Raw genomic sequence first — 72,089 nt, 5'->3', positions numbered from 1 at the left:
TACCGTAAGGAGATTTTAAAGTGCATAGAACTGTAATTTATTTGCATTCAGGCCTCTTGGACACTGCTAAGAGTAGTGTAAAATAGCATCAGTGTAAATGAGAACCAGGCCCCAAGTCCCTCTGTGGGGAAAGTGAGCTGGTGCCCAGATCTTCTATTTGTTAGATATTAGAAATGGACGGTATATGGTTGTGGTTTCAATTGGTTTCATGCTATGCATGTTTCTAAAAACAAAATCCAACACCCTATCAGATCTAGTGTTCATGGATGTCTTGCTAGTAAAACAGTTAATCCAATTCCTTTAATGACATATTTTGCTTATCTGCTGTTTTTTCTATTTTGGGCACAAAAGCACATTCAATCTAATGTTCAGTGATTTGGAGCTTGCAATTTGTTCACCTCTGTTAGACTTCTGGTTCACATAATGTTTTATAAATTGAATACTCATTGTACAGCTGCTTCTGTAACTTGTTGTCTAGTTTCAATACCACTTTTTTTTCCTAACACCACCACTAGTTTTAAAATAAGAAAGTACTTTTTCTCCTGTCCATCGACTCACTTGAATCATTACTTGTAGAGTAATTACAATTCTAAATCTTCTATCCTTTAATTAGTTTTCATGACTCTTCATTCTCTAAATGGTTTTAGGGGGGAAAAAATCATCTCTTTTTTCCCTCAGACTCCTCTCCTTTGCGTTCTTATTCAATGCCAAACCAAAAATATTAAAGAACCCTGTCTGAAGCAGAGCTGGTGAAAATTGCAGAATGTTTTCTGTGAGCATTCTTTTGAATTTTTAAATTAATTCACTTTAACTGTTCAGACCTTTTTCTTTTTCCATAAATTTTCTAGCAAATTGCTATCACTGGTGGAGGTGTCAAAAAAAAAAAAATCAAGTTGTTAACAAATACTGCAGAATCAGAAAACAAAATTTCAAATCTGTAATTTTGAGTATTTCCATCAGAAACCAGACTCAAAGTACATGCATGGAGTTAGGGAACAGAAAAATACCAAGTGTCCAATCAAAATGGTTCTAATTTCAAATTCTGAATACATGGAATGAACTTGGGAACAAACTACAGATCAGGAATTAAACACAAGAATTATTTGCTGAATAATTTTGAATAAGAAGGAGAAATCCATTGAATAAATTATCTATTGTGAACTATTCATCCAGCACTAATTTAGACTAACATCGTAGCAACCTGGAGTATGGAAGATCTTCCTGTCCCACCTCCCAGAACTCTTCTAACAAATCTGCAGCAGAAGGTCATGTATGGGGTCCAAAGGTCATTCAGGGCAGGGTTAGGCAGATGGCCCAGGATGAGATGGTATCAAGCATCAGAGACTGGCTCACACTTTGCCCTTTTAAGGTCATCTATATAGGAAGACATACATTATCAGCAAATTTCCCCAAGTGGGGAAATGATGGAAAAGCTCTGATAGGTAGAGTGCAGGCAGACAACACGTGGGGTACAAGGCTACACAGGAACAAAATAATTTTTATCACTTTTCAGTAAAAATGACCAATTCAAAACTGCAAGACTATTACAAATTCCACAATCAAAAAACCATGCATAACTATACATTGAGCCCTGAGCGTATAGCAATAGAATGTAAACAAAATTATAAATCAGTACCTGACTCCCAAATTCTCCAGCATTCCGAGGCACTCATACTTAGTTAAGTGTCAGCATGTTGGAATCCTACTGGATCAGAGTGAGGTTAAGTTTTGTTTCCTAAAAGAAATATATGTAGAATTTAGTAAAACTCTCCAAAATATGTTTATTGATTTAGAGTAAATGCTGTTTGAGGGCCAGTAGGTGCCTTTCATGGTATAAATCTCCTCACTTGTGATATGAGTTACTGGTCTCCTGCAGCTACCACCTCTAGGAAAGTTTGTATTCTATTCATGCTACTCTTAAAGTAGCATCGCAAATTCAATTTTTGACAAGTGAGTGAAAGACAATTGACAAGTGAGTTTTATCATCATCGTCAGGGTGAGAAAACAGATATTGTGCCTCATCTGTTAAATATTCTAGATGATTTTGAAAAGCTTCCCTAAAGATACAGCTCTGTATAATATTAATTAATATAATAAATTTGTCTAGCGAGGTTTTTATCATGGCAGCCATAGCTAGAGTATCTGAGCACCTCGCAAGGAGTTAAAAACCCAATTCACAAATGGCCTGTGACTTAAGTTTCCTCCCTACTTATCCCATAATACACTGGTTGAAGGGGAAAGTCTGGCTGAAAACTAACAACTTTAAAGCTCTGAAATCTAGTATTTAAAACATTTTATTTTAAGTGTGGATGGTTTGGTATGTCACCTAATTTCCTGATTGTGAAACAGTCAAGCCAAAATTCAGAGCTCAACTTGTAAGTGATTAAAACAAATTAAAAAAAAAAACCCAAACAAAAATCTTTTGCATTACACCAGTAATGAATTAACTTAACTTTTTTTTTTTTTTTTACTTCTACTATGATTGTGTCTAATGAATATACCCTTTAACCATCTGCCTCCTGGAGCATTAAATGCAGAGGGCAACTCTGGAAAGACAACTCAAGTAAAATATAAACCCAAATGACATGGGCTGAAGCACTTGTTTGTTTAAAAACAATTTTTTTCAAGTAAAGTTCATTCTGGTTTGATGCCAACGCATAGGGAATTACAATATAAAGAACTAATAAATCATAATATCCACAGACTCTGCACATTTCTATTGTGTTTTTCTTCTAGTAGTATTTATGCACTAGAGGAATTAATTACAAGTATATTCTCAATTATTATTTATATAGAGCCATAAGTGTACATAGCGCTTTACAAAAACAAGTAAAGACAGCATCTCTGTTTAGGAAAGTTAATCTAAATCACGACAAGGACAACAGGAGTGTCAAACAGGGGGTGGTAGGAAATTACAATAATCTTGCAGGTGCTTCATGGTAAGTGAGTGAGACATCAGAGGCTATTGTAAAAAGTATGGTTCATAATCCTCCTTGAAGAAGTGTATCTTGAGAAGTGGTGCAGGCATCGCATGCAGGGTGCGAGATTGCCCCTGTAAGGATGTCTCACCAAGAGTCTCACTCTGAAACCTGTCACCAAGAGTTGTCACCAAGGAACGAACCTGGGACATTTGGGGCTAAAAGCATAACCCCCATCACTTAAGCCAAAAGAGTAGTTCCATTAGCTGGCAGCATTAGTAAACTCTTATCCTTTTCTGTTTACCAGTCTCCAGTGGAGGAGGAGGAACAGCTTCTGAACCATGTGAAAATGTCGCATGTTTTAACCACAAGATAGTCAAGACACTCAAGACATGTTTCAGAGGAACAGCCGTGTTAGTCTGTATTCGCAAAAAGAAAAGGAGTACTTGTGGCACCTTAGAGACTAACCAATTTATTTGAGCATGAGCTTTCGTGAGCTACAGCTCACTTCATCGGATGTATACCGTGGAAACTGCAGCAGACTTTATATATACACAGAGAATATGAAACAATACCTCCTCCCACCCCACTGTCCTGCTGGTAATAGCTTATCTAAAGTGATCAACAGGTGGGCCATTTCCAGCACAAATCCAGGTTTTCTCACCCTCCACCCCCCCACACAAATTCACTCTCCTGCTGGTGCTAGCCCATCCAAAGTGACAACTCTTTACATAATCAAGTCGGGCTATTTCCTGCATAGATCCAGGTTTTCTCACATCCCCCCCCACCCCCATACACACACAAACTCACTCTCCTGCTGGTAATAGCTGGAGAGTGAATTTGGGTGGGGGGGTGGAGGGTGAGAAAACCTGGATTTGTGCTGGAAATGGCCCACCTGTTGATCACTTTAGATAAGCTATTACCAGCAGGACAGTGGGGTGGGAGGAGGTATTGTTTCATATTCTCTGTGTGTATATAAAGTCTGCTGCAGTTTCCACGGTATACATCTGATGAAGTGAGCTGTAGCTCACGAAAGCTCATGCTCAAATAAATTGGTTAGTCTCTAAGGTGCCACAAGTACTCCTTTTCAAGACATGTAGTAAAGAGCCATTAAATACATTGCTAGTAAGTCCCCTTGCTTTTTAAAGCAATGAGCATTTCTCAGCCAGTTATAAGTGTACAGAAGCTATTAATGCATTTTGCCATTCAATATCAACCACATTGGGACAAAAAAAATCCATCATATGCAAATAGATATGATTTGTTTGTTTTTTTAATTTTCTTCACCATTATTCTATTTTAGCTTTATTTCTCCTAATTTAAAGTTGCTCTGCCTTCAGTGCATGCTATTTCCTTCTCTGTAAAATGCCATTTAGATGCACTAATTGTGAATGTCATTCTGTTTCCAGAGAATGATAAATACATTGTTGCTAGGAAACTGTTTCCCAAAGACAATATTTTCAAAGGACAGGACAGATTATATATATATATATATATATATATATATATATATATACACAATACAGAGGTGTCACAAGGCATCTCTGTCACTCAGAATACTCCACTGCATGGACAATTCATGTGGTTTCACACTCACAAATACCAGGGTGCTAGCCTTTCAAGAAGCTGCGTATGTCTTCTTTTCTTACAAAGTAACAATAATACAGCCTTACAGCAAAGGGAGGCTTCCATACCACCATCACTCCTCAGCTCAGGCTTACACTCTGAGCTTCCCTTCCAAATTACCTCTTGCTTCCTGTTCCTCCCAATTACTTCATAAGCCCAGTGATTTCCACTCAGGTGCTCACAGAATTTGTATAATTCCCTCCAGCTGGGCCTGCAGTCTTCTTCAGGCTGCAGCAATGGCAGTCATCAGGATGCGGCTGATAGTGCCCTGTCACAAGAGGCTGAGACAAAACTCCCTTTCAGGAGGGTTGTAGTAACAGCTAGTTAGTAGCTGTCTTTAGCAGATGGAAAACAATTTATATGCAGTTTTCAGAGTACCAGCCGCGTGAGTCTGTATTCGCAAAAAGAAAAGGAGTACTTGGGGCACCTTAGAGACGAACAAATGTATTAGTCTCTAAGGTGCCCCAAGTACTCCTTGTCCTTTTGTGAATTTATATGCACCTTTCCTATTAACTGTCTTCTCATTGTGCACAGCAATTTCCCCTGAGGGGTTAGAACTTTTGGAAGCAATACTTGCACATATAACGTTTTGGTGCTTCTGGATCGTTGTTTTCGGTGCTAGGGCCTGATCTCTGCCCTAGCACTGAAGTAGTATTGGTTGTGTGCTTAGTTAAGCAGAGGACATTGTGTTGCCGTGGTGATATGTCAGTAGCATTGAGCATACTCAGTTATGTGAGAACTTGTTCAAGGATTTAAAGGCCTGCTCTAAACCTCAGCCTAGTTTTTGGAAAACAAACCAACCAACCAAACACCTTTTTAAAGATTTGTATAATTTAAGTGCCCTTTTTTGGCTATCATAATGAACCCACAGTTTTTGGAAGGGAGATTTCTCAGCTGCTAGGACTATGCCACGGGCACCACTGCTTATAAACTTCTCATATCCTGACGTGCAGTATGTTTTTGGGTGACCTTGACCAGGAAAAGTCCAGAGCAAACACACATGAATACAGAGACCCAGCAGAGAGTCTGCTAGGGAAGTGCGGTAAGATTAAAAGAGCTAGCCATGCATAGTTTGGCAGAACAGCTCAGACAAGTATGCTTACTGTGTACATGCATTGGAACAGTCAGAAGAGTAAGAAAGGACAAGAATTACTTTGGGTGACATGCACATGGGTATGACCTGAAGTGATGGGATGAAACTAAACAAAGGAAAACATAGCATGAATGTAAGGGCTAATTTCCTATTGTTGAAGTACATTCCTTTATGTAACAGTTTATAAAAAGAGTCCCAATCCCTTGGGCAATTTGAAGTCAAATGAGATGAAGCTAGGCATCATTAGCAATGCTCCTTTGCTAAGGAATGTCATTGGGACTGCATGAGGTGTAAATTGGGAAAATTTTCCTAGAAATATATTACCAGGAGTTGCAGGGGAGGTTCACAAAGTTTGATGCTAATCTATAAAGGAAACAATAAAGGAAAAGTTAGTGAAATATCTTCAAAATATCAAGTGACAGACCAGATTTTATTGCAAATGCCTTATTATGTCTGAGGGTGAAATGACACAATTTTAGGGACAGTAAGTTTAGGGTATGCTTTTGCAACTGTTTCATAGGCAAAGTTAGACTTAACTTGGTAGGAAGTGGCACTAATTCTGTAGATTCAAGCAACAGGTACATTGAGGAATTTTAAGCTGTAACCATATTGAAAAGAAGGGAATTCCAAGCCTCAACCATAGAAAGAAGCCCACAAGAACAAGGCCACAGACCTCATTGTAACATTCCAGGACTGCTAGTCTCAGGCCTGCTGTGAGTTTGGCATCTCTGCATTCATGTTCCCATAAAAAATCCTAATAGACGTTTTCTTTACATTTAAAATTTCTTGTTAGTATTTGGATTATGAGCATACTGAAACATAATTTACCTGGGGCTACTAACCTTCCAATTATTGAGAGATCAAACCCATATTGAAAACAGGAGTCTTTACCAATACACATGCTTAAGGATCAGTATTAACAGATCTTTAACCAGTTTGTCTAAACTCCAATTGACAAGCACACTGAGATATTTCATTTGTTTTGCTACCCATTTGCAGTAGGGCAACAGCAAGATGATGGCCACATTTGTGGACCCTTATTCACGTTGATGAGCACTTACTCTGTTGATTAGTCCTGGTAAATCAAAGTGTCTGATTAGGATCAATAGGATGCCTTACAGGAGAAGTAAATGCTCACCAACTTGAGTGTGGATTTCACAATGGAGACTCATTGTTCTCCTGGCAATCTTGAGAAAGCATAGATCACTCCATTGAATGGTCTGAAGTTCTGAGATCAGCATTATGAAAAGCTCTGTATTCCACTCGCTCTACTCCCTTAATTTCCTAGTGTTTCTTGATCACACATGCTAATGGTGTCAGTCAAAATGAATAAGCATGGTGACAAAGAACAATTTGTTTAGTTCCCCCCTTGCTAACCTAAATGACCAAAAGTGATTTTGCTGCATAGAATTAGCCTGCCTCTGAATGTCACATGCATATGCAGCACAAGCATAATGGTTCCTGATCCCTGATCAGGGCCCAGTGCTTGGCCAAAATTATAAATATCCAGTATTACAAAAAACTATCCCATTCTATCCTGCCAAATACCATCTCTGTGGTTTTTAATTTTCACAAATGACAATTTAGCCATCACAGAAGTGCTAACATTCCATTTTGAAGAAATGGAATGGCTTGATGGTTATGATACATTAGGCAAGGATTCAAAAATTGCTGATGGAACAAGAAAAGGACTGTTGAGGGCTTCCAGCAATTCAGATCATGAGATAGTGTCATAGAAATCCTATCAGCTCTTCTTATCCACCAAAGACTACCTCATACAGACCTTCATTTCTCCAGTGAAACTAGAATTTTATTTTGTAAAATAGCAGAATCAGGATGTTTTCTTGACATAAGACATATTTCCCAACCCTCTTCTGAAGGGTTAATGTTTAGCTATTCCACCTGGAAGCAGGCGGGGCACACCCTGACTGTTTCGTAGAAGCAATGCACACATTGCTCTATCCAAGGACAAGGGCTAGACATGAACCATGAGAACTTGATTGTTTGGACAGCAATTGTGGGAGGCTTTCTTAGCCTGGGCTCAAGGCCTGAGAACCAGGATTGTAATAGATAGGGGATGGTAACTAAGTATATGAATTAACGTCATACATTCCTTTGTGTAGCAGTGTGTAATGCTTAGGGGGAGAAATATAATAAAAGGAGAAGGTGGAAGGCGGAGGGGCAGAGAACGGCCCATCTCAGCTGACCAGCCTGCTTGCTTGCAAAAAGCTGTGTTCTGTCTCATCACTGAACCGCCACAACTGGCGCCCAAACGTGGGGCCCTCAGCACTCACCTCGCCCGGCAAGGGTTTCAGACGCGTCACTCATCCGCTTCGCGGATCCCGGTGAGTATTTTTCATTGTGGTAAGTATGGGAAGCTCCCTCTCTGCTTTGCAAGTGCAACACCGCAATGAGCTGCAGTATTTGCTGCGTAAGGCTCAGCATGACTGCCCGGCTCGAGCACTTACTCTCCTGCTACAGGAGGTGTGTGCCAAGTGCCCGTGGTATCCTGAAGCCGGAAGCCTTAAGCTAGCAGACTGGGAGCGATTGGGCCAGACATTGCACAAAGAGCCTCGGGCGCCCGTGCAGGCTTTACATGCCTGGCACCTCTGCCGCGATGTGGCACAGCGTGTCGCCTCCGACAGGCCCTCCCTCGCGAGGCTGGTGATCTCACCACGCCCGTCTGCTCCTGCAGCCATCCCCCCTCCTGGCGATGCAACACAGAGTGTCGCCTCGGAAAGGCCCTCTCCAGCACCAACAGAGGGGCTGCCGATCCCGCCGCCCCCGTCTGCTCCTGCAGCCATCCCCCCTCCTGGCGATGCGACACAGCGTGTCGCCTCGGAAAGGCCCTCTCCAGCACCAACAGAGGGGCTGCCGATCCCGCCGCCCCCGTTCGCTCCTGCAGCCATCCCTCCCCCTGCTTCGCCCCCAGTGCCTCTATTACCACCGCCTCCCTGGCCTTCCCCACCGGAGCCGGTGTGTGATCACCCTCCCCCCGTGGGGCCCCCCGGAGGGTCATCCGCATCTGCTCAGAAGCTTTCGCTGGTGCAACAAATGGTTCACGCAGCGAAAGCTCGATCAGATCTTACAGCGGAGGAGCTGGCTGATCTGGTCTCAGTTTGCCCGGTGACCTGGCAGAATGATGACCAGGGCAACCCCGTGGGCACCTGGACCACTTTGTCATACTCGGTGGTTAGAGAGGTGAGGAAAGCAATTCGTGAGTTTGGCCTGACTAGCACCTTTGTGCGTGGTCTCGTTGAAGGGATAGGTACTGGGTACTCCCTAATCCCTGAGGATTGGAAAACGCTGCTGCGCATGATGTTATCACCTAGTCAGTATGTTATTTGGCTTAGTGAGTATCGGCAGATGGCAGAACGCCAAGCTCAGGTACATGCAGCGCACGGTATCATTTATGAGCAATTGGCAGGGGAGGGCCCGTTTGCTACTATTGAGATGCAGTCTCAACTCCCTCAGGCTGTCTTCCCCATTATTTCCACCTGTGCCCAGCATGCTTTCAAGAAGGTCCCGGATTCAGGCAAGCCTACCAAAAGCTTTGTCAGTATCCGTCAGGGTGCCTCAGAGTCCTTTTTGGATTTTACCAACAGATTGCAGGAGGCTATCCTCCGACAGGTGGATAACACTGAGGCAGCTCACGAGCTCCTGTTAAAATTGGCAGTTGAAAATGCAAACGAGGATTGCCGCCGTGCTCTCCAGGCAGCACAAGCCTCTGGTATTTTAGAGCTCTCAGACATGCTGCAGGCGTGCCAGAACATTGGCACACAAGCCCACAAGGCTGGAGTTCTGGCTGCCGCCCTCAGAAAAACTGGGAAGGAGGGGAAGCGTTGTTACCGCTGTGGTAAGGAGGGTCATTTTCAGCGGGAGTGCCGCTCATCTAAGGCACCAGCCCGACCCTCAAAGAAGTGCCCCAAGTGTGGGAAAGGTTATCACTGGGCTAATCAGTGTCATAGCGGGTCGGGAAACCGCGCGACGGGTCCCCCCTGAACCCAGGGCCAAACGGGGGTGTTTCCTACTCAGGCAATCACTCCTCTGCCTTGGAATCCGTAGACTCTATGAGGGCGGCGACTGCTGGAAGTGCAGGGCTTGATTTGATCATGCAGGAGGACACTGACTTTCGGCTGCCAGGGGAGGTCTGTGCCATACCTACACAGGTGACGGGACCTCTCCCTGCCGGCTTTGTAGGTCTTGTTCTCCCTCGCTCACATGCTGGGAAACAGGGCTTTTTTGTCATTCCAGGGGTCATTGATGCTGATTACACTGGCATTATTAAGGTTCAGGTGTGGACTCATCTTCCACAGTCGCTCCCGCGTGGACGGTCAATTGCACAATTGATTTTAGTCCCCTATCAGGTGCCAGCTGCCGAGGATCGAACTCGGGGCGGAGGCGGCTTTGGATCGACGTTGTCTCACTCGCCGTCTCACAGCGCGTCTTCTCCACTTGTTGCTCTGACAATGTCAGTCCGCCCCTCGAAGCCTCAGTTAACACTTCTCTTAGATGATGTTCCTTTTACAGGGCTGGTGGACACTGGAGCTGACGTTACGGTGATTCGTGATCTGGAGTGGCCGGTTGGTTGGCCTACGGTTCCTTCTAAAGAATTGTGGGGGATCGGGGGTAGCAAACCCGGGCGCCAAAGTTTGTCTTGGGTCACGGTCTCTAAACCGGGAGGCCGTACCCTTGCTACTATCCGCCCTTTTGTGCTCCCTGTCCACCTCAATATTTGGGGCCGTGATTTACTTACAAAGTTAGACACCACCCTCGATATTAACATCTGATGGCCCAAAACCTTCCCTCACCCACCGTGCCCTCCGCCTTACCCTTGGTATGGCAATCCTTAGAGCCCGTATGGATTGATCAGTGGCCCCTCCCTCTAAAAAAGCTAAAAGCACTTCATTCGCTTGTGCAGCAGCATTTGCAAGCACAGCGACTGGAGAGCTCCACTAGTCCCTGGAACACCCCGGTGTTTGTTATTAAGAAAAAATCGGGTGCTTGGCGACTGTTACATGATTTAAGGGAAATAAATAAACGCATCCAACCTATGGGCCCCTTGCAATTTGGCTTGCCAAATCCAAATTTAATTCCTCAAGCCGATCAACTTTGTGTGTTAGATTTAAAAGATTGTTTTTTTTACCATCCCCCTTTGCCCTCAGAATTAGCTGCTGTTATTTTGGCCTTTCAACCTTTTGCTGATTGTCCCTTTAATTTAATTGTGGATACCTATTATGTTTATTAGGTAATTAATCATTTACCCCTTGCCCTCATTACCCCTCAGGTTGATGCAAACCTCCTTCGCCTGTTTTTGTTTTTGCAGCACCTTTTTGCCACTTGTCATTTCCCTTATTTTGTTGCTCATATTTGCAGTCATACCCCTCTGCCTGGGCCACTCACTGAGGGCAATGCACGCGCCGGTCGCGCGTTGCGTGGTCAGGTAAATTCCCTTTTTTCTGACCCCATTGAAAGCCATGCCTTTTTTCATCAGTCTGCCTCTGTTTTGGCCCGGCAGTTTCACATTCCTGCTGATCATGCACGTTCCATTGTTCGTTCCTGCCCCCACTGTGCTGCTGCTGCTCCTACTTTTTCTTATGCCGTTAACCCCCGAGGTACCGCAGCAAATCAGCTGTGGCAGATGGATGTTACTCATGTGCCACAATTCCGCCCCTATTTGTTTTTACATGTTTCCGTTGATATTTATTTAAGTTTTTTTTTGGGGAAGCCACTAACAAAGTTATTCACCATTTGCTGGCCTGCCTTTTTGTTATGGGTCGCCCCTGCCAAATTAAAACAGATATGCCCCAGCCTACTGCTCTGCAGCCCTCTCCACCTTTTGTGCCCGCTGGGACGTCCGTCTTACACACGGAATCCCTTATAATTTCATGGGCCAAGCCATTGTTGAACGTGCCAATCGCACACTCAAAACCTTGCTAGATAAACAATTAAAACAAGGGGAGCTGTGTCTCCGAACCTTAGGAGACATTTAACAACAAATGCATATCCTCTTGTTTACTTTAAATAATTTAACACTGAATGCAGATCAGCAGACCCCTGCGGATCGGCATTTTCACAAATCTGAGGTACTGGAAAGACCACGTGTCTATTACTGTCAGCTGCCCGATCCACAGTGGCTGGGCCCAGTACCTCTAATCACTTGGGGTCGGGGATATGCTGCTGTGTCTCTCCCTGCAGGACCGTTGTGGGTTCCAGCTCGGTGTGTGCGACCGGCACTTAAACAACATGGCATGGCACCAGGGACTGTTGAATCCCATACCGGAGTTTCAGCTGACCTTGGAGGAGACCGCGTTGCCCCCCGAGTCGACAACGACGGGACGGAAACGGAGGAGGCGTAGCGTCCCAAGCCAGCCCGTGACATGGGGAGCAGTAAAAGCATTGGTCGCCGCGGCTCAACGAAGACTGGCCGCAGATCAACAGCCAGAGACTCCTGAGACTTTGTGGCGATTCTCGCCCAAATCACTGCTAATTCTGTGATGATTGTGTGCCTTTTGTGCCTGCTATTTCCTGTAGGGGTTGGCTCGGAAGCGCCTCCCCCGTTATAAGCCCGAATGACATATAACATATGGGAAAGATTGGCTTCAATAGCAAATGTTACCTGTGCGCGTGTAGTTAATTGTACTAGTATAAAGGTGCCCTTACGCTTTCGAAAAATTTCTCAACCCCTTTTAAATTGTTCCCATGCTGTTAATGTTTTATATAATCATGGCCATATCATCCTACCATCAGGATGGGTTTTTACTTGCGGTTCACGCACCTTTAATTATATTCCTGCAAATGTAAGTGATGGCACCCTTTGCTGTTTTAGTAGAATGATATTTATATTGCCTTTTGCTGGTGACAATTGTAGTAAAAGAAGTGTACCCCTTTTAGATGATTATATTGCAGATGTTGAGCTTTTGGTTATTTTGTGTTTGTAATCATTGGGCTTATTTTTTGCTGCTGCTGTGTACAATGTATTCTTTCCTTGTTAAGATTTTGTAAAATTTTGCCCTGGAAAGCTCCCCAGGTTATGTCCTTGTCTGTCTGGGAGTTAAATAGCATGACAAAACAAATTGACGGCTACCATGAGATGGCCAAATATCAATAAATAAAAAACGGGGAGATGAAGGGTTAATGTTTAGCTATTCCACCTGGAAGCAGGCGGGGCACACCCTGACTGTTTCGTAGAAGCAATGCACACATTGCTCTATCCAAGGACAAGGGCTAGACATGAACCATGAGAACTTGATTGTTTGGACAGCAATTGTGGGAGGCTTTCTTAGCCTGGGCTCAAGGCCTGAGAACCAGGATTGTAGTAGATAGGGGATGGTAACTAAGTATATGAATTAACGTCATACATTCCTTTGTGTAGCAGTGTGTAATGCTTAGGGGGAGAAATATAATAAAAGGAGAAGGTGGAAGGCGGGGGGGCAGAGAACGGCCCATCTCAGCTGACCAGCCTGCTTGCTTGCAAAAAGCTGTGTTCTGTCTCATCACTGAACCGCCACACTCTTCGGTTATGATTGGTGGGAATACAACATTTCTACTGAACACAGTAAAATATAGATAGCTAAAAAAAACTATATTGAGAGGAAGCATATATTATAGCACCTAAGAAATAAGAACTGTATGGAAGTTTAATGAAAATTCAGTTTCTTTTTCCTTACCTCTCTCACATGCTTCTGACATTATGAGTTAAGAGAACCTGAGGTTTAGCAGTATAGTAAATGAAAGAACATTCCAAGTTGCTTGCAAGTTTCTTATCAGCCATGAATGTGAGCCTGTGCTAAGCAACATATTCTGGCTACAGAGAGATGTGATATAAAAGCTTAGCAACAAATTTTGCGGATTTTAAAATCTTGTTGAGATCTTGCAATGTAGAATAGACAACAATCACTGTCACTTTTCTTTCCTCCGAAAGCTGGATTTTTGTCTTCAGTATAGTGGACTCCCTCTAAAACAGGCATGGTTGATCAACCACAATGCTATTAAGGTTCACACCCATACTTTATATAAACAGGCTCCAAATCTCCCCTTTGAGACTTATCCTTAAGACAAAATTCTTATTTCCTGCATACTCATTTGGTTCTCTAATTCTTCCACACCTGGGTTTACCCTTTGAACTTCTTCAATATTCATTCAGCAGCAGCTTTTCACAGAGGCTTCCATGTGGACAGGAACACAAACTAAGCAACAGTTTCAGGAGAAGGAGATAGGTATCAGAGAATTCTTCCTTTTTCAGGCTTTCTTTCCCAGGCATACAGAGTTTAAAGGTAGGGTGAGGGGAGGAGGAACATTTACACTGCCAGTCATCCAAGCTGGTGGTAGATCCTGAATGGGGGATTCCTTGTCTTTTCACAGGTTTGCAGATTGCAGACAATAGTCTTAAAGGCTCATGTGCTGAGCTAGTTTTTATTAAGAGGGAAAAAATGAAAGGTAATCCTGTTGAGGGAAACTGTTTTTATATGCTTGAAAATTATGTGTTATATTTAGGACAGGAGGATATACAGAGACTGGTGATTCCGGACATGTGTAGACTCTTAATACCAAGATTATCTATTTCTTAGGCTGACCCTCTCCAAAGTGAGAAGAAGTTGTTTTACTGGCCTGAATTGTTTAAAGACATAGGGCTCTGGCAATATTTGACTGAGAACTAGTTGACATCCAGGGATTTAGGGTTTGTATGTTTTTTCCAGTCGTTTCCTATTATTGATAAACCTTTCTCAGGGATTGTCTTGGTTGAGGTAGATTCCTTGGTTCCTTGTAAATCAGGCTGCCCATATATAATTGCAGTTTGTGAATATGTAACTAGATACCCTGAAGCTTTTGCCATAAAAGATATATCAGCTAACACCACGTCACGTGTCCTAGTTGCATTATTTTTTAGAGTAGATATTCCCAGAAAGATACTTACAGACTATCGTCCTAATTTTATGACAGGGTTTATGAAACAATTTTGCCATATGTTGCAAATAAAATGAATTAAGTCCTTTCTAGATTACCCCAAGCAGACTGGCTTGCTGAGCAGTTTAACCAGATCCTTAAGTGCATCAGGGAAGGATTATGACAGGTGAACTTGTAGAATGAGACTGCTGGCTATTTTTCATTTGCTTAAAGGGAAGTATCTTTGGTCTCTTCTGTTGGATTACTCTGTGTCAGGCATGTTATAGTCTGTGTCTAAATTCTTTTGTAGAAAAAAAAATCACTTTTTTATGAGTTAGAAGTTACTTAGAGTAAATGCACTAATTAGTATCTTCAAGAGACAAAAAATAAACTGAATGTCTCATGTGCTTTGTAAGATCCTTGACCACTTTTTTGGGATATTAATGTTCTCTTTAAATTTTAAGTTTTGTTTTGAGCAAGTGTTATTAAGGGAAATCGCACTGAGAAGCTTCAGACACCTCCACCATCATAGAGTGCAACACACATGATAATGGGCATATTAGGTACAATGATTATTAAAAATAAAACTATATTTCCTCTTTCCAATGAGCTTGTACATCTCTCACCTGCTTTCACATGTTCATGTGCAGCAAAATAATATACAAGAAGTTGGTGTCCTCACAATAACTTTCTATTTTAAAATTAACAGACTAGTCTTCTTTTTAATTATGTAATGTCCCCACACCATCATTGACTTTGATGGAACAGGATCAAGCCCTTACTGTGCTAAAAACATTTGGTAAGAACAAAATTATTTAGATTAGACAAGACTAGGGTGGACAGGGAAGGAAATTAGGAATTTGTTACATAATTAAATAATGTGAGGGCAGATGAAATTCAACAGAGAGAAGTGCAAAGTAATGCATATTAGAGGGAGCAATTAAAACTTTTCATACATAAAAAGGGATAAAGAAAATGGTTAAAGACATGGAGATGAGTAGCTTCTTTACAAGGAGAGATTAAAAAGTGCGGGACTAATTAATCTGAAAAAAGTGAATAAAAGGAGCTATGATAAAGATCTATTAAATAAAAAGTTCTATAGAGAATACCCATCCCACAATCTCAGCACTGGAAAGCATTCATAGAAAATGAGGCCAATACTTTTTAAATAATTCAGGGAATACTTTTTAGGCAACATAATTAACCTGAAAAACTCATTGCAGTAAGATATCATTCTCTCTCATTGTTTAGGATATTAGTTGATCACTAGCTTTGGTTAAAAAAGAGCATTTGGTGTATTTTGTGGATTATGCTTTTTTCTGACATACGGGGCATTTAATACTCTGACAGATAGGATATGGAAATATGTTTACTATTGGTCTGTTCCAGTTGGGAATTCCAATATGTGCACAATATTTATTCCAATATATTTGCTGACGTTAGAACTCTCTTCAAAACAGAGTCTGAGGACAAGGCCAGAATGAGTTAACAAGTCTGGCCCATAGTGCAGTGCGAGAAATGAGAACGTTCTACAGTACTTGCTACTGTCCAAGCTAGATCAAACCCTAAAAGAACCTGCAAAGTGCTGAGTTCTCTGTTCCCCATCCAGTAAAGTGCTTGGACTTGTGCTTAATTTTGCACATGTGAGTAGTTTTACTGGCTATATGAGTGTGGCAGAGGCTGTAGCTACAGAAAAAAAGAGGGGAAAATAAGAAAAGAAATAGAAAGAAGTGTATATCCTACCACTTTAAGGCACATAAGTCAACATTTCTCTACTTGCCAGACACAGAAGTCGTCTTTTTAGGGCCCTTTTCAACCTGCTCCACAAAACAAATTCAGAAATAAAAAACACAATGATAGCAGCAGAGAAAGCAGTCCTTAACATACAAAGTACCATTTAAACAGTGGAACTGGATCGTCAGTTTCCCGGTTGCTCCATGCTTCCTGACAAGGAAGAGACAAATTCCTATTCTACCCAGGGACTCTCCCACTAGCCTTTATGTTCCTGCTGTTTATGTCCCTACTCTAATGACCCTACATTAGTCCCTTATCTCTCTAAACTGGTGTGGGATTTATACAATAATGCGTACCTCTTGAATAGCATTTTTTAATCCATGGGTTTCAAGCTGCTTTTACAAAAGTTACAAGGCTGATTACGTATATTTCAAATTCCCCCTCTGCTCCTAAACAAATCACTACAAGTTGTTTCTTCTCATCAAGGCTAACAAAACAAAAGCAATTATCAGCCTATGGGCCCAGCCATTTTTGAGAGATGATGATCCCTCACACCCAAAAAGAATTTAGGAAATGATAAGAAAGTCAATAACAAGGAATTTTAAACAAGATAAGTTTCAAGCCCCTTTTCTGATTGTTTCTGAACTTCCCAGAGAAATTCTTCCATGAGATACTAAATGGTATGTACAATTTCAGGGTATTCTTTCTTGAAAGCAGAGGATGACAGTTGAGGTTGCAATGGAAGGATAGTTTCAACCTTAGACATGGAGTGGCAAATAACTCACTTTCATGAGTATTAAAATCACTCACAAAATAACCTTTCTCTTTATGTAAATTTTAAAAAAACCCAGCAGGAATCTTGGTTAAGCCATGATTTTAGAAATCCAGTTAAGCACGGTAGGGCTGCTGTAGGCTGTTATGTAACCTTGTCAAGTGTGACTGATTGATTTCATCTGCAAATTGTTATTGACTGTAAATGTTGGCTGAGGGTTGTTGCCAGAACTGAGAGTGCTGGTCATTCTTTTGAGTGAACAGAGGATGCATAATAAGTCCATTTTGTGCTGAAGAGTATGCAACTAGAATGTATTTAAATGATTTTAGGCGTGTGTGTCTGTGTTTGTGTGTACCACATCTGGGCAAAACTGCTAAACATTTCCCAAATATATTTGTCTGAATAATTAAAGGAATTTGCTTCTACTGTGTTTACACTTCCTTATGATTTGCTTTTTCTGAACGTTGTAGGAGAAGCATTTACACACAGGAACCCTTGTGGAAAAGTCCTGTAGAATGTAATAGAGAAGGATAACTCTTCTCTAAAATTTTTGAACCAACGTAGAGAATTTGATCGAATTCTCTATGGTGAGTAGAAGTCTCCCTCGTATTCTGTAGGCCAGATCATCCACTCGAACATGACTGTGAATGGTGATATTTCTTTGAGACAATGGTGGCAATTTTGGCATTTGAGTAAGATGCTTCTTGCCTAGGTTACCAATACTCTGATTGTTGTGCTGCTAAAACTGGCCCATGTCTTCATTTCCTGCCAAGTATAATATAGAATGTATTGAAATTATTCTTGTTGTACTATTCATTAAGCATTTGCAGGCAGAATAGTGCAAATACGCTGTTGCTGTTTTGCTGTTGCCAGCTGCACTGGCATGGCATAAACGTGATGGGAAAATCAGAGAGGAAAGCCTAGAGAGGAGAGTGAAAGCAATGTCTTTTGATGGAAAGGAGAATTCCCTAAAGTGAACTTCACCTATAATGCAACTGAGAGAAGTTCTCCAACACAGAAAATTACCCCCTTCAAAATCCATCAGGTAAACACATTCAAACTTCATCTGCAATGATGAGATTTGCTTTTAGAACTAATGAAAATGGGAGTGACTGGCTTTTTATAAGAAGTTCTTCCTACATTTTGTAAATTTTTGACCAGGTATTGCTTAAAAATAATTTATTTCAATGTAGTTGTGAAAGTTTACACCATCTTAGGATCTGCCTCCAAGTCTCTGGGCCAAATTTAGTCAGTCAATCCTTTCTCTCTTCCCTGCCCTCTTGCCAAGCATAGCTCTCTGTTTGGTCAGTAATGCATCCTAGTCTCCATCCCATCTTTCTCTCGCTAGCCACATAATGTTATTCTTTTTAAATCTAAATCACACCACTCTCCTTTTACTGATTGGTTTTCAAGTCCTGACTCAAATGAACCTTTGGGCATTGCAGTTCTCCATCTCCTAACAGTTTTCTACGAGCACTAAGCTACAGTATGGACCATGAGGTATTGTTCCTTTGTATATCCCTTTTTTGAAAAGGACTCGTTGGTCATAAGTTGGATGAACTTCAGTCAATGAGTAGCACTTTCCAGCTAGTCTTTTGTTCAACTTTACTAACATGATACACATCGGGTATTACTCTTGTCTTGGCAGACCCTATACTATATATTTTCCCAAAGCTTCCCTAAGTACAAGTTATTTATACTGTGGCAGGGCCCACTCACTCCTGACTCTGAGAAAGTCCACAAACAGCTCAGAGACCTTTATGCTGGTGAAACATCCAGTGCAGTTTATTTACAATGTCGGTTCCCATCACTCTTTTAAGCTATACAGCCTTACCGAGTTCTTGATGAGCTGCCAAAATCTCAAGAACTGGTTCCTTCAGTCGCTCCGGGTCTTCGGCGGCACTTTGGTGGCACGTCCTTCACTCACTCCGGGTCTTCAGCGGCACTGAGGGACCCGCCACTGAAGTAAGACCAGAGTGCCACCGGGTGAGTAAAAAGGGATTCTCAAGGGGACCCTCCCCAGCAGGGAGCTCAGGCAGGCTGGACAGGGCGGTCCTGCTGGCCAGATGTGGCCCACGGGCTGGAGTTAGCCCAACCCTTTAACAACCGGTTCTAAACCGGCTTCTAAATTTAACAACCAATTCGCGCGAACCGGTGCAAACCGCCTCCAGCTCACCACTTGCCTTACTCCTATAACCTGGGGGAACCTCAGCTCCTGAGGAAAACAGAGAAGAGCAATCTCTCTGCCCCTATCTGCTTCCTCCCACATTTCCTTCTTCTTCCTTTCTGTGTCCTCTGCCTAATGGCTTAATTAGCCTTCCACCTCTCCTCCACGCACCAGTTAGGCTCAGCTCTTCTTAACAAGGTCTGTTCTGCACTGTTTAATTGGAGTTGTTGTGACCAGAGTGCTGGCTCAGGTGTTGTTGCCCAGAACTCTGTCACATATACACACAGCCAACAGAGATTTATATGTATCACACCCATCAAACTTGCTTATTATCTCTCTCTTCCAATATAATTCTTGGCAGATGGCGTGCCAGAAGTATGTAGGATTTGAGGAGGTTCAGGGAAATTCAGTGTCATGGAGAAGATTAGCTAGGGACAGGTAGGACTACAAGATTTCCAAATCACATAAATGCCAAAAAAAGCCTTTTAAAATGCAAGTTTTTTTAAAACAAAAATCTGTAAAATAGAACTAATGAAAAATATTAATTCTGCTGGGTTATGTAAGTGGAAAGGCCATAATGTATAGCTGTCTGTCAGCAATAATATTCATATGATCAAAATATTTAATATTGTAGCTAGTGAAATATAACTAGATCATTCTGCTGTATTAATAGTTCTTTTCAGTGGACTGTGGTTCTTTACTTGTGTTATAGATGTCTCATGCAAACAAAGGTGATGCTGAATTGGGAGTGTATATTGGATTTCAGGTTAATAGTAAGGCATGTTATTTTAGCAGCTGTTCATGTTTGGGAATCCTTCTACAACAGCAAAAGAGAAATGTAAATGATTTAAGTACATACAGACTAACCAGTCCTGAACCATGAGGGTATTTTGTAGTTCAACACTGCCTGCAGGCTGACAAGTTTTTGTTCAAATTCAATATTTGCACATCCACTGATGTTATGGATGCAGATATCTTGAATGAGGTACTAGCATCAACTGCTAAATTTATGAATGAAATCGTTGCACCATCTCAATTTTTAAAAAATAAATCAGAAAACCTGGTATTGTAGAACAGGGGGAACAGCAGGGGATGCAGTTACATTTTTTTTAAAAATTAATTTAAATATTTATGAGGAGATGACAGAAGGGAGAATTCTCCTTGATGATTGATATTAAAGCCCAGCAGGTTAGTCAGTGCCACCAATCTGGAGATGGCACCTCTGAGAGTAATGTAAAACAGGACGATCCTAATAGGTAGATGTTGGGCACTGTTAATAGCATTTGGGCTACTCAATCACGTATGGGATTTTGGTACCAGTGAATCTCTATTAAAATATATAATTTTAACAATTTCCCATTGCATTCAGAAGAAATGCATTTTTGGAGTACATGTCTAATCTATTAAAAACAGAGTCTGAATTATCAACAGATGGTTTAGATGCATGTGTGTTTATTACTTGCAAATCTCTACCATAGGATGGATAAATAACATCAACCTCTCATCATCCATCTTTTATCTTTATTCTTTAGGCTTTCTAAGTGCTATATTGTTTTCATTAGATCGGATATGGAAACTAACACAAAGGTACAAAAATACTAAATGGATTTCTGGATTGATGCTCATTAAAATAATATTTTGCAACTGGAGTTATTTTTGCATTAACTTCACGGTTGCACTGACAGCCCACTTTCAGCTGTCCAACAGGTTAGGTTCTGAGTAAACATACCTAGTAACTAAAGGTGACATAATTCCTCTTTGTGAGATATATGCTTTAAATATGTATGTTTGCCTCTTTAATATATTTTTAAAACGAGAAGTGAATTGTCATGTAAATATTCATTAATGCATATTTTATGTGCACTCCTTTTGCAATTGTTTGGGATTTGAGAGTCTCAATTGAGAACTGAACTCATTAATGTCATTAAAGCTTTTGTCTTCTCATAATTCTTTGAAGTCTGACAACAATATCAATCTCATCTGACTTCTATTCTTTATTATATTTTTTTCTAATAACCCCAACTTCCCTTTCTCTGCAACACTGACAGTTTGTTTCATAAACGTACACAGAAGACTGCAGGTTTCAGAGTAGCAGCCGTGTTAGTCTGTATCCACAAAAAGAAAAGGAGTACTTGTGGCACCTTAGAGACTAACAAATTTATTTAAGCATAAGCTTTCGTGAGCTACAGCTCATTTCATCCACTGCATGCATCCGATGAAGTGAGCTGTAGCTCACCAAAGCTTATGCTCAAATAAATTTGTTAGTCTCTAAGGTGCCACAAGTACTCCTTTTCTTTTTATAGAAGACTGCAGATACCCAAATTCATTTTGCTCAGATGATGTGCCCAAGAATAGGAAATTATTTAAAGTAAAAGATAGGGATTCACTTTTTTTACTTAACATTCTAAAGCATGTTATATTATTTAATTACGCATCCTTAAAATATATTATGCAATATTTGTCTATATTTGTTAATTTCAACTTCAGCTCCTCTTTCATAATTATTTTTCACTCTCTGCTTTATCATTTTGATGGACACTTTGGCAATTTTTGGGAGGGGGGGAACTGATGAAGATTCTGCTCCAACTTTTTAAAAAAATGAAAAACGGGTCACCTTCAAATGCCAATGGGATGATAATGCTCCCACAAGTTGTAAAATGTATGCCTTTTGTGAATTTGTGTGCATGCATGCTTGTTTTTCAACCAGCTCTAGAGATAGTCAGTGGCACAAAGCCAGAACTTCCCCAAAGCACTGACATACAGCAACCTCATCACACACATTTCCTTCTTAAAACACATGCTCCATTTCCACTGTAACTCTACACACTGATTTGATTGTGAAATGTTGTTCTGGGTTAAATTACTGGTGATGTTCACTGCTGCTATCTTCAGAAGCAAAGACCACCTAGGGCCATTTAGAGCCAATTAGTGCTTGTTATGGATGGCAGCATTCAAGCATCACACAACCAACTCCCCTGGAGTCCTAGTGAATGTCCTGTTGCATTTGCAAAGCACATCTGCGCCTTGACACGAATACACCATGTCAAGTTCCCATCCATTGCTAACATCACACACCATGCTACTTCCCAATTTTACTATCTTGCTTCTCCCTATGCACCTGTGTAGTAAAAAGCAGAACTTTAAGACAAACATGACAATATTTAATAGCTTATCCCTTGCGTAGTTTATTTCCCTAAAACCTTACAGGTACATGCTAAAATTATGCAATTATTTCATTTTTCTGCTAAGTGATTAAACAAGAACATAAGAATGGCCCAACTGGGTCAGACCAAAGGTCCATCTAGCCCAGTATCCTGTCCTCCAACAGTGGCCAGTACCAGGTGCCCCAAAGGGAATGAACAGAACAGGTAATCATCAAGTGATCCATCCCATGTCACTCATTCCCAGATTCTGGCAAACAGAGCCTAGGGACACCATCCCGGCCCATCCTGGCTAATAGCCATTGATGGATCTGTCCTCCATTAACTTATCTAGTTCTTTTTTGAACCCTGTTATGATCTTAGCCTTCACAACATCCTCTGGCAAGGAGTTGCACAGGTTGACTGTGTGTTGTGTGAAGAAATACTTCCTTTTGTTTGTTTTAAACCTGCTGCCTATTAATTTCATTTGGTGACCCCTAGTTCTTGTGTTACGAGGAGGAGTAAACAACACTTCCTTACCTATTTTCTCTACACCAGTCATGATTTCATTGACCTCAATCATATCTCCTCTTCGCTGTCTCTTTTCTAAGATGAAAAGTTCCAGTCTTATCAATCTCTCCTCATATGGAAGCCGTTCTATACCCCTAATCATTTTTGTTGCCCTTTTCTGAACCTTTCCCAATTCCAATAGATCTTTATTGAAATATGGCGACCATATCTGCACACAGGATTCAAGATGTGGGCATGACATGGATTTATATAGAGGCAACATGATATTTTCTGTCCTATTATTTATCCCTTTCTTTATTATACCCAGCATTCTGTTCACTTCTTTGACTGCTGCTTGAGTGGATATTTTCAGAGAACTATCTATGGCTCCAAGATCTCTTTCTTGAGTGGTAACAGCTAATTTAGACCCAATCATTTTATATGTATAATTGGGATTATGCTTTCTAATGTACATTATGACAGATTTTTGTTACCAATTTGCCTGGGGCATCAGCTGATTACGCTGATGCCACAGGATCATTTGGGGAGGCGGTACGGAACATAGTAAGCGTCTATGTTCATAGAATCATAGAATATAAGGGTTGGAAGGGACCCCAGAAGGTCATCTAGTCCAACCCCCTGCTCAAAGCAGGACCAATTCCCAGTTAAATCATCCCAGCCAGGGCTTTGTCAAGCCTGACCTTAAAAACCTCTAAGGAAGGAGATTCTACCACCTCCCTAGGTAACGCATTCCAGTGTTTCACCACCCTCTTAGTGAAAAAGTTTTTCCTAATATCCAATCTAAACCTCCCCCACTGCAGCTTGAGACCATTACTCCTCGTTCTGTCATCTGATACCATTGAGAACAGTCTAGAGCCATCCTCTTTGGAACCCCCTTTCAGGTAGTTGAAAGCAGCTATCAAATCCCCCCTCATTCTTCTCTTCTGCAGGCTAAACAATCCCAGCTCCCTCAGCCTCTCCTCATAAGTCATGTGTTCCAGACCCCTAATCATTTTTGTTGCCCTTCGCTGGACTCTCTCCAATTTATCCACATCCTTCTTGTAGTGTGGGGCCCAAAACTGGACACAGTACTCCAGATGAGGCCTCACCAATGTCGAATAGAGGGGAACGATCACGTCCCTCGATCTGCTCGCTATGCCCCTACTTATACATCCCAAAATGCCATTGGCCTTCTTGGCAACAAGGGCACACTGCTGACTCATATCCAGCTTCTCGTCCACTGTCACCCCTAGGTCCTTTTCTGCAGAACTGCTGCCTAGCCATTCGGTCCCTAGTCTGTAGCTGTGCATTGGGTTCTTCTGTCCTAAGTGCAGGACCCTGCACTTATCCTTATTGAACCTCATCAGATTTCTTTTGGCCCAATCCTCCAATTTGTCTAGGTCCTTCTGTATCCTATCCCTCCCCTCCAGCATATCTACCACTCCTCCCAGTTTAGTATCATCCACAAATTTGCTGAGAGTGCAATCCACACCATCCTCCAGATCATTTATGAAGATATTGAACAAAACCGGCCCCAGGACCGACCCTTGGGGCACTCCACTTGACACCGGCTGCCAACTAGACATGGAGCCATTGATAACTACCCGTTGAGCCCGACAATCTAGCCAACTTTCTACCCACCTTATAGTGCATTCATCCAGCCCATACTTCCTTAACTTGCTGACAAGAATACTGTGGGAGACCGTGTCAAAAGCTTTGCTAAAGCTTTTGTTTTTAAAGCTTTATTGATAAAATAATAAAACAACAGCAGAGAGTGCTGGGAACACTCCCACATCACTTAGGGGGGGAAAAGCGTTAGTGCCCCAAGCCCTTACCCACTTTCATACTCACACACGCACTACCCAAGATTGGCCAGGCCTAGGTGTAATGTCAGAAGAAGCGGGCAGGGGGGAGGGAAAGGGTGGAGGGGAGTGGTGTTCTAGGCCCAGGTCGTCTGAAGAGTTGCTGTTGATCTATGAGTTGCTCCAGCTCTCAGGAGGGTTTTAAGTCCTGGGCTCCTTGTGGGGGGTATTCCACTCAGGGATTTCTGCTTCTAGTGTCTTTTGTGCCAGTCCAAACTGGCTTGCTGTGGCCTCCTCGGTTTCTCAAAACATCCTGGCTCCGGAGCCCCTTTTTTTCCCCCTTCTATTGGCCTTCACTGTCTCCATCTCATTTGCTCTCACTGTTCTCACTGCTATTTTTGCAGCTCTGCTCAACTTAGTTCTCCTCTTCTCACGGCTGGGCAGCTGCTAATTTCTCATCAAGCCCATGACCTTGGGCTGGGGCCAGAGTCTTATCTTCACATGGAGCTAGCTGAAGTGTTAAGTTAACCTGTTCTTCTTTCTCCCCCTCAGACTCACGTATTCTGAAAAAAAAAAGAAAAAACACAACACACACACACTTCCACTCTCCACTCACACACCTTTGACCCTCCCCAAAATGCTTTGCAATGCTTGCAACAGTGTTAGCCACATACAATGTTAATCTGCCTTCCCTGAAAACTCAAGGATGATAGGGGGCCATTGGGGTGCAACCACATTACTTTGCATTCATCAACTTTGAATTTCATCTGCCATTTTGTTGCCCAGTTTTGAGATCATTTTGTAGCTCTTCACAGTCTGCCTGGATTTTAACTATCTTTAGTAATTTTGTATCATCTGCACATTTTGCCACCTCACTGTTTACCCCTTTTTCCAGATCATTTATGAATATGTTGAATAGGACTGGTCCCAGAACAGACCTCTGGGGGACACCGCTATTTACCTCTCTCCATTCTGAAAACCGACCATTTATACCTATACTTTGTTTCCTATATTTTAACCAATTACCAATCCATGAGAGCACCTTCCCTCTTACCCCGTGGCAGCTTACTTTAGGGAACAGCCTTTGGTGAGGGACCTTGTCAAAGGCTTTCTGAAAATTTAAGCACACTATATCTACTGGATCCCCTTGGTCCACATGCTTGTTGACCCCCTCAAAGAATCGTAGTAGATTGGTGAGGCATGATTTCCCTTTAGTAAAACCATGTTGACTCTTCCTCAACAGATTATGTTCATCTAGATGTCTGATAATATTGTTCTTTATTATAGTTTCAACCAGTTTGCCAGTTACCGAAGTCAGGCTTACACACCTGTAATTGCCAGGATCACTTCTGGAGCCCTTTTTAAAAATTGGCATCACATTAGCTATCCTCCATTCATCTGGTACAGAAGCGGATTTAAATGATATGTGAAATTGCAGAACTACTAACTGTAGTCTAACCTAAGAGTTCCTTCAGAACTCGTGTGAATATCATCTGGTCCTGGTGACTTATTGCTGTTTAATTTACCAATTTGTTCCAAAACCTCCTCTAATGATTCCTCAATCTGGGACAGCTCTTCAGATCCATCACCTAAGAAGACTGGCTGAGGTTTGGGAATCTCCCTCACATCCTCAGCCATGAAGACTGATACAAAGAATTCATTTAGTTTCTCCTCAATGGCCTTATCATCCTTGAGTGCTCCTTTAGCACCTTGATGGTCCAGTGGCCCCACTGGTTGTTTAGCAGGCTTCCTGCTTCTTATGTACTTTAAAAAAATTGCTATTACTTTTTGAGTCTTTGGCTAACTGTTCCTCAAATTCTTTTTTGGCCTTCCTAATTGTATTTTTACACTTTATTTGCCAGGGTTTATGCTCCTTTCTATTTTCCTCACTAGGATTTAACTTCCACTTTTTAAACGATGCCTTTTTGCCTCTCATTGCTTCTTTTACTTTGTTGTCTAGCCACAGTGGCTCTTTTTTGGTTCCCTATGTTTTTTAATTTGGGATATACATTTAAGTTAAGCCTTGATTATGGTGTCTTTAAAAAGTTTCCACTCAGGTTGCAGAGATTTCACTTTTGGCACCATACCCTTTAATTTCTGTTTAACTAACCTCCTCATTTTTACCTTTTTGAAATTAAATCCTACAGTGTTGGGCCACTGTGGTGTTTTTCTGCCACCGAGATATTACATTATATTTGGACTGCTTGGTAATCGTGACCATGCTATTTTCACCTCTTGGACCAGATTCTGTGCTCCACTTAGGACTAAATCATGTATTGCCTCTCCTCTTGAGGGTTCCAGGACCAGCTGCTCCAAGAAGCAGTCATTTAAGGTGTCAAGAAACTTTCTCTGCATCCAATCCTGAGGTGATATGTACCCAGTCAATATGGGGATAACTGAACTCCCCCCCCCCCCATTATTTTTTTTTTAATTTTAATAGCCTCTCTAATCTCCTTGAGTATTTCACAGACACTATCACCATCCTGGTCAGGTGGTCAGTAACATATCCCTACTGCTATATTCTTATTAGAGCATGGAATTTCTATCCATAGAGATTCTCTGGTACAGTTTAATTTACAATTTTTACTTCATTTGATTCTACACTTTTTCACATATAAAGCCACTCCCCCACCAGCACGACCTGTTCTGTCCTTCCGATATATTTTGTACCCTGGTATTATTGTATTCCATTGATTATCCTCATTCCACCAAGTTTCTGTGATGCCTGTTATATCAATATCCTCATTTAATACAAGGCACTCTAGTTCACCCATTTTATTATTTAGACTTCTAGCATTGGTATATAAGCACTTTGAACAGGAAGGTTCTTATTTAAAAATAAAGTTAACAGATTTTAATCAACTCTCAAACAGTATGATTGTTTAAATGCATTGTTATAAAAAGGCAAAACAATCAGAGTTCTTTGAAGGATTCAGTACAAATGAATCTCTTGCAGGCATTGTATTTTGTTCAAGACTTTATTAAAACTGTTTAGTTACAGATAACCAAAACCTGACCATTGTTTACCATATAAAACTCATGGCTCTACAATTATTTTTAACTATCCCCTCAGAATGGGGAGCTATTCATTCAAGATTGAAAGTTACTGACATTTTATTTATCATCCTGTCCACTTCTACTGCATAGTTATGAATATTTCTCAAGTTAAATTCAGATATGATCTAAATGAAAAATGTCCATCTAAATATTTATCTTGAATTAAGAACACTTTGACCAATGAATACTAACATTTCCCATCATACCTCCTTAAAGTGTAGATTATTAATAATAAATAATTAAATGTATATTTTCCACCAATAGGTGGCACTAGAAATTTTGCATTTGGTCTAATAAAACTAACACACCGGTTGTTATTATTTGGATAAATATATATAACCAACAAATTGGAAAGACTGAGCCAAACTCTGCCATCAGATATTCCAGCTTTAAACTGGGGGTAACTCCACTGACTCCTGTGAGAGAAGAATTTGTAGTCATGCATTTCCTGCCACTTCCATAAAAAATGAAAACAAATGTTTCTTGTATAGTATTGATTTACCAAAGAAATTGCTTTTTGTAGTCTTCAGACTAATGACTAGCAATATGACAAACACTTCACTTTTGTTATATAAGTCAAGTTTCCTTTAATTTTTTCCCAACCTGCTTTTTAAATGAAGGAAGCAAACTAAAATATATCTAACCCTAATACACCACCTCTCTCCTCAGGTCTTAGCACCACAGTTGCGGTCACTCATGCTGGATACGCCTCACTTTAAACAAATAGGGGATGGTGACAGGGCATTCCCCAGGATAAGAGGTCAGCTGTGGCATCAGCAACCCCCGGTCCAAAGTAGCCCTGCTCTTAATGGGGATGTTAATGGGGCTTTCAGAAAATACAAGGAGGGGGAGATCTGTGGGAGGGTGTGTTCTTCTGTCTGATAAAAAAAGTTTCCCTAATTTAATGACTCTGTCATTGAAAAGTTAGTGACATTACATAAGTACATGTGGAAGAAGAAGAAGTTAACTATTCAATATCTGATCTTTTTGCTTCACTGATTTTCATTAAGTTTCTACTGAATCACGGTGACATCTCCTCTTTGGACCTTGAATAGACATCTTGTGTCAGGGAAGTTTGAAAAGTTCTTTGCAGGACTAACGAAATCTGATTGACTGCACTCCATAAGCCTCCCATACATGCCCATCCCCCGCCATCTGAACTGCGCAGGCGAAGGGAAGAGGGGGAAAAAAAAAAGAGCATCATGAAGGAGGAGTCCAAAGAAGAGAATGGAAAAGGCAACAGCAGAAATGGAAAAGGCAAAAAGAAAAGAATATGGAGAACACAGGAAGGAAGAACAGTAATTTCAGAGAGAAGAGAGAGTGTAAAGAGGGAGTGTAGGAAAACTGAAGGGAGAGAAAAAACCAAATTAGCACAGTTACATTGTATCTTAGGAGAGTAAAGTCTTTCAGTGAGTACCCATGCTTTGTAGAACAAAACATTTACACATTTTTTTCTCCAAAGACGTTTACAAGACAGGCTCAATCTAGATGCAGCCTCACTGCACCATGTAAACTATCGAATTGATGTGGATTGGAAACAGACATGATAGTATGATTAAACACAGAGGCTGCAACTTTTAAAAAAAAATATTATTCAGCTGGGGTAACCACCCCAAACTACCTGGCAGGATTGTTCCAGTGCAGTTCTCAAATGGGCATCAATGGCCCTGGTGGACTATAAACCTGAAGGGGAGTGTGAAGGCCATGCCCCTGCTGGACCATCAGGCCTGCCCTCAGATCCTGACTGAAAGCTAGAGACAGGAGCAATAAGACAAGGGGAGCCAGAGATGCAGGAGAAAGGGGCATACCTCCTCACTATGCATTGCTGTGCCCAGAATCAATGCCCAAGTGGTCCACTGGGTTATGGGGAACCCATTCGGACACTCTCTAACCCAACCACCACACTGGAAAATGCCAAAGTTCCAACAATTGTAATTTAAATCCCCAAAACCAGAGCTCCTGGATGTTGGATGGGAGGCAAGAAAACAGCCAACAGTTTGCCACATGGGAAGAATTCCCTCCAGACTCCAATACTAGTGATCAGCCTAGCCCCTAGCATTGCTGGAGATCCAGCAAATAGATTAAGGTTGGGAATGGTGGAGCTGAAACAGGGAGCCCATGAGGGCAACAAACTGTATCAAGCACCTCTCACACTCCAACAAACAATAGGTGTCAGTCCCGTGGCTCCAGCAACACCTTCATAGTCCAATGGCAGCAGAAGTGAGTGGGACGAGCCCTGGAGCCCAGTCTCAGATGCAGCTTATGACATTCCCCCTCCCGCCACACCCTGTAACATGAAAAAGGAAAGAGGCAGCAGCCCTCACATGCTGAACGCTCAGGGGAGCTGGAGAGATAAAGGAAAAGTGACACTGTTACAGTTACTCCCAACTGAGATCCCAGAAGTGACACTGCTTCCAACCCCTTCAGAGCCACACCCGTTAGTGAGGTCAGCATTTGTAGCTGTTACCTGGGCTAAGGACATAATTACAGTGTACCACAGCATACTGTGAAGTCCCCAAGTTATTTTCACATCTGCAGCAGGGTTCTTTGCAATTTATACTGACATCTGAGAAATGATTACAAACAAAAGTTACATGAACATAGAAGATTCAGGCCCTCAAAGCAGGGCCATCCTCAACTAAATAATCCCAGCCAGGGCTTTGTCAAGCCAGGCCTTAAAAACCTCTAAGGATGGAGGTTCACCACTTCCGTAGGTAACCCATTCCAGTGCTTCACCACCCTCCTAGTGAAATAGCTTTTCCTAATATCCAACCTAAATGTCCCCCACTGCAACTTGAGACCATTGCTCCTTGTTCTGTTATCTGCCACCACTGAAAACAGCCGAGCTCCATCCTCTCTGGAACCCCCCCTTCAGGTAGTTGAAGGCTGCTATCAAATCCCCCCTCACTCTTCTTTTCTGCAGACTATACAAGCTCAGTTCCCTCAGCCTCTCCTCATAACTCATGTGCCCCAGCACCCTAATAATTTTTGTTGCCCTCCACTGGACTTTGTCCACATCTTTTCTGTAGTGTGGGCCCCCAAAACTGGATGCAATACTCTAGATGTGGCCTCACCAGTGCCAAATAGAGGGAAATAATTACTTCCCGTGATCTTCTGGCAATGCTCCTACTAATGCAGCCCAACATGCCGTTAGCCTTCGTGGCAACAAGGGCACACTGTTGACTCATATCCAGTTTCTCATCCACTGTAATTCCCCTTTTCTGCAGAACTGCCACTTAGCCGGTCGGTCCCCAGCCTGTAGCAGTGCATGGGATTCTTCTGTGCTAAGTGCAGGACTCTGCATTTATCTTTGTTGACCCTCAGATTTCTTTTGGCCCAATATTCCAATGTGTCAAGGTCACTCTGGACCCTATCCCTACCCTCCAGTATATCTACCAACTTAGTGTCACCTGAAACCTTGCTGAGAGTGCAATCCATCCCATCATCCAGATCATTAATGAAGATGTTGAACAAACCCATCCCCAGGACCGACCTCCACTTAATACTGGCTGCCAGTTAGACATCGAGCTATTGATCACTACCCATTGAGCCCAACAATCTAGCCAGCTTTCTATCCACTTTACAGTCCATTCATCCAATCCATACTTCTTTAAACTTGCTGGTAAAAATACTGTGGGAGACCATATCAAAAGCTTTGCTAAAGTCAAGGTATATCACATCCACAGCTTTCCCCATGTCCACAGTGATCTCATCACAGAAGGCAATAAGGTTGGTCAGGCATGACTTGCTCTTGGTGAATCCATGTTGACTGTTCCTGATCACTTTCCTCTCCAAGTGCTTCAAAATGAATTCCTTGAGGACCTGCTCCATGATTTTTCCAGGGACTGAGGTGAGCCTGACCAGTCTGTAGTTCCCCAGATTCTCCTTCTTCCCTTTTTTAAAAATGGGCACTATATTTGCCTTTCCAAATCATCCGGGACCTCCCCCAATCACCACGAGCTTTCAGAGATAATGGCCAATGGCTCTGCAATCACAATCAGCCAACTCCCTCAGCACCCTCGGATGCATTAGATCCAGTCCAACTTCTCTAAATAGTCCTTAACCTGTTCTTTCACAGCGGAGGGCTGCTCACCTCCTCCCCATACTGGGCTGCCCAGTGCAGCAGTCTGGGAGCTGACCGTGTCTGTGAAGACTAAGGCAAAGAAGCATTGAGTCTTGTTGTAAACATATCTGTAGAAACCCTTCTTGTTACTCTTCATCTCTCAGGATATGCAATATCTGATATAATTTTTTTGCTAGACTTGATATTAATTTGCATCACCTGTAACCACAACATCCAACAACATTTTGAAAGCACTAAAATGATTACCAAGGACTATTTAAAAAGTGACAAATCATTCTGAATTTTCAAAGATCTCTGCTTTTTTGCTAAATCCCCATTTATCTCTGCATTTTGAGCTTGTGTTGTCAAAGCTTTCACCTTTGATTAATATAGGACTTCCTGAATATTAATTTGTGTTTAGGAAAGCACATTCTGTTGTAATTGCTTTGCAAAGTTATGTGAAAATGACCTTTTAAGAAGCTTTGATACTGAAAACTTTTAGGTTATCGACATTGGTATTTTATTCTGTTTTCAGTGCTATTGGTCACTATTCATTAGTTAAGACAGAGCTGCCTTCATGACCATTAGAACTTGTGCATAGGTTTAAACCATATTACTACTATCTTTTAATTTACCATTCAACTTTATCCATTATTAACAGCCCTTTTCAGTTATTGGTACTCAACAGCACTTCATTAGATAGGATTTCTTTAGGTCTTTAGAACTTGCCTCAACTTCTTTCAAGTTTTGGTTTTATATCATCTTGCACATGAGTGTCACAACAGAAAAAGTCAGGGCTGACTCAGGAAAGCCTCCTTATTTGGGAAAGCACTTAGTCATGTGCTTAAATTTAAGCAGGTCTTTCAGTGCTTTCCTGAATTGTGGCCACAGAATGGATCTCTGTTTCCACTGTGCCACTAGTGTATGAGCTAACAGTTGCAGCTATAATAATGATTCATAAGTATTGCAGCTTGTTAAGAATAGTTTAAAAGTGCTGACCCCCTCATCCACCCTCTTACTCTACCATAAGAAGTTATAAATGATCTTTAAGGCCCTTTCCATAAAGAAGAAGCCGCCCACCTTCAAAATGTATGTTTCAGTTAGGTCCTGTACCAAGGCGTGGCTCCACTCCTGTCTTCTTCCCTGCGGAAACTGCACAGACTCCAGTGGTTGTGCATTCATTCAGACCTTTTATTTTAAGTTCTCTTCACCATTACCACAAGGATCCCCATAACAGTCTAAGAATATCTAGAGTGGTTTGGCCTGCTTCTCATGGGCAGATGAGAGGAGAGGTCTCCCTTCCCTGAGGCCTCAATGTGACTCAGCTAGCCCTGTTCCCATTCCCATGTCCCCCAGGGGGGCAACCATCCTGTGCCTTTTTATCAGATTTAGGCTGATGTGCTAATTGGCTTCTTATCCCACACAGCCTGCCAGATTATCTAATTACTGCAATCAGCTTTCCCTGGGGAAATAATTGGCATCTAAGTGACTAAAAGACTGGTTCACTTGTTAGCCTCTACCACTCTGTCAAGGGGCCCTTTAGGACATTGTCCAGTGAAGGTGGCAGAAGCTTCAGATCAAGAGTTCCACTTTAATGTCAAACTCTGCATCCACAGAGAATATTTTTGTTACCGATTAATCTTCTTAAACAGCACCCTGATAATTCCACATTTAATTGGGACGGCTACCAGCTGACAGTTCCAACATAATGCATTTCAGTTATTCTGAACAATAGTTAATAGCACATTGTAATGGTATGCCTATTGGCCGACAAGACTATTCACTGTAGTTTACAGTTATCATCTGGGGTCTGCTGGCATAAATTTTCTGCTGCTGTTTGTTCTCTTTTGGCATCTTCCCTGCTGGGGGCATGTGCCCTCTGCCCTCCCCCCCATTAATGAAATAGAAAATATCTATAAACACAGGGGTAAATCCCATTCACTGTTGCCAAAGTGATAAAGAAGATGCAACCACTTCTTCCCATGCTCTGAAGTGTCCTTAGCCTCGGTTGGCTGGCAGCTGGGAATAGGCGACAGGGGATGTATCACTTGATGATTACCTGGTCTATTCATTCCCTCTGAAGCACCTGGCATTGGCCACTGTCAAAAGACAGGATACTGGGCTAAGTGGACCATTGGTCTCACACACTATGGCCATTCTTATGTTCTCCCCTACCACATTCACACAGCAGCAGAGCAAGAAGTAAACTAGAGCTGACCGGAGGAAAACAACTGATTTGTGACAAATGTCAAGGTTTCAAAACTTGTTTTTGTTCCCATCCCAATGGAGATCAAAGCTTACAGAACATTTTTGTGAAACAGAGGTGTCTTGGAAATCTCTCTTTTTGGAATGAAAAGGTCAGGTTTTGATTCCTCTCCCTCTCTCTTCAGAGGTGAGCAGAGTGTCCACCCTGTATCTCAGGAACCTTCCATCAAATACTAAACTTTGCAAACCTCAAAAACTTTGCTGAAATCAATCTCCACAAAACATTGTGCCTTTGACCAAAAAAAAAAAAAAATCTTTCAATGAAAGCACATTTTGTTCAAAAATGTTCTGATCAGCTCTAATGGAAAGTATGCTCACTTGCTGGCCAGTGCTTCATGACTTAAAGGACAATGAGCATCAGACTGGGGCCCAGGCCCCTAATCAGTTTGTGCATTTTCTGCAGTAGATTTTACTTGCTAGGAAACTGCATAATACTCTTTTAGGGGGCAGAATTAAGAGGTGGTGCAGAATACATCCTTCTGGCCTTCCCTAGGTCCTCCTCTTCTGCACTGCAAGGCTGGCACCCCATGACATTTACCTGATGCAGGGCAGAATTTTACCCACAAAGCATACACAGGACCTGCTGGTACTTTGGACAATTGCTTAATTGGTATATTTGTGTATCTACCAGGATAGGCCAAGTAAGAAGATTCTACTATAGTTATTTGCCTTACATGCACATTGTAGCAGTGACCAACATTATAACTTTTTAGATTAAATCTATTGCATTATAATCAGAGACCATTTGCTATTATAATGATTTTAACCTTGGGTTTCATAACATCCTGAAATTACTTCTTTTGCTATCCGATTTCCTCCCATGCTCTTATGCATTTGACAGGAAATGTATTCAGATTCTGTTCAGTTCATTTGCATGTATAATACTGGTCTATTGGTTCTATTAGACATTATTAGGAGTTGTGGGTTAAGCATAAGGAATCACATAACATGTGCAATTTGCCCGAGACATTTCCCTGCACACACACCTACAGAATACAAGGTTAGCCAAAATAAAAGTCTTGCTAAAGGAGAATTAGAAAGATGGAAATGGTTGATTAGTGAGCATCTGTTTCTTTTTGAGTTACTGTTTTTCCCCCCTCAGTCATGCAATGACAACAATTCTGTGGGAAACTAATTTTATAGCCAGGTTGCTTTCAGCTGAGAAAAGTAAAGCAACTTGTCTATAAAGTTACCTGGGCCTGATCCTGTCAGATGCTGAGTACCTGCTGAGGTGCTGACTGAACTGGAAGCCTCAGCACCAGGCCCATTGTGAGTTAATGACTCAGCTGAGAAACCACATGGAAAGCACACTTTTACAGGAGCTAGAGAACTAATATTTCATAGGAGTAAAAGTTCTGTGACTAAGACATGAATACATGAAATAATGATACTTACCTACTTCATAGGATGGCATGTGGAATCCTTGGATGGGTGACTCAATAGAAGTGTTTTTACCATTCCTAATTTTCAAAATTTCACATTGTTTTACTAGCACAAGAACCACAAGATGGAAAGACTTTATAAAAGGAAAAAAGACTGAGTTAAATGAAATTGGAGGAAAAGGAGAGAGAAAAAGTACATTAGACAGTCTTATTGAACTGAAGATGCAGAAATCCCTGGTGTATGTACAAGTGGGAGCTGGCCAAAACTGTTTGAAACTTGTTCGTTTAAAAGGGTCTTTTTTTAAAAAAGAAAATTTTCCACAGAAAATATTCATTTTTTCAAAAATTTGATTTGTTTTTTAAATTTTGTTTGAACAAAAACAGTTAGCTCCCTGGAACGACAGCTGCCTAGCTCTGGCAGAGTTTAGAGCAGCAGGGGGGCTGCTCTAATTTACTTCCACCACTGCTACAAGATTTGTAATGGGCGTTATGCCATTGAAGAATCAAGAATTGTGGAGCTTTGCTCCACCATGACCCTTTCTGGGAATGGACAACAAGGGATGGATCTCTCGGTGATTGCCTGTTCTGTTCATTCCCTCTGAAGCACCTGGCATGGGCCACTATCAGAAGACAGGATACTGGTCTGGATGGACCATTGTTCTTACCCAGGATGGTCATTCTTATGTCCATGCCATGCCCCCAATACACCCCTCTCTTCACTTTTGATAGGAATGCTGAGATGGCTGGCTCAGGGGCAATGAAGCCACCTCTGCCAGCTTTCCACCAGCAGAGAGTTCCCTACACAAGAATTCTTCCTGGCTACCTCTGGCTATTTTAAGGACACTTTGTGCCACTTATGCAGCAAAAAGTGACTTTAGTGGATTAGAGAGCCCATCCCAACATATACATTACAGTATTTTGTCTGAGTTTTTCTTCTATTTATTACTACATCCTTCTTGCTCCAGTGTCGGTACACAGGGTAGAAACTAGTCTATTCCATCCCTTTTTGTCATTAGCTGCTGCTTCCATTTGCTCCATTATGTTGTTCTGCCCTCCCTGCTAAGGGTTTGATTTAAGGTTTTTCTTCAAAGTCCTTGTTTCCTCATACCACTTGGTTTCCACTTGACATTGAAGAGTCTGGGACATGTTTTCTGGATGGCAGCACACAAATACATCCAAACATTTCCTTCTAATTCTAGTGGTGGTGAACGGCTAGTTGATAACTTCTCGGATCTCTTTACGGGTGATAAAGTCTCTCTAGCCAATTCCCAGAATCTTTCATAGACACATTTTCAAAGCCATTTAGTTTTGTAACATTGTAATAGAACTCCAGCTTTTGCAGTCATATGTTAGCATCAAGATTATATTTGAGTTTAAAAATTCTCAGTTGAGTTTTAGTACTGTATATCTGATTTCCATATGTTAGAGTTTAGTGAATGCTTGGGATACTTTTCAAAATTCTTTATTAAAGAAGGTGGGTGAGGCAATATCTTTTTTGGATCAATTTCTGTTGGTGAGAGACAAGCTTTCAAGCTATGCAGCGCTTTTCTTCTGGTCTGGGGAAGGTACTCAGATGGTATTTCTAAACTGCACTGGAAACTCAGGGTTTGAACAAAGGTTAAAGCCTAGTCCCCCCCCCCCCCCCTCCTTCCATTTACACACAAATGTCCCTAACTCAGGGCTCAGACCCAGGTTTCCAGGACTGCATGGGGGTGTAGGGTTTGAGCATGAGTCAAGCTGGGCCCAAGAGCTCAAGCCCTATTGCTTTGTATTGTAGGCCCAGCCCCATTGGATTCATGTTGTGGGAGTCCATCAAAATATCCCTCAATCCCTCTGAACAGTACAGTTTGGTGGACATCAAGTTTTTCCCCACACTGCATCATGAACAAAAGGTCTAAAGAGGCCACATTTTGAGAGGGCGCTAGAAGTGGGACCGCTAAACACTGAAGATGGAGTGGAGGTTAAGGATAATCTAGGCACAGCCCAATCTCTAAACAAATACTTTGCCTCAGTCTTTAATAAGGCTAAAGAGGATCTTAGAGATAATGGTAGCATGACAAATGGGAATGAGGATATGGAGGTAGACATTACCATATTTGAGGTAGAAGCGAAACTCAAACATCTTAATGGGACTAGATCGGGGGCCCAGATAATCTTCATCCAAGAATATTAAAGGAATTGGCACCCGAAATTGCAAGCCCATTAGCAAGAATTTTTAATGAATCTGTAAACTCAGGAATTTTACCATATGATTGAAGAGTTGTTAACATTTTTCCCCTTTCTTAAAAATAGGAACTATGTGATCCGGGTAACTACAGGCCTGTTAGTTTGACATCTGTAGTATGCAAGGTCTTGGAAAAAATTTTGAAGGAGAAAGTAGTTAAGGATATTGAAGTCAATGGTAAATGGGACAAAAATATAACACGGTTTTACAAAAGGTAGATTGTGCCAAACCAACCCGATCTCCTTCTTTGAGAAAGGAACAGATTTTTTAGACAAAGGAAACACAGTGGATCTAATTTACCTAGATTTCAGTAAGGTGTTTGATTTCGTGCCACATGGGGAATTAGTTACATTGGAAAAGATGGGGCTCAATATGAACATTGAAAGGTGGATAAGGAATTGGTTAAAGGGGAGATTACAACGAGTCCTACTCAAAGGTGACCTGTCAGGCTGGAGGGAGGTTACTAGTGGAGTTCCTCAAGGATCAGTTTTGGGACCAATCTTTTTATTTCTGACCTCAGCACAAAAAGTGGGAGTGTGCTAATAAAGTTTGCGGATGATACAAAGCTGGGAGGTATTGCCAATTTAGAGAAGGACAGGGATATCATACAGAAGGATCTGGATGACCTTGTAAACTGGAGTAATAGTAATGGGATGAAATTTAATAGTGAGAAGTGCAAGGTCATGCATTTAGGGATTAATAACAAGAATTTTAGTTATAAGCTGGGGACGCATCAATTAGAAGTAAAGGAGGAGGAGAAGGACCTCGGAGTATTGGTTGATCATAGGATGACTATGAGCCACCAATGTGATATTGCCATGAAAAAAGCTAATGCGGTCTTGGGATGCATCAGGAGAGGTATTTCCAGTAGGGATAAGGAGGTTTTAGTACCGTTATACAAGGCACTGGTGAGACCTCATCTGGAATACTGTGTGCAGTTGTGGTCTCCCATGTTTAAGAAGGATGAATGCAAACTGGAACAGGTACAGAGGAGGGCTACTAGGATGATCTGAGGAATGGAAAATTGTCTTATGAAAGGAGACTCAAGGAGCTTGGCTTGTTTAGCCTAACTAAAAGAAGGCTGAGGGGAGATATACTTGCTCTCTATAAATATATCAGAGGGATAAATACCGGAGGGGGAGAGGAATTATTTAAGCTCAGTACCAATGTGGACACAAGAACAAATGGATATAAACTGGCCACCAGGAAGTTTAGACTTGAAATTAGACGAAGGTTTCTAACCATCAGAGGAGTAAAGTTTTGGAATAGCCTTCCAAGGGAAGCAGTGGGGGCAAAAGATCTATCTGGCTTTAAGATTAAACTTGATAAGTTTATGGAGGAGATGGTATGACATGATTTTGGTAATTAATTGATCTTTAAATATTCATGGTAAATAGGCCTAATGGCCTGTGATGGGATGGGATCTGAATTACCCAGCAAAGAATTTTCTGTAGTATCTGGCTGGTGAATCTTGCCCATATGCTCAGGGTTTAGCTGATTGCCATATTTGGGGTCAGGAAGGAATTTTCCTCCAGGGCAGATTGGAAGAGGCCCTGGAGGTTTTTTGCCTTCCTCTGTGACATGGGGCACAGGTCACTTGCTGGAGGATTCTCTGCTCCTTGAAGTCTTTAAACCATGATTTGAGGACTTCAGTAGCTCAGACATAGGTGAGGTTTTTCAGGAGTGGGTGGGTGAGATTCTGTGGCCTGTGTTGTGCAGGAGGTCAGACTAGATTATCATAATGGTCCCTTCTGACCTTAGTATCTATGAATCTATAGATCTGGGATATGGGAGGTTGGAATCAGGCCTGCATAATGTAATGTAGATGCTGGAGCCTAAGGTTGGGACCAAGGGTTCAACAATTCCTAACCTAGGGTTACAAATAAGCATAGATGTTAAAGCCCTAGGTTAACAAACCCAGCGTCTCCTACCTCAAGTTCTACTAACCCCATGGCTTATGTTGCAGTGTAGACATACCTTGTATTTGGTTGTGACACTGAGTAAACCAGATAACAGTCTAAGAAACCATTCAAGGTCAAGAGGCCCATTAACACCTCTCCAGTCATAGGACAAAAAGGGGGTTAGTGAGTTATAGATTGTAGTAACTTTAGACACTAAAAACCATTATCTTAATACAGACACTGGATTTATGGCTTATTACAACAATCTGTAACTTACTAATCCCCCTTTTTTGTCCTATGACTGAAGAGATGTTAACAGAACACTTCACCTTGAACAGTCTCTTAGAATATGTGTTTACTACTTATGCTAAACAATTTATTCCATTTTATATTTACTTGAGACACTCTTGGTATATCTACACTGCAATTAGATACCCACAGCTGGCCCATGCCAACTGACTTGGGCTGGAGGGGCTTGGCTAAGGGACTAACTGCTGTGTAGACATTCTGGCTCAAGATATCTGATTTTCAAAGCTATTTGGTTTTGCATAAGTGATTTTGAGCCCTGCTTGGCCTGTGGTTTCTGTCAGCATGTCTTTGTAGTTTTACGAGGGTGTGGCTCAATTAGCATGATACTATCAGCAAAGTCTAGGTCTTCTAAGCATTTGCTATCTAGCTATGCAAATGTTTGCATTGCTAATTCATTTCTTCATTATGCAGTCTATCCAATGCTGAACAGCAGAGGTAGAATGCAGCCTGTTCATGCCAATGTGCATGCTGAGCCATTCTGACATCTGGTTGTTCACTCTTACAGCACACTTTGCGCTGCTGTACATAGCCTTAATGATGTTGGCAACTTTAGCTGGAATTCTGCAAGAGTGAAGAATATTCTACAATGTATGCCTATGCAGACTGTCACATGCCTTTTGAAAAAAAAAAATCGATGAAATTGATGAGCCTGCTATTCTATAGATTTTTCTGTAAGGGTCGGTGTGAATATCTGATCTACACAGCATCTCTTGGGCCTGAATCCAGCCTGTCTGCCCCTATTGCCTCCACTGCCTCTTTCTACCAGCATCATATCACAGTACAGAAGATGTTCCCTACAAACAGAGTAGTAGGACTCCTTTCAAGTTAAGGTCACTGTTCGGGATATTCTGATAACTGTTCTATATTTCCACTGGTCAGGAAGAGGCTTTTTTACCCATACTTCATTGAACAGCTCTGCCAATTTCATGATGGTGATAATATCAAGTGCGTTTAGCATTTCTGTTGTATTTTGATCCTATCCCACTGCTTTGTTTTTTTCAGCTTCTTGAGTGCTACCTGTACTTCTGACAGGTTGATATCAAGTCTATCAGGTTTGCACATTTCATCAAACTCCGGTACTGAGGTAGGGTGGAGTCTTGTTGAGACTGCTTTGAAATGCTATGCCCATCCATTATTCTGTTCTACCTCACTTGAAAACATTTTCTCATCTTTACTTTATATTGGTCCATTTCCTGTTTTGATGTTTCTGCACAGGGTTTTAGTCACTTGGTAAACAGCTCTGTGATTTTCTATCATAGAATCAGCTGCTAGGTCTGCAACATGCATGGTTCATCTTTCCTTCCTTTATTTTTCCCCCCCGACTGCTTTATCTGCTTTCTTGTACACCTTTTCAGTATTTCATTGGTCTTAGCATTCAAGAGTTTTCCTTTCAGTGCTTTTCTATCCTTAATAAGATGTCATGTCTCTTTACTTATCCAATTCTTGCTTGATTTATGCTGACATCCAACTGTGACAGCTGCAGCTTGAATCACATGGTCTCTCAGCACTGCTGTTTTTTGTAGTTCCTCTCTCTAAATGCAGTGACAATAAAGAGATTATGAATATAAACATGGATGCAATTCTATTAATGTTATGTCCAAAAAGTAACAGTGTGATTCTCAAACCCTTTCTCCTCCCCAAACAGCCCCCCCTCTGAATCAAGTCTCCATGAGAAAAAGCCTGCCCTGAAGCACAAACTCAGACTCTACTGGAGTAAGAGGGAAACAAACTCCAGACTTGCAAACCTTCTTCTAAAAGTATCTGGTCAACAGCACCCAGGCTTTCAAATGCAGGAACAGTCAGTTCAAGCATCCCTGCTAGTTTCAACTGTCAGTTTGGCATGCAAAATGTGAGGCAACCTCTGCAGTACCCAGGCTACTGCTACAACTAATTGGAAGCCTAGAGTGCAGTCTCTGAGCACACAGCTAAGGGGCTACTTATGTGAAACACCACTAAAGAAGGTTTCAGAGGAACAGCCGTGTTAGTCTGTATTCGCAAAAAGAAAAGGAGTACTTGTGGCACCTTAGAGACTAACCAATTTATTTGAGCATGAGCTTTCGTGAGCTACAGCTCAGCTGCATTCTTCTTTAGCTGAATTTCCAAGTGGTCTTCACATCAGCTTCTGTGTTAGTTTCAGCTTCCTTGTTACAAAACTTTTATTCATTGTATCTAAAGATTGGAATTTGAAAGAATTAAGATATTAATGGTAGATCAAACTATTAGATATATTTTAAGAGTCTTATTTGTTTTTAAAGATTGCTAGAATTTGTTTCCTTGTGATTTCTTTTTCTAGGATTCTATATCAGGGATATTTGCATGGATATCTTTGTGTGCTGTTGAATCACTGCAATAGTAAATGGGCTTTAGAGTCTTGAGAGGATTTCTAAAAAGCTATAGTTCTCCTGTAACATCTGTGAGATAGCAAACAACCAACATCTTTGGTCTGATTAGTTGATAATACTATCTCAGTGGGCTCCTATGGCCATAATAATGAGTCAGCAACATTAGTGGAAATACTGATTGCTTGAAGACTCTTGGGGCCAGATCTTCCACATATGTAAACCATCACAGCTCTATTGAAGTCAATGAAGCCATGACTATTTACACGAGCTGAAGATATGGCCTGGTTGCCTATCACCAACCATTATCACAGATGCCTCATTTCTGTAGTCTAGAAGACTGAGTGCAGAAAAGCAGCCAGAACTTCCCAGGTTACATATGATCACTGGCTTGGCCAGCGATGACATAAATGAAGACAATGGAATAGCATATTTGTCACTGAAGGACCAAAATGGACACCAGGTAGAATCAAGCACGTGGATTTATTATGCACAGCACTGGCAGAGTGTTACCTTGCTTATTAGGCTCAGACACTGCCAATCAATTGATTACTGGATTATATGGATTAACCATGGGAGGAGGGAAATGGGGTAGGTAGTTCAAAACCCCAGGATAGGTTTAGCAGCAAGACAAGATAGGCACAGTAGCCAATAGTCAAAGATTAAATAATGTCTCCGCCCATGGGTTCAAATTAACAAGTAACATACAATTAGTACTTCAAACAAGTATTAGTATAAAATATATATGTTGAATTCTGATTTGGGGTCTATAGGAATAAAGTAGCTCCTCTGATTGTCTAACAGGTACATATCTAGATGTTAAAGCAAAGAGACAATGAAAAAGTACATGGCAATAAAGATGGTTTTTTCTTTTAGATAAGCAACCATCCTTTAGAGTTACAATTTCTACTACATAAGGAAGAAACTGTTGTACAGACAACCCCTTTAAGTATCCATTTGCAGCACTGGATTAACTAGTATCCTGTGATACACAACAAAAACCATAAGAGTCTGAAGTTCTTGTGAATAAAGAGCTACTGTGCAGGAAGCCATGCACTTCAATAACCCTTTAAATGTCCTTTGGGTAATTAAAACTGCTGAATGTCATTTAATATTTACACAATATCCTGGTTTCAAAAAAAGAGATCCAAGGTGTTTTGATGACAGTGCATTACTATATTTAGTAATGCTCAAATAGATTTTTGCCAATTTGACAAGAAAATTACACTGAAATATTTGAGATGTCCATTCTGATTCCATCATTGAGAGTGAATTCAAAGATTTAACAAAACATGATAACAGCCTAATGACTTTTGTACAGCAAATAAATGGACTAGATTGTCCATCAGAGCAATCTGACCTCCAAAGTACAAAATGAGATTTGACTTGTGTGGAGGCTTAACCCTCTCTGCTTTGAGCCCATTGTATAATGTTAGTTCACTGTATGTACATGATTTATCATGCATTTATTAAAGAAATCTGATTTTAAACATAAGGGTTGTTAGCAACCCTAATGGATTAGACAATTTTGTTTTCAAGGCTAATTAGCTAGAACAAAGTGTTATGGATAAGGAAACTGCAAGAGTTGGATAGGACACTGTGTCGATATGTGGAGGAGGAGATAAAGACAACACCCCAGCCCCCATTTATGGACGTAAATGATATGGAATTTGATGACATTGTGAGTGGAGAATGGGATGAATCGTGGGGGATTCTGCGAGAAGACCTGAAGTTCATTTTTGGCCAAGTTAAACTTAAGTTGATGGCAAAATGTTCAGGAAACAGAGACAGGACAAAATGCAGGATTGGATGGGGAGGGAATCAGGAGTGGAAAAGTTGATCTGTGGGTCATCAGTATTAAGACAGTAGTTGAAATTGAGAGAGTGGATAAAAGACTTCCAGAGCAGCAATGTCCTAGGATATTTACTAGATTGCAATGGACAGCTGAGTAGCTGCTTCCTGTCAGACTTTGAGCTCACATACCACTTTGCCAACAGAGATTCTCTCCTGTATTATTCCATTTCTTTTTGTATGTTCATTTCCAAGCAGTGTTCTCCTTGGCTCATATTCAAACTTTTAAAAAATATAAGCTTCTTAATAAGAAACTAAAGATGAAAGAATTCATTTTATCTAATACTAATACTCTATATGCTACATCTATTATTTCTTCTCTAAATCAGGACTGCATAACACATTTAATTCTTGATTTCCCAACTGTACTCAAATCTCTTCATCCAAACTCATCTTGAGTAAATATACCAAACTAGAAGAAATCATAGTAGTTCTTCCATGACCACACAGGATGGAAATGTGTCTTTGTTTTTAAGTATCATTGAATTTTTAGGATGAGCCTTAAGTAAAATAAAGCTGGTAAAGAACTGGTTTCAGAAAACCTTGTCAATCATAGAATCATAGAATATCAGGGTTGGAAGGGACCCCAGAAGGTCATCTAGTCCAACCCCCTGCCCGAAGCAGGACCAAGTCCCAGTTAAATCATCCCAGCCAGGGCTTTGTCAAGCCTGACCTTAAAAACCTCTAAGGAAGGAGATTCTACCCTCCCTAGGTAACGCATTCCAGTGATTCACCACCCTCTTAGTGAAAAAGTTTTTCCTAATATCCAATCTAAACCTCCCCCACTGCAACTTGAGACCATTACTCCTCGTTCTCTCATCTGCTACCATTGAGAACAGTCTAGAGCCATCCTCTTTGGAACCCCCTTTCAGGTAGTTGAAAGTAGCTATCAAATCCCCCCTCATTCTTCTCTTCTGCAGGCTAAACAATCCCAGCTCCCTCAGCCTCTCCTCATAAGTCATGTGTTCCAGACCCCTAATCATTTTTGTTGCCCTTCGCTGGACTCTCTCCAATTTATCCACATCCTTCTTGTAGTGTGGGGCCCAAAACTGGACACAGTACTCCAGATGAGGCCTCACCAATGTCGAATAGAGGGGAACGATCACATCCCTCGATTTGCTCGCTATGCCCCTACTTATACATCCCAAAATGTCATTGGCCTTCTTGGCAACAAGGGCACACTGCTGACTCATATCCAGCTTCTCGTCCACTGTCACCCCTAGGTCCTTTTCCACAGAACTGCTGCCTAGCCATTCGGTCCCTAGTCTGTAGCTGTGCATTGGGTTCTTCCGTCCTAAGTGAAGGACCCTGCACTTATCCTTATTGAACCTCAGATTTCTTTTGGCCCAATCCTCCAATTTGTCTAGGTCCTTCTGTATCCTATCCCTCCCCTCCAGCATATCTACCACTCCTCCCAGTTTAGTATCATCCGCAAATTTGCTGAGAGTGCAATCCACACCATCCTCCAGATCATTTATGAAGATATTGAACAAAACCGGCCCCAGGACCGACCCTTGGGGCACTCCACTTGATACCAGCTGCCAACTAGACATGGAGCCATTGATCACTACCCGTTGAGCCTGACAATCTAGCCAGCTTTCTACCCACCTTATAGTGCATTCATCCAGCCCATACTTCCTTAACTTGCTGACAAGAATACTGTGGGAGACAGTGTCAAAAGCATTGCTAAAGTCAAGAAACAATACATCCACTGCTTTCCCTTCATCCACAGAACCAGTAATCTCATCATAAAAGGCGATTAGATTAGTCAGGCATGACCTTCCCTTGGTGAATCCATGCTGGCTGTTCCTGATCACTTTCCTCTCATGCAAGTGCTTCAGGATTGATTCTTTGAGGACCTGCTCCATGATTTTTCCGGGGACTGAGGTGAGGCTGACTGGCCTGTAGTTCCCAGGATCCTCCTTCTTCCCTTTAAGGATTGGCACTACATTAGCCTTTTTCCAGTCATCCGGGACTTCCCCGGTTCACCACGAGTTTTCAAAGATAATGGCCAATGGCTCTGCAATCACAGCCGCCAATTCCTTCAGCACTCTCGGATGCAACTCGTCCGGCCCCATGGACTTGTGCACGTCCAGCTTTTCTAAATAGTCCCTAACCACCTCTATCTCCACAGAGGGCTGGCCATCTCTTCCCCATTTTGTGATGCCCAGCGCAACAGTCTGGGAGCTGACCTTGTTAGTGAAAACAGAGGCAAAATCTTACCAAAATCTCAAAATCATGATCTCAAAATCATCATCTTACCAAAAAGAGAACTTCCTGGATACTAAATATTTTCTGTTTGCAAAGATCTGAATATATCTCCTGCCCTGTTCCCATGATAGGGCATCTATCTTGTATCTTGAAGAATTATTACACTTATGAGATTATGTATTGGGGTGCAACATGCGCTTGTCACACATTACTGTTTCTTTTCCTAGGTGGCTACTTAGTGTTAATTGAGAAGATGGAACCTGGTGAAGCACACACAGAAACTATTTAATACACACAACTATAAGTGACATAGGAAAGGATCAATATACATAAATATAAGGATAAGTGTGGTAAAGTGGTTTCCTGTACAGTTCATATTTACAATCTTGTACTGTGCATACTTACACCTTATGGGGAACACTGGAAACAGAGAGGAGAAAGTAAGTAGAGCCCATCAGAAGGTAGGTCTTGATTCAGTTTACCCTGCTGAAGTCTTGTCAGGACAAGACCTGACTGTGGTATTTTATACCCTTCCTTATTGTAATAGTACTGTAATTTACCATATTTGATCCTTTATGCTGATTGCTATAAGGTCAATAGCCATCCCTATCCATATGTGGCCTTTGGGATGTCCAAAATTAAGCATCAAGCATGAATATTGATTATTTATATCACTTATCTTTTAGGCCTGTTCTATATCACACCCCTGAGCAACACAGTGAAACTGACCTAACCCCTGGCGTAGACAGCACTAGCTAACTACTGCCTGCTGGGGAGGTACAGTACCTATGCTGATGGGAGAACTTCTCCCATTGGAGCACACATACCTCCAAACTTCCTTCTTGCAGAACTCTGTGGTGTACTGTACCTGTTTGTGGTTACTGGTTGGTCTCCCAGCATGAAAGTGAAAGATACATGACCTGGGGTTATTGCCTTCGGTCTCTTGCATTTCAGCTACCCTTCAGGTTTTAGTATAATTACTCCCACAAAGCCTTAACTTAATATAACAGGCCCTTAACTATAGCACCCTTAATTCACATTTAGCTATATTCACCTGTTTGTCCCCAGTGCTTGTTCTGAACTAATAAACAATACACCCCTGGCAATCTTGTATTCCTATAAGGTCTAGCAAGCATTAAAATCACCCACAAGACATGAGACAGGGTCATAAGATCAAGTCATGGGTCAACATTCTTGCTAGCTTCCATGACCAGGGTGTTACACTGTAAAAATTAAAACAATATGCCAGAAGCAGATGATTGCTGAACAAATATTACAAAAGCATCACCTGTAAATCCAGTGCCTGAGTAGTGAGAATGATATGATATATCTGGCACTTTTTTGTAAGATGCTCAGGTGCCACAGTGGTGAGTATGGGACAGACAGGGAACCAGTAGTCATTCTTCTGCATAGAGTAAAATCCACAGATCCATTACAGTCGGTTTGCCCCTTCTTGCAAATATATTGTAGGTAGAAACCAAACCTGACGATCAAAATAGACTGGGAGTGGCTGCACCTTGAGGTAGACGGAAAAAAAAAATAGATCTGAGTCACTAGCATAAAGTCAGTTGTTGAAATGTGAGCAGCATCGGGTCCTAGGATATTAGATTACCATGTAACTGTCTGGATTGACAGGACTGGTTTTCTGACTTTACCTGCTGCAGACAAGATCCACTAGACCCTCTTCCTAGAGCAACATATAAAGAAAATGGATTTAAAGGTATCACAGTGATCAGTGTGGGATGGTCCCAGACAAGGATTTGGCTACATACTACCGAGAATCTAAAAGAGGAGACTACATCTAGCACAGTGTACTTCTAATTTATTTTATTAATGCAGTGTTTTAGTTTCCTATTCCTGAGTGGTTATTTGTGGCTTGTTTTCTGCTGTCAGCACTGTGGTCATTATCCATTATTGATGACAGGAGGCATGTTCACATAAGCGAAGAGCTTTTACTGACCACATTTGGACAGGAAGTCCTACCTGACTCATGCACTAGGGAATAAGAGGTGGGGGTGAGGTGGTTGCAAATACAAAGGAAAAGAATCTATCAGAGACTAGTCTTAGACTGACACTAGGACAGATGCATGTATGATTACTGGATTGTGTGGTCACTGCACAGCTAAGTCTGGACTGGTATACTGAGTCTGTGTTGTGGATAACCATTTGCAGAAGTCAACATTTTCTAAATAGCTATTATATGAATGCATCTTAAAATCTAAATCAGAGGAGTTCATGCTAGTGAAATTTCCTTTTTATATAAAGCATATAAAAACTAAAGAAAGCAGTGATGTAGGCCCCTTTGCTAATAAAAGCTATTAGCTCAACTATCCACTCAACCAGTGGTTCTCAACAAGGGGTCTGGGGACTCCTGGGGGGCCATGAGCAGGTTTTAGGGGGTCTGCCAAGCAGGACCAGTGTTAGACTTGCTGTGATCCAGGGCAGAAAGCTCAAGCCCTGCTGAGCAGGGCTGAAGCCCAGGGCCCTGAGCCTGCCACCTGGGGTGGAAGCAGAAGCCTGAGCAGCTTAGCTTCATGGGGCACCCTGTGGTGTGGGGCCCTGGGTAATTGCCCTTAATACCAGCCCTGGCTTTTATATGTAGAAAACAGGTGGGGGCGGCTGAGGTGGGCCATAGAGTTCATAGCATGTTGGGGGGGGGGCCCTCAGAAAGAAAAAGGTTGAGAACCCCTGCACTAAAACAATGGATTTTATTTCTGTAATTTTAGAAATATTGTCTCCATTTTCTATTCCTTCTCTTTAAGAGGGTCATTTGCTTTTTAGAGTTAAAAAAAGTGTTTGCAAAAGGTGCCAGTTTGATAAGCCTGGTCAATGAGATCCTTCTTATTTATCCATAAGTAACAATCCAAGCAGTGACTGTCTAACCCCTTTGACCCATTAATAGACCTTAATCTTCTTCTGAAGGAACCACATTTAGAGGGGGAGAGGACAGGTCAATCTCAGGGTCCATTCAGTCCTTTGTTTTCCATGACTGCTAGAGGGTGTCAATGGGGATGAGAATGCCTATTCATTAAGACTGGACTTGATAAAGGATAATTCCCTTAGCTCTGAGGAAGAAGGTTATATTCTCAAGAGCAGCCATTAGTGGGAAATGCCTGAACTTGGGCATGTCAATGGGACTTCTTTGGGCATGTGATCTGGCTCCAGGCCCTATATTATATATTTAGAACTGCCAATTAAGTTCAGGGAAAGGTTTCATGTGTGGAATCTCTCATTTTGCCTTTTGAGGAGTAATGAGCACGGCTCATTATATAACTGCTAAATCATTCTAGTGCTCCTAATAAAGTTCATGCACTGTCTCCTGTTAGTCCATATATAGGTGGGGAGATTTTGTAGGCATGAGGAATGCCAGTGATATAAATGACAGCCTCAGTTGCAGCATGCGTCTCAGACTCTGGTCATGATGGCCATTTATAGAGTTCTTTCTCTGTATTACTAACAGAGGAATAAAAGGCATGAGAAACTAGAAAGACTGAAGTCAGTAACAAAGCCAATGCAACAAAAACTAGGAGTCCTTGTGGCACCTTAGAGACTAACAAATGTATTTGGGCATACGCTTTCATGGGCTGAAACCCACTTCATCAAAAGCATGGAGTGGAAAATACAGTAGGCAGGTATAAATACACAGCACATGAAAAGATGGGAGTTGCCTTACCAAGTGATGTGGGGATGGTCAGTACTAACAAGCCAATTCAATTAAGGTGGAAGTGGCCTATTCTCAACAGTTGAGAAGAAGGGGTGAATACCAAAGAGGGGGCGAGAAATCACTTTTGCAGTGCTAACGAGGCCAATGCAATCAAGGTGGCCCATTTCAAACCATTGACAAGAAAGAGTATCAGTAGGGGAAAATTAGTTTTTGTAGTGATCCATCCACTCCCAGTCTTTATTCAGGCCTAATCTGATGTGCAGTTTGTAAATTAATTCCAGTTCTGAAGTTTCTTGTTGGAGTCTTTCTGAAGTTTTGTTGTTGAAGAATTGCCACTTTTAGGTCTGTAATTGAGTTACCAGAGAGATCGGAGTGTTCTCCTACTGGTTTTTGAATGTTATGATTCCTGATGTCAGATTTGTGTCCATTTATTCTTTTCATAAAATATCAGGGTTGAAGGGACCTCAGGAGGTCATCTAGTCCAATCCCCTGCTCAAAGCGGGACCGATCCCCGACTAAATCATCCCAGCCAGGGCTTTGTCAAGCCTGACCTTAAAAACTTCTAGGGAAGGAGATTCCACCACCTCCCTAGGTAACGCATTCCAGTGTTTCACCACCCTCCTAGTGAAATAGTTTTTCCTAATATCCAACCTAAATCTCCCCCACTGCAACTTGAGACCATTACTCCTTGTTCTGTCATCTGCTACCACTGAGATGAGTCTAGAGCCATCCTCTTTGGAACCCCCTTTCAGATAGGGGAAAGCTGCTATCAAATCCCCCCTCATTCTTCTCTTCCGCAGACTAAACAATCCCAGTTCCCTCAGCCTCGCCTCATAAGTCATGTGTTCCAGTCCCCTAATCATTTTTGTTGCCCTCTGCTGGACGCTTTCCAATTTTTCTACATCCTTCTTGTAGTGTGGGGCCCAAAACTGGACACAGTACTCCAGATGAGGCCTCACCAATGTTGAATAGAGAGGAACGATCACGTCCCTCGATCTGCTGGTAATGCCCCTACTTATACATCCCAAAATGCCATTGGCCTTCTTGGCAACAAGGGCACACTGTTGCCTCATATCCAACTTCTCGTCCACTGTCACCCCTAGGTTCTTTTCTGCAGAACTGCTGCCAAGCCAGTCGGTCCCTAGTCTGTAGCGGTGCATTGGATTTTTCTGTCCTAAGTGCAGGACTCTGCACTTGTCCTTGTTGAACCTCATCAGATTTCTTTTGGCCCAATCCTCCAATTTGTCTAGGTCCCTCTGTATCCTATCCCTACCCTCCAGCGATCTACCACTCCTCCCAGTTTGGTGTCATCTGCAAACTTGCTGAGGGTTCAATCCACACCATCCTCCAGATCATTTATGAAGATATTGAACAAAACCGGCCCCAGGACCGACCCCTGGGGCACGCCACTTGATACCGGCTGGCAACTAGACGTGGAGCCATTGATCACTACCCATTGAGCCCGACAATCTAGCCAGCTTTCTATCCACCTTATAGTCCATTCATCCAGCCCATACTTCTTTAACTTGCTGGCAAGAATACTGTGGGAGACTGTGTCAAAAATACTTTTGCATAGAGACTGTCTGGTTTGGCCAATATACATGGCAGAGGGTCATTGCTGGCACATGATGGCATATATCACATTGGTAGATGTGCAGGTGAGCGAGCCCCTGATGGTGTGGCTGATGTGGTTAGGTTCTATGATGGTGTCCCTTGAATAGATATGCCAGCAGAGCTGGCAAAGGGGTTTGTTGTCCCTCTTGCTTTATGTAAGCAAACAGTCTAAAGCTTAAAAGACAGCTTTACATTTTGAGTTGTAGAGGTTAGTGCCAAAGCTGGAAGGTGAGATAGAAATAAAGGGACCATGACCATACTTGTTAGGCCAAAGGATTTAATCTTGAGATTATATTTATAAGAATATGTAAAGCTCTATTAACAGGGGTTTAGTTTTGCCAGAGTGTGACAGATAATTTTAGTGCCTATTAAGCATTTGCTTCAGAGATTCTAGCTTACATGCAATACATTTGTTCTGTTTTAGTTTATAGATGCTATGGTCATGTTTACTTCAGACCTTAATTACTGTACTATCCACAGTGCTAACTTTGGTGGAAAATGGGATAGAATAAAAAATAGCAAACTCCACACAGTGATGGACCTACATACAAATCAATTAGCGCTTCCTCTTGGAAAAACATCATCTACTCTATTGATGACTATTTGACTATTGTTTCCCCAGGAGAAACACTGGCTAGCTTTGATGTGCTTGCACTGTAGAACTTGTACATGTCTTGCCTTTCCCAAGAGATTTTAGTGCTTTTTATGGAAGCTGGGTGTTACTCATCCTTGCACAGAAGTATTCATTGAAGATATTGCCTGTCCATGGAACCTACATGTGAAGATCATTTCTAGAGTCAGTTCCATCAAGGAATGAAATGTTGAATCTCTACTTCTTTAGACCTCCTTTAGTTTCATACTGTCAGACTCACGTAGTGAAGTTGTAGGATGAACACTTTCCTCTTTGCAAACCTGGATATTGATCAGAGCTGTCTCTGCAGGTGAATTATTTTATCCTCTTGCTGCAACTTGAACTGTGCTTTGTAGGTTGATCTCCACTTCTCTAGGCTATCAGGTTCAGGTGCTTCCCCTCAAATGCAGCAATTTCCTAACAATAATTCTGGAAATAATTCCACCAGTTTATGTGGTGGTCATGAAAATGTCATGCTTATTCATCAATATGGGATAGCTGTTTCCTCAGCCAAAGTGCCAATGCATGGGTGAATTACAGAATGCCACTGATCATATTATTTCACAGCACATGATGTAATGTATTCTATGAGCACAAAGCACTACAATGCAAGGGTAACTTGACAGTAACTATTCAATGATGGATATTTGAGAAAATTTCACAGTATTTTGTGACTATTTTATTTATCCCTATTGACTAACTGCTACAGCTGCCACTCACTTCTAGAGGGGAGGGCAAGATGCATAGGCCCCAACTCACTAAATTTCTCAGTCCCAAACACTTGAACTCAGCCCTTAGAGGTTTTGTTGCAGCTAAACAGATCAGGCTGTATTTTCTCATCTCATACAGTTTAAACTCAGCCCTTAGAAGCCTTGCTCTGGGTGGACTGGTCCCAAGAATACCTGCAGTAAGGTACAGAGGGGCCTGTAGCAGTATGATCAGATTAGATAGTCTTGGGATGTAGGCTTTGTATGTAACTGGGCAAAGCATCCCAAGGTGGATCAGATCAACACCATTTGAAGCTGGCATGGAATATCTGAGCCTTAAACACCACCCTTCTCCTCCTCATTTCCTGGAATAGTTGGTAGAACCATCTTCATTGTACCAGGATCACAAGACCACCACTATGAAAGCCTGTCACGGTGGGAGGCGCAGGGGGAAGAATGATCATCAGTCAGGGCAGGTAGTGTTAGGATGAAGGTTTTGTATGCATGCAGACAGTATCTCATTGAGCTCACATTCCCAGGGATCTAATCATGGAGTGCTTGTTTCCAGGACTAGATCTCAGGAAGGAGAAAGCAAATAATGGGAAATTGAAATGGTAAAAATGTAACAAAAGTAGTGTCATGAAGACTAATAATTTCAATAAGCAATGGCTCATGGTACAAACCCAATTTTGTTAAATAGCATATCTTAAGATACATTTTTATGAACAAATTACTATGGAGTTCTTACCAGCAATGACTTTTCTAATATACACACAGCAATGGCTTACCTGAACCATCCTCCTGAGGGCACTTCCTCCTGGAATTTTTTGATTAGTCCAGTATTGTTTGGTGTTATGTTGTTGTATGGGAGGGGGGAGGGGTACAAGTAAATAGTGATAAATACCAAATTAATCTAAATTGTACCAATTTAAACTTCATCTACTGTGCAAATGAAGACAGGAACGAAGCTTAAAAAGGTGTTCTGGTCAGAAGAGAAAGAAAGGCCTTATGGCAATTTAGCAATAGTGCACACAACTGAAAAGTGACAAACTCTTCCTAGAGCAAGATAATAGCATGTGAAATAAATCAGTAACTCTACACCGGACTAATTAATGGGCAAATGGATATGTTCTTCACTGATAAGCACAGTTTACAGCCTGTACTCCTCTTACTCCACCTTGAAGTTGCATACACGACTATGAAGGTTATACTTGTTGTTATGAATATCAGTCTCTGCATTACTAGTAAACAGAAGTCCTTCAGCCTCTCAGAGTTTTCCAGCTACATAGAATGAATGACATTTGAGAGTGGGAAGCTAGGATACTCTGATCCATTGTTGGAGCTTCAATAGGCCAATATGGTACATATGGCCTTCTGGGGAGCATATCATATCACTATGTGGTGCTCATATGAGTTAGGGAAAGGCCCTGTACTATTAAGTGAAAGACAAGACTTACAGGTGCAGAATTTTAAATCCCCATTTGCTAAAATGTGGGCAGCAGCAACCAGAACTAGTGATCAGGGATGGAGCATGTCCCAAAGCAGGAAGAAATGCTATGGACTAGAGTCAAAGGTACTTAGGTACCTAACTGACTTTAGGTCCCCAAGTCCAACATTTAGGTGCCATTGGCATTCACAAAACCGCTGCTCAGCCACCACATAACTCTGAAGGTGATTACATTCTCTAAGCACATACATTTTTGCTGTAAAAATCCTCAAGGCACTTAAGTTTCTGCCACTGGGCATGTGGACAGTGCCTCAGTGAGGCGCCTGAATGCCTATCTCACACTTAAGTGCCAGAGGGCTTCTCAAACTAGGACCAATCTGCCCTGTGGGCCCCAAACCACTAGGCCTTCTCTCAGCACTCCTTGCTCCACACAGACAGCCAGGGCAGTGTGTCGTCCTCACTCTGTCTCTCTGGCACAATGCATATTTGATTATTTATTCACAGCAGAACAGTTTAAGTTCAGCAGGCAAGTTTGAGAAAAACCCACCTCAGAATATCCCATAGCCCTGTAGTTAGGGCTTACAGCCTGAGAAGTCTCAAATCCCTTCTCTTCATGAGACAGAGGAGGAATTGAACCAAGGTCTTCCACAGCCCAGGTGAGTGCCCTAACTTCTGGGCAAAATGTTTAAGAAAGTCCTTCTCCTCTCCCACCACCCAACCATTTTGTTGGGAGTTAGGAGCTCACCACCACCTTTCTTTCAAGAAACAGCTTAGGTGCTTGACTGCCACAGAGGGTTCACAGCTGTGAATCCCAAAGGGGGTAGGTGCCTCCCTCCTGCCCAGACTTAGATCTGCAAATCCCTTTGAGGGGCAGGACTTCAGACATCCCCCTCTCCTTGGCATCTATTTTTGGCTAGCTTAGGTAGCGCCTCCCTCAACTTGCTGAGTTTGTGAATCCCATTGTTAGACTCCTAACTCTCCTTAGGAATTTTTATAGGGAGCCTGGGCACCTAGCTCAGTGTTGGCCAATTCCACTGGGTGGCTAGGCAGCTAAAAGTTAGGTTTTGCAATGTTAAACTTTGCAGAGCCTACGTTTCCTTTGGGAATCCAGTCCTGTGTTTCAAGATAGACTCAGGATAGACAAAGAGACCATAGAAAGGAGAGAGAGAAAGTCAGGTGAACAGAAAACAAGGAAGGGACTATGTTGTGGGGCAAGTGCCCCCTGCCCCCACTTGGGGCAGGGCCCAATAATTACTTCCCCAAGACAAGGGGTGGTTGTAAGGATGTGACCATGGGGAAGTGTGCACTAGTGATAGAAGTCACTATGGCCATTTTCTCTCTCAAGGTAGTGTTGCCCAGTGGCCAGAGTCAGGTAATGGCTTGAGTCAATGTGGCTTTCCAGTTTAGCCAGGTTGTATCACCTAGTGGTCAGAGTCAGTGTGACCACCTGACTCAGCAGGGCAGTATGGCCTAGCAACAAGAGTCAGTAGGGCTGCCCTCTCTCAGGGATGCTTGGCCCAATGGCCAGAGTCAGTAAGGTCACCTCTCTCAGGGCTGCATGGCCTATTGGCCAGAGTCAGTATCACTGCCCCTTCCATGGGGCTGCCTGGCCTAGTGGCCTGTTAGGGGAATAGGCCACCAACACCCCAGGGGAGGTGGAGGCCAGTAGGGGGACCCAGGCCCTCCCTATTCCACTGCATCCCAGCTCAGGGCCCTGTCAGTGGCAAGCATGCCTACCACTGGGTCAGCAGGGAATATGTCCAAAACACACTGACCTCACTCAGCACCACAATTAGTCTCCCTGAGCTACTTCCTACCAGGTTCCTGATGCCATGGTCCCAGTGTCTCTAGGCTCCCCAGTCAGTGCAGCTCCCTGCAGCTCCACTCCTTGGGCATCCTCCAGAGTCTGTCTCTCTAGCTTCTACCATCTGGGGAGTCTGCAGCTCCTAGATTGTCGCTCACAGCACGTGTTCTCTCTCTCCTCAACAGTCAGCCCTGAATGAGCTGAGCTGCTCTCTTTTATACCTAGTCTCCAGGGCTACAGGGGTGTGGCCTCATTGGCCCAGAGAGAGGAGTTAACCCTCAAAGTACCAGTGCAGGGCCAGTGCACTCTATCACAGTCTACAAGGCAGAGAACTAGGCACATGGAAAGGAAAATGAGGTGGGGAGAAGAAGAAGGGGCAGGAGAGAAAATTTGGGTGGGATATTAGAGAAAACAGGTTAGCAAAGAGGTATTTGGGGGAGACAGGGACAGAAAGCTTGGAGATTGTTAAAATGAAGGGAGAAAAATAGAAGGTGTCATTTTAAACTATGGGTTGGGCTGAGGAGAAATTGTTGAGACCATCAGAGTCTTAGGATGAGGAATATACCAAACAATACTATTAGTCTGTCAAGTGCAACATCACCTCTTATGAAAATGTAAGAAGCCATACAGATACAGAGATAATTTATGCCTTGAACTACACCAACCTGAAGTATAGTAAAAATAATACTACATCATTTATAAGGCCTTTTATTGCTTCCTCAGTCTGTGTTTTTTCTGCATGGTGTTCCTTGGACCAATTTACTGGAAACCTAAATTTCATTAACATTGCAGAGCTTTGCAGCCCCCAATTTAGCCATTTAGAAGCTGATAAACCCCCCAAGTATTTTCCCTAAATAACTGTAACCACGTAAGATGACTATAGATTAGGGTAGCTACAAATCAAGTTTTACTGTGTTCAAGTGTTTTTTAAACTGAACATCCCAAAGGGAGTCACTAATAGTCTTCATATAAAAGGAAAAGAAATTATGAACCTTAAAAACTCGAACTTGCAAAAGTTCAAGCATCTTCTGTTGATCCTATGAATAAGTTCAACATCAGAGAAGTACAAAGTATTTTAAATGAATTCTGGAGTAAGGTACTGTACTGTACTGCAGCATGAACTTTCCCCAAAGAGGCCTCTATAGAAAGCAGGACTGAAAAATTAGAAAAACTATTAAAAAAAAATTACTGTTGCCCAGTTTGACCCAAGTGGCTATTCAAAGTTTGGGGCCCTGTGGGTGTTCCAGTTGGTGGTAAAAATTGGTGATTTATTTGATGTAGTTTTATTTACAAAGAATGTGCAGAGTCCTGTGTCTCTGAATGCAGAAGGAGTTAAATAACAGGAAAGGGCTTATTTTGCTTTTGATCCTCCACCCCAACCCACATCTCTCTCCCCCCAGGTTTCTTCCAGAGTCAGCCACTATGCTTTCAGCTTCTCTTTCAGGCCTGGTCTACTTGCGTTGACCTATTTGTTCATGTGTCTACACTCAAATTTGTCTCCAGATTATATAAGTGCCCCACCATGGCATTACAGTAACACAACCTCCCCAAATGGCTTTGAGCTGTGGTTGACCTACACAGTGAATAGTCTACACAGCATTAGTGTACACACTGTATGACAAATGTCAACCCTGACTGTCCTCAAGCAGCTGTCCCACAATGCCTGACAGTGATCGCTCTGGTGACAGTTATGAACTCCACTGCCAAGGGTCACTGAGACCAGAAGCCGCACACCCTTTTAAAATGCCTGAGTATTTTCGAAATCCCTTTTCCTCATTGCCCAGCTTGGCAAGACCACCTAGCATTGCTCCTTTGTGTGTGCAATTGACCAACTGACCATGCCATCTCCATGCTCTAGACATGCCTCTTCATGGAGAAGACAGGAGGTATTAGATCTCCTATGCCTGTGGGGAGAAGAGGCTGGGCAGGCACAGCTACGGCCCAACCATAGAAAGATGAACATCTATGAAAAGATTACACAAGATGTAGTAGGAAGAGAGCCTGAAATATAAGGCCTTGTATCAGAGGCGGTCTGAGGCCTGAACTAAAGTAGTGGTCAAAGCTTTGCAAAATCAGGTTGTGAGCTAGAGGCAGGCCCTGCTCACAGAATCTGGCAAGAACAGGGCTGATATTGCAAAAACTCACATTCCTAAGAGGTGCTAGGCACAAAGCACTCATGATGACCCATCCTAAAGATAAGGTCAGGATGACAGTGTAATGGATAGAGATGTACAAGGTGATGGGTGGTAACTGGCGATGTCAGAGGGAGTCAACTAACCAGGTCAGAGGGGCAGTACATAACTTGTTTGTATTGATATATAAAATGGAGTCTCAAAGGAAGTGTCTCTTTCTGGCCGAGGGGAGAATGGAAAGTCCCGCCATTCACTGAGCCCGTCCATTGTCACGGGTATACATGTGTTAGTGTACCTGTAAACAGTGAGCTGGGGCATTAGCACTGTGCCTCATCGGCAATAAACCTGACAAAGTTCCTTTGCTACGAACCAAGTCTGTGGATTTTTTGGTCAGTTTGATCATAGCCTGCTGTCTGGCTATCTGGCCAGAGTCAGTACAGCAGTGCCTCATGAAAGCAAAGGAACTGCAGCAGGCATACCACAAGGCCAGAGAGGCCAAAAATCAATCTGGTGCCGAGCCATAGACCTGCTTGCTGCTGTTACAAAGATCTGCATGCTGTATTTGATGGAGACCCACTAGCACTCCACAGACCACTGTGGTTACGTCTGAGGAGCCCAAAACACAGACTCCTGCTGTGAACTCAGGCGATGGGGTGGACATGCAGTGTGGGCTAGGCTATGGCATGAGCCGGGATCTTTTAAAACTCCACTGTAGTTTAGCCAGCCCCATGAGCTGAGCCTGGACAAGTCCATAAAGGGGAAGGAACCTTGGGTAAGCATGTGAATGTATTTTTTCTTACAATTTATAAAAGTAAAGATGGTGCCCAGCCCAACCCCAAGTTAAGACACAGATCTATACATTTCATTGTTTTGCTCATATGAAAAGAAGTAGCAGTGCAACAAACAGAGGTAGACCTGTTATCTGCTTTCATTTCCCTGTAGAGGTAGGTGGGGGCAGGGCATGCGGAGCTGTTTGTTTATATACGCATCTCCCTTGTGTCCTCCTGAGAGATTTTGATGAAACTTTCATGGAGGTACAATCCTCTCCCAAAGGCTTCTATGAAAGGCAGCCTTATTTCTTCCTTTGTGGTAGAATACTTTCCCGCACCACTCTGCAGGATAGATTCAGCAGACTCCATTGCAATTAAAAGGCTAGTGCCATATGGGCCTGGGAAGCGGGCAGCAACTGTGCTCTCTCTGCCTTTGCTACCCTCAGAAGTGAGATACAGCAGCCCCTCGCTAGAACGTGCCTCTATATCGCGCAAATTTGCATATAACACGGTTGTGGCCATGGATCCCAAATTTAATTACAATTCATTTAACGCGGTCCCCGCATTAACGCAGTACCGCGCATGGATCCCAAATCCCGCGTTCTAGCGAGGGGCCGGTGTATCAGCTACAATCACCATTGCCTGTGGAAAATAGTGCCATGTCTGAGTGCCATTGCCCTGTATTCATGCCCATGGAAATAGGGGTCATAATTTTATTTTTTCATGCAACATCCCTGTTGTCCTTGGCAGGCCATACTCACCTTGGCTGGGGCTGGAAAGTGGTGTGTGCAGAGGCTCTCCAAAGCTGAAGTGTCAATCAGCAGGTCTTATTTAATTTTATGGGAATAAGGGAAGAGTGTTCTGAAACTTAAGTTTTGCTTTCCATTGGGACTCTAAATCCAATAATACAGCTGTCTGTTTTAGCTGTAGCTGCTGCTGATGTGGCCTTGAGGGGTCAACCCTCTATACCCATGGTATGCCTGACCTTGAGAAGGAGGAGAAAGAAAAGGATTCGGGATGACATTTTCACCGAGATCCTGCAAGCCAGCCTTGCAACAGACCTTGGATAGAGGGCCTAGAGGGTGAATATTTCAGACAGTGTCAAGAAGGAAAGAGTGAGCAGGAGAAAGGCCCAGGGGCCGCAGCAGGAAAAGGAGAGGGAGCTGCACCAGGACACAATGAGGTTTTTCAGGCAGCAAACACAAATGCTGCAGACTGTTGTTACAGGTCCAACAATCACGGGCTCACCTCCCTTTGCAGTCAATGGAGAACTCAATTTTATCAGCTCCCAACACACACACACACACACACACACACTAGCATTCCATGTGGCCTCATGGGCTGCATTTCTCTTCCCCTGCCACTCCAGGGACAGTAAGGCCAACAGCAACTTCACATACACTGACCTATGAGAGCTATGGCTGCTGTATGCATAGCCAAAATGGACTGAAATGTTTTCTACTTTTAAAGTTCTACTCTGTAAATTCATTTTAAAAGTTTGTATTGCATGGTATTTTAGTTGCACATCATGTTTGTACACTGATTTTGGTACTCAATAAATGTCTGCGTTTTGGAAATAACTTCATCTTTATTAATTTACAAGGTATACTGAGAATGCCCAGCACTATGGAAAGTACCCTCTACTTGTGAGTAAACAGGACCACAAAACTCAAATTTCAATGAAAAACAGTGTAATAATTATAAATGTGCAGCAAGCACCACACACTTCCTAACAGCCTCCAAAACATCAGGGCCAGGTAGAGAACAGCAACTACCCCACACAACTCTGACTGTGCTGACCATAATAGTGCTCTTTTCCAGGCCTCCCTCAGCCATCTAGCTGTGCATCAAGTTCTTCTACTGGCTCTTGTATCTGGCTGATGAAACTCAGCAGACAGATGCTCCACCTTCACTCTTCACCCTGGCAGCAGCTTTTCCCCCTTTGACTCACAGATATTATGCAGCACACAACAGGAGGCTTTAACTGTTTGAATTTTAATGAGAAAAATATCCCATCTTGTGAGTAAACACCGCCATGGTCCCTTTAATCTACCAGAAGTATATTCAACAGTCATTCTGCATCTGCTGAACTGGTAGTTGACTCTTTTCTTGATGCTGACAAGATGACCAGCATATGGCTTCATGAGCCAGGGTCAAGGAGTAGGCGGGGACCCCCAGAATCTGTATTGGAATTTCAACATCACCAGTGTTAATCCACCCATTAGGAAAGAATGTCCTTGCTTGCGAGTGTCACAAACCTTCCCTCACCAGCCCAGATTGATGTCAGTGAAGCATCCCAGTGATGCATCAATGCTTCCATAACTCTAGAAAAGTAGCCCTTTCTGCTGATGTACTCTGTGTAAAGGTGGGATGGTGCCAAAATAGGGATGTGAGTACCATCTAGTACCCCACTGCAGTTCGGGAACCCCACTGCTGCACATCCATCCACTATGTTCTGCACATTGCTGAGAGTCACAGTTCAGCATAGCAGGAGATAATTAATGGCCCTACAAACTTACATAACAAGGGACCCCATTGTGGATTTTCTAACTCCAAACTGATTTCTTGCTGACTGGTTGCAATCCAGTATTGCAAGCTTCCCTAGTGCTCTAACCTTTCACTACTTAACTGTCAGTGCAGCTCTCATTCTGGTGTTTCTGCACCCAAAAGTTCTGTAGCCACTGCTTGTTGTCCCAAACCTGCCTTATGATGCAGTCCCACCAGTCAGGTCTCATTTCTCAGGGCCAGACATGGTGCTTGACTGTCTGCAGCTGCTCCATAAATACCAACAACAATCTTGAGTTGGTTTTCGCTGTGTCCTCAGCAATTTGCCCTTGAAGAAATTGTCATGTCCACGGTTGTTGCAGTTCTTGGGGTTCTGTACATATTGGAGGATCATTCATCCTGTGCTTGTAATGGTCACAACGATAGTGCAGAGATCTCTGGGCTCCATACTTCTGTCAGAGATGGTGGACAGCAAAAAGTGCTGTTAGGATTTTTAAAATAGCTGTGAAAATTATGGGATGTGGATGGCATTATGGAATGGAGAAAGTTGCATGATGGGAACATTACCCCTTGCACCTATCATCCCGGCCACACAATACACTGTGAACATTTCCCAAAAGACAGCATGCTGGATGATGGCGAGTGGCACACTGTGATACCTACCCATAGTGCACCGCACTGCACACCAACACAAGCACTCCTAATAAATATGTGAAGCACTGATGCAAACAGCCAAGCATGCATGCGCATGAGTGATATACTAACTGCTGTGGCTTTATGCCAATGTAATTTGCGTTGACCAAAGTTTATAGTATAGATATGGCCTCTGTCTTTCTTGTCTGTTCTCAGTTTCTTTGTGTTGTGCCTTCGTCCCCCACTTCCACGCCTTTCCAAAACAATACTTGGCAAAAGTTTCTGGACAAGGTCACACACTCCTTTTGTTTTAGTGGGATTTATGCTTATAGTTATGTTAATGGAAGGATAAATTCACATCTGTCAATCTCAATCCCATAAAAAGTTTTCTCCCAGCTCATACAATACTTTCTGTCAGTCAGTTGGGGGAATGTAGTTTTATGATCCTACGATGATTTAATTCACTCTAATTATACATTGTATTTTGGTAGTTATGGAGGCATGTTTCTGCTATGTATAACCTAGAAATATTTCTCATCTCTGTGGAGAATACAACCTCAATATGCCCTAATTTTCAAAGGGATCACAATCTGGTCTCCATTTGCATGATCAAGCAATTTTACACAGGAATATGACAAGCACGTGTAATTTTGTATGCAGTAACACTTCTGCAAGCTTTACTACTAGACATACATACATACATAATGTATACATGTGTAACTTTAGCACCCTCCTGGCCAAGATGGAGCCTGCTCTGCAGACAGCTCTCGCCAAGAGAAAGTGCGAGCAGGAATGCAGCAGGAAAATCCCTTCCACCCCAGGGCCATCTGTTCCAAACCCCCCAGAGTGAACACACACACATACTGGAAAAGTGCAATGGACATAAAAAAGAGAAATATTTACTTACAGAAGGATGAGAGGAGAAAAATAACAAGGGGAAATATAAGGGGAGCGGTAAAACAAGGTTGCATTCAACACAAGGCACCCACAGGCCCAGTGGTAGCGCAGTCTGAAAGGGCAGACACTGAGCAATGTGTCTGCACACAGAGTTCAGGAGTCCTGAGCAAAGTTCCAATCCAGTGGTGAGTCTTGGGTGCTCCTGGTCATCTTCACTGCCAGTAAACTTTCCCCAACGAACCCCTCCACAGGGGCAGCACGTCCATATAGGCAAACTAGGCAATCACCTAGGGTGCCAAGTTAATGGGGCACCACATTTGAGGGAAAAAAATCAAATTTTTAAAAAAAGAAAATGAAAAAAAAAAAGAAAAGGATGAAGAAAATTACAAATAAAATAATGAAGATGTCATCATTTCAATTCCCTTGCATGTACATGGGGAATATGAATTATAATTCATTTCTCTACATTTCTGATAGTTTCTTAATATGTCAAATCTTTTATTTACTGCAAAAATAAATAATATTTTAGCAAAAAAAAAATTCAATTTGTGACATAGTGTCAAGGTGACCCACTCAACAATTTTGATAAGCAATAACTCAGCCACAATGAAATACATCTGCCAGCAGCAAGAGCTGTAATGCTAGTGACACCTGACTCGAATATACATCAAGGTCGCATAGTTGGAAATTCATGTAGAGTGGAGAATTTGCAAGTTGATCCATGTCAAACGGTCATTTTAACATGTCACAGGTAGATGGTTAAGAATTGAGCAAATACTCTGGAAAAGTGTGTTTCTTGGTGCCAAAGAATAAAGAATAACGTCTTTCAGAATTATAAATCCAAAATGTGAGTATCTTTAAGCATTATAAACCTTAGCAGTATTATCGAGCTGTATAATTATGAACTTTTCTTTGTTATAATTGGTTCACATGTAATAAATAAAGTCCATAAAAGAAAAGTAACAGCGTTAACACTTATGTCACGGTGCGGGACTCGCCCCTGCAGCGCCACCTGCTGGTCATCCAGGGAATTAGAGTTCCAGCCTCCAGAGCACCCTCTGCAGGTCGGTGTCCTGCTTCCCCTGGCCCCCGTGTCCCTCCTGGACTCCGGTGCCCCTTTTACCCAGGGTTCTGCCCCCTGGCAGTACCCCCACAGTCTCTGGGTCTCCCCTCCCTGGGGAACCCCCACCCATTATCCCCACCTCGCCTCAGTCTTTGGCTACGGCCAGTCACCATTGAGCCCCCGCACACTAGGGAGGACTTCAGTGTATAAGCCAATCATCACAGGCAAGGCAGGGTTGGACCTGCTGCCTCTGCCTACCTTTGGGCTGCCCCCTGCAGCCCCAGTACCTATCCGGCCTTACAGGAGGCCTGCAGCCTGGGTGGGGGGGCATTTCTAGGCTGGAACTTCCCAGCTCCTCTGGCCTTCCCGCAGCCCTGCTCCACCTCAGGTACTCTGGTATGCTCCCCAGCAGCCAGGCCAGTCTCCCTCCATAGCTAGAGGAGACAGTCTGCTCTTGGCCCACTGCCCTCTTATAAGGGCCAGCTGAGCGCTGATTGGGGCGTGGCCACAGCTGAGCCTGCTTCCCCCAGTCAGCCTGGGAACTGCTTGCTTCCAGCCACAGCCCTCTCCTGGGCTGTTTTAAGCCCTTTAAGGCCAGAGCAGGTGGCTACAGCTTAATAGACTACAAAAGTGATGACACCACACTCCAAGTGGGTAACCATGAGGAAGGGGATTACTTTCCAAACAACCGGTGTCAGGTTATAACGTCAAAAAAGGTCATTTTGTTTCCATGTAAATGCTGTAACTAATTGTTTTAATAGGTAAGGGAGTGTATGTTACTAATCACTGAACCTTTAAGCAGTGAAAAGACATGTTGGGATGGCTGCAATGCGGTTTAAATCGCTAATCATGTGGTGTGTCAGCCATCCTTAACGCTATCGTGCTTGCAGTCGGGAGCACAGTACATAACAATATTCAAATGCCCCATGGCAGAAAGAGGAAAAAGAAAACCCTTGGGAGCTGAGTATCATAAATGAAAAGCTGAGAAGGAAAAGGACCAAGCAAAACAGCAGGGATCCTTCCTGAAATATCTTCTCTTTAATCCAAATAAAGATGGAAGCCATTCACAGCATCCAGATGAAGGAATTTTACTTGGAGAGGAGGTTAGTGCACATCCTCATGGAAGCAGTTTGGAACATCAAGATGAAGGTAAATTATTCTGAGATGAGGGTAGCTCACATCCACAAAAAAGCAGTTTGGAAACTCAAGATGATGGAAACCTACTTCTAGATGAAGGCAGCTCACAGCATCAGACTGATGTGGAAGTGGAGAAAATTTATTCACTTTCAGAGACACATGCAGAAATTGAAGTAAATGAAGTAGAAGGAAGAAAGGATGAGGAAGTTACAAACAAGTTACAGTATGGGGACCCAGCTTCATGGCTCAGATGTGATGACAGTGTGCGGCAAATTCTCGTGGAACATAGACCCGAACAAGTTCATGAATTTCCCTTCCTTAAGGATGAAAATAAAAGAAAGCTGGATACAATATTCATTGTCGATGGACTCTGTGTTTTGCTTTTGCTGCAAGCTGTTTAGAAATCAGGTAATTGGTACATAAACTTACTGAAAATGGTTTGAAGCACTGGAAAAATATATCTTCAATTCTCTCTTCACATGAAAAGTACAGAACATTTGGAATGTTTTCATAATTGGAAAGAACTGAATTACGATTGAAAAAAGGAAAACCTATCAATGAAAAAAATTTACGTGTGATCAAGGAAAAAGAAGAATACTGGCAATAAATTTTAGAGCATCTGATTGCTTTAGTGAGAGTTCTCAGTGGGCAAAATTTAGGATTCCGTGGCCGCTGTAGAAATAAAAAAATATATACTCCAGGTACTGGAAACTTTTAAAAATTTGTTGAATACCTAGCTTTGTTTGATCCAGTCATGAAGAAGCATCTACGTAAAATAACTGATCATGAAACACAGGTTCATTACTTAGGAAAAAATATGCAGAATGAACTGATTCAAATCCTGGCAAATGCCATTAAAAAGAAAATTGTAGAAGCTGCCCATTCTGCAAAATACTTTTCAATAATACTGGACTGTACACCAGATGCGAGTCATGTTGAACAAATGACGATCATTCGTTTTGTGTATATGGAAAAGTCTGCAGATGAAGATAACGTTGACGTGCTCATAAAGGAACAATTTTTGGATTTCATACCACTGAAGGAGACGACTGGAACATTTATGACTGAAACTATTCTACAAGAGCTTGAAACAATGTCATTATCTGTTGAAAACTTACATGGCCAAGGCTATGATAATGGGAGTAATCTCAAGGGTAAAGACAATGGTGTGCAAAGGAGAATGATAAAAATCAATCCTAGGGCCTTTTTTGATCCTTGCAGTGCGCATTCTCTGAATTTGGTTGTCAATGATGCTGCTAGATGCTGTTTGGAGGCAAGCAGTTTCTTTGACCTGGTGCAACATGTTTATGTGTTTTTCTCAGGGTCAACATGCGGTTGGGAGATTTTGACTCGTCATGTGAATTCTCTAACTGTGAAACCACTTAGTCAGACAAGATGGGAGAGTTGCATTGATGCTTTGAAGTTTCTTTGCTATGAACTTGGAAACATTTATGATGCCCTAATTGAAATTTCTGACACTACCTTTATTGGATCATCTGGCAATATGGCATGTTCAGATGCAGAAGCTCTTGCAAATGGCCTTTCCAAATTCAAATTTGTGACTTCACTCATTTTGTGGTACAATATCCTTTTCGAGATTAACCTCACTAGTAAGCAGCTTCAGGAAAAGAACTTGAACATACATTCTGCTATTCAAAAACTGCAGCAAACTAAAAATATTCTGGAGGAATTCAGAAGTGATGAAGGGTTCGAAAGAACACTGGTAGATTCTCTCTAGCTTGCTGAAGAAATAGACTTTCCAACAGAATTTGAACCAGAGCCAGTTCACATTCGGCAAAAGAAACAGCAGGTTTTGTATGAAGGACAAGACACAACCATTCAGAACCCAAAACAAAGGTTCAAAGTGAATTTCTGCTTCGCAGTCCTTGATACTGCTATTCACTCGGTTGACAAAAGATTTCAACAGATGCAGCAGCTAGAGTCAGTATTTGGCCTTCTATATGATATCCACAGCTTGCAAAAGAAAACAGCAAAACAGATAAGAGAATTTTATATGAAACTGGAATCAGTATTGACTCATGAAAATTCAAAAGACATTGATGCCACAGATTCATGAGTGAGCTTCAGGCTTTTTCAAGATCACTTAAGAAAATTCCACTCCTGAAGAACTACTGAAGTTCATGAAAATAAACTCACAGACAGTTTTCCAAACATTTGTATAGCTCTACGCATTCTTTTAACTTTGCCAGTTTTCGTAGCTAGTGGGGAACGTAGCTTCTCTAAGTTAAAATTGATAAAAACATATCTGCGTTCAACAATGGTGCAAGAGAGACTTGTTGCACTTGCCACAATGTCAATAGAGTATGAAATAGCTGAAAAACTGGGTCTAAAAGAACTAGTGACTGAATTTTCAAAACATAAAGCAAGAAAAGTCATGTTTTAAGATCACAGAGTGTTTTTTAGTCGCAGTGTTTTGTAAATACAGGTTAAAGTTCATTGAAGAGTTTTCTTATTTCTTTCTATATTGGATGTGGTGGTAATGGCAGTTAAAGCAGGATAGCATAACGGATGATTTTGGATTTGTAATAATAAAAATTACAATTAACATTTTTAATTCATTTTTATTTGAAATTGGACTGAAATATCATCTAGCTGTCATGTAGAAATCTATTCCGAAAATTTCGTGTGTCTGTTTTATCTGATCTCAGAAACATTAGTTGGACAGAGGAATGGACAAACCGAATAATTAAGGCTCTGGTTTGTTTCTTTTTTTAAAAAAAAAAAAAGCTTAAAAAACATTAAAAGGAAAAAAGGGGCAAAATGTTTCCCAATTTACCAAAAACCTCAGCCTAGATCTGCCCTTGGGGTTTGGGGGTTGGGGGCGCCGATTGCATGGTTTGCCCAGGGCGCCAGTTGCTGGCAGCTAGTCTAGGGCCACCCCGCCCCTCCGGTGTCCTCTTCTGCCACTCTCTGCAAAGCCACACAGAGCAACCACCTCCCCACTTAACTAGCTAGCAGCCTCCCTCCTTATTCCCAATGCAGAGTCACAAGCCCCTGTACTCACAGCCCCATTCAGCTCTGGCCAGCAGTGATACTGGATCCAGCTCCGGCTCGTCCATCTCGGGCGATTCCTCCCTGGCACAGTGCTCCTCCTGGCTCCTGTCCTGGGGTGTCCCCAGTCAGCTGCCCTGTCAATCCCTGGCTTCAGGCATGTTCGCTCTATTTCACTTTGCGAGGGCCTGCTTGCCGCAGCCCTTCTCTCTCCGGAGCTCCAGAACAACAGCCTCCAGTTTCCCTCCTTTCTCTCACTGCTCCTCCTCCCCAGTTAGGAAAAAGATTTAAAGGGGCCATGCTCTCTAAACCCCAAAAGGGGTTACACATGTAAAGTATATTACTTGTACACAAAAGAGTCCGTGCCTAAATAAATAAAAATTTCACATACAAGAGATTGTGTGTGTACAGACAGGGGCTGTGTATTGAAATTTTGATCTATGATGTTTAGAGATGGATGGTTCTTCACTCTTCTAATCTTAGTTTACTTTAAGAATAGCAGGAAAAATACCAAATTTTTGATTGCAGCCAGTTCCCAGCATTATTTTGGCTAAGAGAGAGGAAGTATTAGAGGAAATATTTCTGCCAAAAAAATACTATCATGTACACATCCTCCTATAACTTTGGCAGCAGCTAGCTGACATTTTGTTTTATAGCCATGTTATGGTGTTACATTGCATAATGCAGGCAATGATGATGTGTCTGAATTAGTAATTAAATACTCTCTCATGGCTGCCCTGCAAAAATGGCAATCATCACATACCTGCATTTATTGTGGAATGCTACCATCAATTCCAGATGAGGTAGAAGGTGGACCAACAGAGTGACAAACAGAACAAGTGTCTGTGAAATTTGTGAACAGCTGGTAAGTCAGGGTTGCTGATATATGAATTGCCCATCAACAAAACAGCTCATCTCCATATGCAGCTTGTTTTCATTCCAAAGCTGAAACTAAAGGGAAAGATCTACTAGTAACTAGCAGGTTTATGTGGAGTCCAAACATGTGTAGAGGGAAAGTGATAGATGGCTAGAAACGTTGTTCTCCATAAAAATAAATCTTGCAAACTTGTCTTTTAAGTACTAATGCTCTAGAGATTAGATTGTGATAATTATTTTAAAAATAAATTAAATTGCAGTGTTATTCCAAAGTACTGATTTGAGAATTAAAATGTTTTTCTGAGTTAAACTGTACCTAGGTTTCAGTCTTACCAATGTTGTTACAGGATTCTTAAGTAAAGAAGTACTGCCATCCAAAGGGTAGGTCAAAAAGGTAGTGCACCCAAAGTGCACCCAAAGTATTTTCTAGAAATAAAGGTTGGCAGTGGTCACTATTAAAAATCCACCACACTTTGACAGGACATATTTTCAGCCTCAGTCTCCATATTTTGACCCTGTTTTAAATATACGAATAGATGGACACACTTTTGCTGGCATAAACATTTGCAACATTGGAGGCTGATTTGAGGCCAGGGGAAAATTTGACTCAAGGTAGTTGCACTCTATTTTTAAAACTGATACTTATGATATCTTTATAAAGAGACATAAGTGAGTACCCAGTGTTATTAATTTAGCAGTGTTTGGTAATGACAGCTGTGCGAATACCAGACTTTTGGTTTGCAGATCGAACCAAAAAAAATTAGGAAAAAAAATCATTTTGAGTTGACCTGAAACAATTTTGTTTTTTGAATTTGACAAACTGAAAAGTAATAAATAAACAAACAAAATTGTTTGGCTCAAATGAAACATTTAATTTTGATTTAGAGCTTTGTATTTCTTTTTTAAAAATTAAACAATATAGAAGGACATTTCAAAATGAAAAAAGGTATTTTGAATCAAAACATCAAAATGTTTCATTTTGAAAATGTTGAAATGAAATGTTTTGACACTTTCAGAATTTTGTTTGCCCTTTTATTTTTTATTTTCTACATGATTGATCAGGAAAACCAACATGAATTTGCAAAATGTTTCATGCCAAATTTACATTTTTAGATTAAACAAATTGATCGGAACCCCAAAATACATTTTATGTGTAGGATGCCCAACATGGAGGGTTGGAGTCAGATGGAGAAGATGTTGTCAGACATTCCCCAACAGTCACAAGGCCTGTGAGTGCAAGCCATTAAGGCTGAATGAGTCTGACTGCCAAACAATGGAACAATAATCACAGGGGCATTTTGTTGAATGGCCTGGATAGCCAATGGGGTAAAACCATTCTAAGTCAACATGAAGACTTCACACCTAGGCCCCCCTCTCCCTCCCAAAGCAATATGGTAATTGGGTCAGGCCCACAGGGAGGCTTTGAAAAGGAGTTTTCCCTGAGAGAGGAGAACAGCCTGGGAGACACAACATCTGAAAGTCAAACAGAGACCAGGCTGGATTCCAGGATCTACTGGGTTTTCTTCAATAATGTAAGTTGGGTCTGTTCTGTTCTCGTAACTCAAGAGGAAAGCCCTTCAAACTTGGCTTGTAGTGAAGCATGAGATTAAATGAATCTAAATATGCATGGTGGGTTTGTTGCTTTGAGATCATTTTCTCTAATGTGATGTACCATTTGCTAACAACATACTTGTTTTAAGTAGTCTGTTGGCCATTGTATCACTGGTCACAGGCTCCCAAATGGAAGAAACAAAGGATTCCAGACAGATCTACAGTGTAATAAGTTGCTGTAAATATGGCACTATAACCAGATCCAGCTCTGGGAGAGAAAGCATTGTGAAATTCCACCCCAAGACAGGTAAGAGGTGCACTCAGACACCAGAAAAGTAACAGTGATGCAAGAAGCCCCGGAACAGTGACACCTGGAGAAAATTCTAATCATAGGCAAGTGAGATGAACACTTGCAGCTTCCGTTACAGCTGCAGGGGAGGAGCAGAATACAAAAGTGGAAATTCTTGCTTCCTTTAGCAGACAAAGTGATCACAACAAATAACCTCACAAACTGAGAGCCCAACTCAATCTCCATTGAAAACAATAGAAGTTGGACCAGGTCTTTAGGCCCTGACTTCACAATTGGACTCCTGAGAGCTGAGGCCTGAATCTATATGGACCACCAATGATTTCAGCGGGACTCTATGCAGGGACATAGGTCTGGTCATGTGGATCTCATTTCAGCATCAAAGCTTCACTAAAGGCTTAATCACAATTTAGAAAAGCCATCAGTGTAGAGGATTAGGTGCTGAAGACACACAAAGACCTGAAATCAAAGAATACTAAAAGTACATTCCTGGAAATCATGGAATGAACCTTCCAGAAAGGCCAACTCCCATCCCAGAATCAGACTCCAATGAGAAACTGCGGAACTGGAATTAATTTGCAAACTGGACACCATTAAATTAGGCTTGAATAAAACACTGGGAGTGGATGGGTCATTACACAAAGTAAAACTATTTCCCCATGCTAATTTTTCCCCTACTGTTACTCACACCTTCTTGTCAGCTGTTTGAAATGGGCCGTCCTGATTATCACTACAAAAGTTTTTTTCTCCTGTTGATAATAGCCCACCTTAATTGATTAATCTCGTTAGAGTTGGTCTAGCAACACGCATTTTTTCATGTTCTCTGTGTATATATATCTTCCTACTGTATTTTCCACTGCATGCATCCGATGAAGTGGGTTTTAGCCCACAAAAGCTTATGCCCAAATAAATTTGTTAGTCTCTAAGGTGCCACAAGTACTCCTCGTTCTTTAGACATCTATAGTTATACAAGTGTAACAAGAAGCATAAGCAAGTAAATGTTGTGCTGGGGCATCTGAGTAAAGCTGGAGTTTGTAAAATATTGGGCCTTTTTAATAAAGAAAGCTTCATAAATTTTTGTTAAATTTA

General features: G+C 42.0%; 1 long non-coding RNA gene across 1 annotated transcript; it reads right to left on the bottom strand.

The window, feature by feature from the left end:
* Positions 1–60,663: 60,663 nt before the first annotated feature.
* LOC125635486 (uncharacterized) lies at positions 60,664–68,490 on the bottom strand. Its single transcript, XR_007356280.2, has 3 exons — positions 68,280–68,490; positions 63,065–63,341; positions 60,664–61,976 (listed from the first exon to the last, which is right to left on the bottom strand). It is a non-coding gene; the product is annotated as an uncharacterized LOC125635486 (long non-coding RNA).
* Positions 68,491–72,089: the final 3,599 nt, after the last annotated feature.

The sequence above is a fragment of the Caretta caretta genome, chromosome 4, assembly GCF_965140235.1.
Source record: "Caretta caretta isolate rCarCar2 chromosome 4, rCarCar1.hap1, whole genome shotgun sequence".
In the NCBI taxonomy this organism is placed as follows: domain Eukaryota; kingdom Metazoa; phylum Chordata; order Testudines; family Cheloniidae; genus Caretta; species Caretta caretta.
This window is presented reverse-complemented; position numbering and strand designations above follow the sequence as displayed.